Source organism: Lagopus leucura, unplaced genomic scaffold (assembly GCF_019238085.1).
Source record: "Lagopus leucura isolate 7727_CA_CO unplaced genomic scaffold, USGS_WTPT01 Super-Scaffold_1, whole genome shotgun sequence".
NCBI lineage: Eukaryota > Metazoa > Chordata > Aves > Galliformes > Phasianidae > Lagopus > Lagopus leucura.
In genome coordinates this window covers 20,852,075-20,922,612 of record NW_024962250.1, presented here as the reverse complement: position 1 = coordinate 20,922,612, position 70,538 = coordinate 20,852,075, and the positions used below count along the sequence as shown (strand labels likewise).

Genomic DNA, 70,538 nt, shown 5'->3' with positions numbered 1-70,538 from the left:
AAACATTTTTGTATTAAAATCCAGAGTCGGCTATCCAAGGATGTTTCTGGAGAAGAACCAGTATGTGTTAACCAGATTTCTGCCTCTTTTTCCTTTTACTCTTTGCTCTGGAGGAGTTATGTATTGACAGTGCTCTTGGACTAGAAAAGTGATTAAGAGCAAAGCAGGGATAGGAATAATACACCTACCTATAGCTGGTCAGTTGCTTTCTCTAAAGCTACTGCAAGGCACAAGGAGCCTGAAGGAAGGATGTTGGTTCTCTTCTTCGGGAGCAAACAGCGATCCCTCCTTACTGTTGTGCCTGTTCTCTCCTGTCTCCTTTGTGTGTATGGGGGCAGAACTCTCGAGGGTCTCTCAGACTGCGCTGGAAGTACAGTCTGAGCACTTACTGGGCAGCGGTTGCTCAGTGACATTTCTGGACCTGACCCTAATTCTGTAGTGAAGGGGCTGGAGGTGGCTGCTGGAGGAGCCATACTAGCAGTTCTTCCGCTGCTCCACAAGGTGCTTGTGTCCCTCTATGATCTGCTGCACAGCTTCATGGTCATCTAGGGTGGTTAGGTCCCCAAGCTCACTGGCTTTGTTCTCAACAATCTTCCTTAGCACCCGCCGCATAATCTTCCCAGAGCGCGTCTTGGGCAGCCGGCGTGTGACCTGAGCAGGGAGGAGTAGAGTTGATAGCCAAGAGAAAGGGGGTAGCCAGGCTGCAGAGGTGGGTCCTGATCAGCCTGAAGGAGTTACCTGGATGTACTCTGGAACTGCATACTTAGCGATCTTCTTGGAGATCAGCTCCTGTAGCTCAGCAGCAAGAGTTTCCTCCGTGTACTTGCTGTCCTTCTTCAGCACAATGAACACGTAGGCTCCTGGCAGAAGGACCACTGTTACAGACCACCATGTGCAGTGTGGTCCCACAAGGCTGTATGGGTAAGGTACCTCTGTGCTGCCTGCCCTGAGGTGCTTTGTAGCCTGATCTCTGTAGATGCTGTCATACTATTTCCTTACACAAAGCCAAACTGGCCTTGCATGAAGGTTCTGATAACTGCTGGGGATACCCAGTAATATGCTGTGCCGTGGGGGTTGGTGTGGCATTTCAGGAAAGCATGCATCTCACCTTCTCCCTTGATGTCATGTGAGTAGCCGATCACAGCAGACTCTGCCACTGCCACATGGTGGTTCTGAAACAGAACAGGGGTGGAATTCACAGCTGCTGCCCAGGAATTCTCTTGATCTCTCCACTGCAGTCAGCAGTGACATGGAAACAAGGAAGGGCCTCTGATGACCTTTGCCCCATCTTCTCCTTGCTTCAGTAGGTCTCTGCAAACTTATCTCCCCCTACTCCAGCTGCTTTAGGCTTGCACCTTCAAGGTCCCGCTTGTGTGCCTCCAAGGCTGCTCCACCAGTTCCCACAACTTTTATATAGCTGCTATAGTTGACTTATAGTTGCTTCAAGAAATGTGCTTGGCTGCTACTTTGGGATTCATCCCCTCAGAGCATGAGACTTACCAGTCTTTGCTACAGAGAGAGGGAGATGGAGCATGGGAGCAGCAGAGCTCAAAGCCAAATGAGACCAATTAAATGGATCTGGCAGAGGGGAAAGCTTAGTGCTGGGCTTCATGCAACTATTGCGTACGTACTCAGGAGCATCCTTAAGGGGAAGAAAAGGCCTAACTAACCCTTGCTAAGGTGGTATCAGCATTGCCAGGCCTGCGGCCTTACATTAGGAAGAGTCTGAGTCAGGAGGAGAACAGGGAAGTGGAAGAAAGGGTTGTTCCCACAGGTAGCAGTGGTCCAAAACTGCTCCCAATGGCTCCAGCAGCACCACGGTTCTGGTTTGGTGTTTCAGAGACCTTCCTCAGCACCACCACTGCAGCTCCACCACCCCTGGGACAGCTTTACTTCTTCTTACCACAATGTCTTCCACCTCTGCAGTGCCCAGCCGGTGCCCGCTGATGTTAATGATGTCATCCAGGCGTCCCGTCAGCTGGTAATAGCCTTCACTAGTGCGATACACACCATCCCCAGTGAAGAAGAACCCTGCAGAGGCCAGAACCATACTGTAGCTGCTTGTTACAGCTAGAATGAGCTGTGAGCCAGTAGCTTTCCCTCCTTGACAACTTATTTGTCAGTACTGGGTCTTGTGGTCTCTACTCCTTTCTGTCAAGTGCTAAGGGAGAAGGTAGGGACCTTCACTGTCAGCCTTCTGCCTGTCTCGGTACTTGCTCCATCATCAGGCTCTTGCCCTAATTCTGCAGTATGTTGGCTAAAGATCGACTTTTCTCGTCCCTACAAGCCAGGAACACCTTGATGCTGTGCAGGTGCTCGTGCAGCTGGTTATCTCCTTTGCCTAGGCCTTCTCATTGCCTGTGGGTGAGGATCAGCAGCTGGCAGGATTTGCAGGAGGAAAGCATCAAGAGGTGCTAGTGAGGATTTAGGAGGCAGAAGGAAAAATAAAGTCCTAAAAGAGCCTGGGATCAAATAGCAGGGCAGGGGGGCTGGGGGGAAAGACCCATTCCCATGGTGATGCTGAGCTCTCTATCATGGGGAATTGCTGAAAATCTGTGGAACAGCAAAGCAGCAAAACCAGCTTTCCCTAGTCCTGCCCCATGTAGAAAACTAGTAGTCAGACTGAAGTACACTCCACCAAGCACCTCCTCAAGGACTTTGTGTATTTTTCTTACCTGGATAAGGAGCCAGATAGGTTTCCACAAACCTCTTATGGTCTTTATAAATGGTTCGAGCCATACCCGGCCAGGCTTGTGAGATGCAAAGGGCTCCAGAGACATTATTTTCCAAAAGGACATTTCCCTGTAAAACAGTTACATTTTAGTAACCACAGTGAGAGAAATCAGGTTGTTCAACTATTGCTTATTTTCAATACTGCCATAATAGCCCCACAGGGGAAATACCAGGGAAGACAGTGAGGAAAGTCCTGTGCCCCAGCTCCAAGGGACAAGCCAAGCCTCTTCCTGCAGTCATCTCCAACCACCTGCCTACTGCACTGGGCTGCAGGGCCCCACCAGGGAGGTTATCTGTCCCTTCACAGCTTCTTCAGCAGGTTTTGAGCAAGGAAGTCTCAGCAGAGCCCACCTAGTCAGAACACAGGACTAGGAAACAACTTCACTTCCATGCTGCTTGGAAGAGGTTGCCACCAGCTTCACCATTAACCCCTTTTCAGTAAAGAACTGATTTAGCAGAGGTGAGAAGAATGGTGTGCTTACGTATCTCTTTCCAAGAAGTACAGGCTACAGGCAAGCACAAGAAAATGAGCTGAACTGGCAGCTGGGCTGAAGGCTATAAATGTACCTTATCATCCAGTACAGAGGGACTGATGCCAAAAAAAGGTCTCATGGCCATGCCTGGAAGGATTTCATCTCCAGGGTTAGAAGGACGGGGTGAGATACAGATGCCTCCTGTTTCTGAATAAAAAAAAAAAAAAAAAAAAAAAAAAAAAAAAAACAAAAACCCCTGTGTAATGCATATCAAAGCCAGAGAAAGAGGAAAGCCAGATAGTACTGTTTGAACATCAGCCTTTGCCCTGGATCTCAGTGTACCCTGCCAGCTACAGGCTGGGTCAGGGTTTGCCAGTGAGCTGAGGAAGGTTCTCCGCACATTTAGTTCATCTTAGGTCAGATCCCTTTGGTCATCTCCCCTATGTTTCTCTGGGTTTAATTTCTATCATGTTTAAATCTTGGTTATGTTTTGGTGTCCATAACCCCTTGTTTCAAGGGGTTGCTTGTACAACCATGCCAGTAACCATTGTTCCTATTTAGCCAACAAAACAGCAGGTCACTCTTTAAACCTGGCAGAAGTGAAGCTGGCCATGCCTGTAGCCAGGGCCAATACACATCTTACCTGTTTGCCACCATGTGTCCACAACAGGGCACCGTGTCTCACCCACCACACGGAAGTACCACTCCCATGCCTCCTTGTTTATGGGTTCACCCACTGCAAGGGGATCAGAAAACAGGACAGAGCCTGGTTAAGGTCAAAATTGCAGCTTCCTAGGAGCAGCTCACAGAGCCACCCCCAAACTATGTTGGTTCTCCACCTCCTGTCAGTCCAGCCTATGCCACCAGTGCTCACCTGAGCCAAGAACTTTGAGAGAGGAGCGGTCATATTTCTTCACCCATTCATCACCATATCTCAGGAGCAGGCGGATGGCAGTAGGTGCCCCATAAAACTGATTAATTTTTAACCTCTCCACTGTTTCCCAGTAGCGTCCTGGAACACAAACATAGCCACTAATCACTTGCTCACATCCCCCAGCTTCAGACTGAGGGAGAGAAGGTGAGAATTAGAGTTCTCTGACCCTCAGCCAAACTAACTCACGTGAGCTGGCACCAAGGCCACCAGCCCGCTTACGTGCTATAGATCTTGCAGGTGGCTGCACTACATCCCAACAACACTTCTCACTCACCAGGGTTGGGATGAACAGGAGTGCTCTCAAAAAGGACTGTGGTGCCACCATTGCAGAGGGGGCCATAGACAACGTAACTGTGCCCTGTGATCCAGCCAATATCTGCCACACAGCCAAAGACATCCCTGTCCTGATAGTCAAACACGTACTGCAACATGAAGGAGAGACAGTGAGAGGTGCAGCCTAGAGCCTGGACCTCCCCTCAGAAAGGGGCACAAGCTCCAGTTTTAGTGTCTGCCTTCCCACCACCCCAACATGTTAGGCAAGGCTGAATAAAGCATCCTGCAACAGCAAAACTGGAGAACTTTCTGTGTGAGGATGGTCCTTCCACACTTCAAGGGGAGGGATCACAGGAAGCAGAGGACAGTTGGCTGCAAACTGGAGCAGTAGGAAATGAGACAAGCCCAGTGGAGGGCAGAACTGAATGCCATCAGACTGGCAGCAGCACATCATCCTTCATTTTGTTTGCTCAGCACCAGGAGCACAGGCTGACAGCTCCTTGTACGGGACAGCTGGAAGCTGGGTTCTCCAGGGCCTCAAGCACTCCAGAGGGCTTGTAATGGAAACTTCCCTTTCTGTTTTTTTGTTTTGTTTTTGTCTGTTTGTTTTTAAATCTGTCAGTAGCAACAGTCTGTCCCCTTCACCTAAGCAGGGATTCACACCAATCCTGTGTCATGGTTTCCAACATTCTTGAGTGCTAACATGGGCACATGCAGCTTGCTCCCTGCTTTTCCACCCCAGGACAGCAGTAAGGCTGAGCAACACACCCAGTGATTTGATCTAGGTTGAGGCAGTAAAAAAGAGGCAAACCAAGATGGCAGCTTGGAGGAGTATGTATTCAGGAGTCCCAGTGCAGGAGAACATGTTGCTGTTCTTCTCTACTTGTATGTGGATGTGCCAGGCTGCTATCATGCTTTGCTCTGGATAAAGATGAGCTCATGGAGCGAAAAGGTGATACATCTATTCCCTGCACTGCCTATGAATAGCAGGCTTATGAGCACTGTGTGCATAGGATTCATTACCTTGTGTGTGAGAGCAGCAAACAGGAGATAGCCAGCCTGGGAATGAACCAGGCCCTTGGGCTTGCCTGTACTGCCAGATGTGTAGAGAAGGAACAACATGTCTTCGCTGTCCATGGCAACTGGCTCACAGTATGCATCCTCCTTCATCATCTCCTGCAAGAGTCAGCACAGCAGTCCCCACTCAGGGTCTTACAGACTCCCTGAGCTGTTTCACAGGCCCCCAAGCCTTTCTCTGGCACCCAGACCACCCATTGCCACCACTTCATCTTTCCTCTGCATCTCCTCTCCCCTTCTGTGCCTGAACTCCCTTGCCTTGCAGAACTGGCAGACGCTTTCCTCCATCAGAGCAGACTTGCTGAGTAAGAGGCAGCTATTTTTACGCAGCTACTTTTCTGCCCAGCACAAGGGCCTCCCAGAAATCCTTTTGAGCACAAACTGCTTTCAGAGCTGATGAGCAAAGGCTGTACATTGCCTGCCCAACAGTACAGTTGCTGCAGGAAGCTACCAATTACTTCTTCTGGGAAAGTCCTGAACTCACATGCAGCTGCACTGCTATAGGACAGTGATCCCTCTTTGCTTCAAGATCCACTCTTCCACCCTACCCTGATCCCAACATCTGAGCAATACCCAAGGGAGTGGCAGGAGCCCTGGGCAGACCCTCACCTCCTCCAGCAGAACATCCAGGGCTGTCATGGGAAGCTGGCTGTCCGTCCTCATGGACACAAGGACACGTTTCACTCCTGGGCAGTGCTTCACAGCCTGGTCCACTGTTTTCTTCAGCTCCACAACCTTGCCACCTCTCAGCCCCTGGTTCACTGTGATCACCGTCTCCGACTGGGCTGCAGAAGAGCCACATAAGTAAGCACCTGTTCCCCCTCCACACAGCACACCACCTGTCTAACTCTGCCAAGCACCCTTCCCATGGGATGAAAGACACTCAGTGAGCCCCCTGCCATTTTCCTGGAGTACTGCTGCCTGCTCTGTGGCCATGCAACACAACAGGACGCCCCTCCTCCCCCCCTCCCCCCCCCCCCAACAGCACTGATCCATATCAAGTCTGCACCTTGGCAAAGCTCATTCCCCTAAGCCCCCAGCTGCCAAACAAACAAGCTCAGTGGTGTCCCCAGGTGGCAATGCTGGATGGTGTCCCTATTCCCCATCGGCTCTTACCATCCCGAATCCTGTCTGCCAGGGACTCTGCACTGAACCCAGCAAACACCACAGCATGCACAGCCCCTATTCGGGCACATGCCAGCATGCTGGCCACTGCCAATGGGCACGGAGGCATGTAGATTGTCACCCTGTCACCTCGTTTCACCCCCTGCCGTTTCAGGGTGTTGCTCAGGCGGCATGTCAGCTCCAGCAGCTCCCTGCCCAAAGAAGCAATGCATAGTTAGGGACTTTCTTGCAAATCCGCCTCGTATGCACAGAGGCGTATGAGCTGGGGGTGCCCCAGCCTCCCAAGGCTCTAAAGCCACAGGTCTGCACTTCAGCGCCCTGTGCAGGAAGTTCTTCTAAGTCCTTTTACAGCTGCAAAATAGCAGTGGGAAGGAAGTAGGAGAGCATCACCAGAGACAGGCTGTTATTTATGGCAAAGAAATTAACCAGAAGGGTCTGTGTGCAGAGCCTGGCACTGCCGCTAATAGCAGTAGAAGCCAGCCCTGGATCCAGTAATGGCCACTAGCAATCCCTATGGCTCAGCCTGTCTATCACGCCTCTACTGACTTCTCCAATGACAACCTAGGTATTTCTCACCAGCCCTTACAACAATGGGAGTGACACACCCTGCCCTGCAAGGCCAGGGGCTTGCAAGAGTAGTCAGATATCTTCACCCAGCAAATGAAAACGGGCCCTTTGCTCAGTTATAGGTGGGAAGGTCAAATCCTCCAGAGCTCTGCCTACCAGTGAGAACAGCTGTAGGAAACTGTGAGCAAGACAATGTCACTGCCTGAAACAAGAACTTGGCTGTCAGTGACTCATTTCATAGAAGGTCTCTCCATGAAAGGAGGTTGGCAAACCCTGCCAGCCAAGCCTTCCTTGTAGAGCATTTATCTCTCAGTCACCAGAAACCTTGGCAGGGACCCCACAGGGATGACCAGGAGACAGGCTGATGCCTCAGAGTAGCACAGGCAGGTCAGCAGCCGCCACGCTGGTGATCCACTTATGGGAAGAGATGCTGTGTCCTCTTGCAGGACACACATCAGTGAAGCAGACCTTTGCCGTGTGTGCATGTCTCACATGTGCTCAGAGGTATGCACTGACCTGTATGTGACCCGCAACTCCTCTCCTGGTTCATCCTTCTCCCATATTAAGGCCACTTTGTCTGGGGCTACATGGACATGTCGGTCCAAGCAGTTCACTGGAAAAGATGACTCAGTATCACTGCCAGAACTTCCTGTTCCCAGTAGCACAGCCTCTGCAGGTACTAGCTGGCACCTTAGCCTGTTGCACTCCTCAGTTTCCCAGTGCACATTGAACTCCACTATCAGCATTCTTAACCACAACCTAACACAGCTTGGTGCAGGAGTTGCCTTAAATCCCTTGAAGGTCACATCCATAGTGCCAGCTGTGGGCCCCAGAAGGCCTGGTAAACATTAACTTGTCCACCATTCTGCCCTTGCTACTGCCTCTACAGTGAAATTTGGCTACCCTTATAGCAGCCATGCTCCTAAATAACAAATGTAGGATGTGGAGAAAATCTGTGTATGAAGATTGCAGAGTGCAAGACAAAGCAGAGCCATTCATGTACAGCACTGGCCTCCCAGGGGCACTGAGGTATTCAGCCTTTGGCTGCAGTTCTTTTAGGAAGTTTCTTGCACCTCCAGCTATAGCATACTCATTAGAAACCTTGTTACATTCAGTTTTTTCCTTTCTTAGATTACCTGCTCCTGAAGCCATGGGATGACCCAGCAGCCTGTCTGCATTTAAAAATACCTTTTTCTCCTGAACACTTGTAGCTTTGCAGGAGGAAAAGAAGCAAACCAACCAGCCCAGGAGTGGGAACAGGAAAATCTCCAGCTCCCCTGCCCAAATAAGCCTCATAAGACCTAGTTTTGGGAAGTTTTGTTGTACTCTTTTTTGAGCTCTGGAACCAACAGCAGTGCAAGCAGGAGCACGGTGCCACCAGTCTCTTCTTTTCCTCTGGTAGCACCCTTTTGCAGTAAGGAGAAGTATCCCATGACTAAGAGGGCCAATGGGACTTTTGGGGGACTTCCATCACTCTAGCACGTTTTGCTTCTGGGGCCACAGCACTTCACAGGATGGTATCTACAGACACTTACAATCACAGAATCACTTACGTTGGAGAAGACCCTTAAGATCATTAGTTCCAGCCATCAGCCTGACATTACCAAGTTCACCACTAAATCACATCCTTAAGTGCCACATCCACACATCTCTTAAATATCCCCAGTAGTCCCCTGACTTCCCTGGGCAGCCCAGTCCAATGTCTATAAAATTCTTTCTGCTATCCATCCCACACCTCCCCTGGCACAGCTTGGTGCCGTCACTGGGCTCTCATGGGCTAAAGATCAAAAGGACTCCCCCAGTACACAGCAGGCAGAGAGCTCCCTCCCATAAGACAACATGCAGGCAGGCCTTCCCCCCCCCCCCCGATCTCCGGGGTAGGGTAAGAAGCACCCTCCCTCCCCAGTTCACCCTCAGCCCATCTGTGAGGCATCAGGTCCCCTCACCTGCCACGTTGAGCTGCCCTCCCAGGAACCAGGCAGCCCGTCCCTGCTGCAGATCACAGTCCTGGACAGAGTGGAAGGGGGTGATCCAGGAGAGCCGACTCCTTGCCAGTGCTCCCCAGAAGGCATCCCCCTGTTCCACCGATGTCTTGTACAAGCCCTGGTGATCCTGAGCTTCCGGGAAGGAGGCAGCTTCTGGCATGTAGGCAGTAAGAGGACCCTGGCTCCAGGACCGAGCACTCATCAACCCATAGAGACATCTGGAAGCCCATGGAAAAGCTCTGGGGCAGCAAGCCCTAGTCAGCAGCCAGGCCATAGTCACAGTGCAGCAGATGAGTTTCAACTCTTCCTAAGGAGATATGTACTCAGAGTCCTGACAAGTTCCACCCCTATGGGAGCTGGAACCCAGGCAGAGCCCCTGTTCTGGGAGCCTAGGGCACCCCTTGTCCCGTGCACCTCCTCACTGCTGGAACAGCACAGGGAAAGAAACCCAATCCCTATAAACAGGGAGGAAGGGGTGGGTTTTATAACTATTTGACTGAAAATAACCTTCATGCTAATCTGAGTCCTGCTGGCCTTCCCTGGATAGCAGCCAGCTGCAGCGCGCGCTTGGGCTGCCCATGGAAACAGGTGCTGGGCCAGGCTGCCTCAGCTGCTTCCCAGGTTTATCTCCTGCAGCTGTCACCTGGATGAGATACCCCATCCATCTGCTGGGCACATACCGTTTCTCCACAAAGCTGGCTGGGCTCTCTACCTCTTCTAAATGCCTTAGAACAGCTTGTAGCAGCACTAATTGAGGTCTTGGTGGAGCAGGAGGCAGGCTTGGGTGAAATACTGCAGCCTATCTCCTCACTCTGAGATCCCCAGCACCTGTGTAGTGGAGCGAAGCTGCTCCTGCCTCATTACAGCTTTCTTCTGCCCTCCTTTCCTTTGGGTCCAGCATCTCTTTGTGCTGCTTAGAGCTCACTGAAGTATTTCTGGGTAAGGTCTGAAACCTCACCCTTCTCAGCTTTGGCTGAATTCATTTTCCTTGAAAAAGTGACCAGACTCACACACCATATTCCAGTTTAATTTTATTCTTGTTTGTATCTTTACAGAAAATGGCACATAAATCACAGGTTCTGAATGACTAGAAGTTATTACAGCTCCATATCTCAAACACCTCAATACTGAATTCTTTTCTCACTGTATGTACATTATTTACACACCATGGGCTATAATCTAACATGTCAAACAAACGGGTGACAAAGACAAATGGGACTGGATGGAAGAAGTTAATTCTGACAGAATTAAAACAGCAGCTCTGGGAAGATGGTGCCTGATTGGGACAGAAGGGAGATGTCAGCACAAGATGCTGTGAAGAACAGCAGGTTTGGCTGCATGGGTCTGCGTGCACACGTGGGGTCGGTGAGGAGACGTATGTACACATTACAGCGTGTGCCAGGGCTGCGTCTGCATGGCTGTCATTCCCTTCAGGGCTCAGAAGGAGAGCTGGGCAAATTGACTTCAATAAATACCTTGGGAAAATGTCTTTTCTGAGAGGGTTTAACTGTGTGTGGCACTGGCCTCCGAGTGCATGTGGGGAAGATGACAGTGTAGGCTGGGGTCATTGGAGGTGTGAGCAGGGAAGGAGACATGGTGTCTGCAAGCTAAACCTGCATTTCCTCACATAATGGAGGCAAAAATCAGCCCCTCCAAACCTGCAGCCCCATCCCAGCAGCTGTCAGTGCTGAGCTGGGAGAGCTGTATAGCAGAGGCTCAGCATTTCACACACACAGGGCCATGGACTTATCATACCAGGGGCAGTGGGGTCCTCTGGGGTGTGGAACACAGCGGAATGCAGTGTGAGGTGAAGGGGAACTGGGCTTCACTGGCCTGGAGGGGGCTGGATGGGGCCTTAAGCTAGACCCAGACCCACAACCACAGGGACCTGGAGCCGCAGCCTGCCCTGGGGTGGAGATGGAGATGGGGATGGGCTGGGGTAAGGAAAGCCCTAGGAGTGGAGGAGTGAAGGACAGGGCTGTGCTTCAGGGAAGCAGGCTGGGGGCACCCCTGGGTAGCCCCACATGAAGAAACCAGGGCCCCACACTCTGGGTGGGTGCAGCCAGGAGGCCTGGCCATCAGAGGGGGCTGTGACCCCCAGAGGGCACAGTATCTGCCAGGGCTGGCTTCCACAGCCTCTGTTTCCCTAGATCAGCTTCTCCTCCTTCTGTGATGCACTGGACTTCTCGGTCTGCCTCTCATCCTCTGCCACCTCCTCCCCTTTCTCCGGCTTCCTTGGGGTGTCCCCCGCAATGGTCCCCAGGACTTTGGTGCTGTGCTCCTGAGCTTTGGCCCTGAGGGCGGCAATGCTGTTTTCTCTCAGTTCCTCCTGGGAAATGGCGGTTTTGGGATCCGAGCCCCTTTCTTCCTTGTCACCCTTGTCAAGCTTGGGCAGGGCCTGGCGCTCCACCTCCGTCTTCCTCCCCGCCTCAGCCGCTGCCTCCAGAGACTTTTTGTGCATCCCTAAAAAGAATTGTTGGTATTCGGGTTTAGAAAAGCGCCTGGGCATGGGAAAGCCATCTTGAACTGAAAACAGCAAAGATAAAGAGAGGCCAGAATTAAGGAAAGCAGAAACCCTTGCTTCAAACAGCAGTCATGGCACGCCAGGCACTCTGGCCCCGCGCAAGTGCAGCCCTGGCTCAGTAGGGATGAGGGTCTTAGATACAGCAGGGGCCTGGGTCCCTGGGGTCATTTGCTACTTGGATCTGGGGAGGTTTCCCTGCCTTTCTCTATCAGTTCCTCATACAACCCACCCCTGCCTCCTCAGATTCATGCAGACAGAAGGACAGCCCACTGTTAAGATGCCCACAGTCAGTTCTGGGACAAAACCAGCCTGAAAGTTCAGAAAGTAGGAAGCAAAGAGCAGGAGCACATTAGGGTAACCACTACATCCACTATCCCTCCTCCACAGCAGACAAAGCAAAACAGGGCAGCAGTCCAGCTTTGTGGGTGCCCAGAGGAAGGGAAGTGGGATGAGTGCAAGAGAGGTCTTGGCACTCTGTACAACTTTGCAGGGATCCTGAGCAAGCTGGAATCCCATCAAGTTTTCTCCTCACACCCCTCTTCATCCTGACCTCCTTGCCACCCCTGTGAGGCTGGCTGCTCTCTTACCCAGGAGCCACGGGGCACACGATTCCATGATGCCGTCCTTGGCTGACTTGAGGATAGACTCAGGCAGCGGGATGGAGTGACGCACCATGGCTCCATAGAGTCCGTACTCGGCCATCACGCTGCTCCGGCCCCAGCACTTCTCTCGCTTCCGCCACTTAGCCCGGCGGTTCTGGAACCAGACCTGGAGTGGAGGATAGGGAGGGATGTGAGCATCGGGGGCAGCAGATGTGATATCCCATCCCTGCACACGTGTGCTTGTGCAAGAGGATGAAGATAGGCACATGTACACCTTCCCAAAAGCCTCATACAACAGTCACTGGGTATTTCTCTCCCTCCTCCTTGCAGGAACAACAAGGGCCAAGCATGAGAGCAGGTCCCATCCCTCCCTGCAGGATGTAATTAATTTGCCATTGCGCTGTCTTTTTTCCAGCAGAGTTTGGCTCTCGTGTCTGGGATTTGCTTTCATTATTTACTGGGCGCGTGAACTGCAGCAAGGGGCTGTGTGCTGCAGTGCCACAGGGACAGCAGAGCTGGGGGAGATGCTCTGGATAGGCAGGAGAAGAGGGAGCTGATCTGTGCCGCTTGCCTTGAATTCCCTGTTTGAAAAGACCCACATCTTCTCAGAAAATTGGCAGAATAATCTCCGAGCTGTGACCTGGGGGGCAGCGAGCAGAGACGCGGGCGGAGGCAGGGGGTGGCTCACAGAAATCTATTAGCGCTCGCTCTCCGATTTCCATCCCTCTTGTCTTGCCTGCCCTCCTCCCTCCCCACAACCCCTCCCTTCCCACAGAGCGGAGGCATCAGCTTTAGATGAAAAATTGCTCGAGGTCTATTCAGAAGGAGGCAAAGGAAGAGTCAGCCCCAGGGGCAGCCCAGGCCTGATTGAAAAATAAGTTAATTTCAGTTTGAATCGATGGGCCTCAGGCACTGAAATATCACGGGAAATTAAAGCAGCAGGTCCCTGGGGAACCACGCCATTGACCTGCGCTAATTAATGCCATGGAGTTACCAGTCGCCTCTCCAAAAGGCAGCCCCTCCCTCCCTGTGGACACCCCAAACACCTCCTCATTTAACTAATTAGACTCACAGAAAATTGGGTGTTAATTTGTTTAGGATTTTTTTTTTCCTCCTATTTTTTCCCTCCCTTTCCCGGAAAGTACACGGCAGAATGGAAATGAATGGCGGGGTCTCGCTGGCAGATGGATGCTCGGGGTCACTCCGCAATCTTCTCCAACTTGATTGCTTGATTAGGTCGTTAGCACATTAAAAAAAAAAATTGCTTGCCGTCTGGCGCTGGCCTGATGAGTGGGATGAGGCGGGAATCGCCTGGGTAATTTATCTTTTTATACTGCAAAGAATTTGATTTCAATCTGCAGATATATGGAGGTGCCTTTGACACCTGTTTAACATTACAGAGCTGACAGCTTAACCCTCTGTTGCCTCAGCTGTGGGGGAGCAGGGGCTGCAGGGGGGAGCACAGAGGGCTCTGAGACCCCTGGCTCGTGGGGACAGTGAGACCTTTGTCTGGGTGCAGCCTTGCCAGGCCCCTTCAGAGCACAGTGAGCTCACCTCTTTCACCTGCCTGCCCAGAAGAGACTGCACAGCATCCCCTGCAGGGATGGAAAACATGGGCTCGGCAGCTGTGATCCCAGATTGTCCTGGCAGAAGACCCCCTGTGCCCAGCAGAGGGGATGTTACAGCCAGGATGCTTCCTGCAAAATCCAGAGGACAGCACCTGCTGATCTGCCTTGGTCTGGAGCTGAAGTGACACCTCTCCATGTACCCAGAACGGCTTGCACAAATGTTCACTGGGATTTTCAATCAGACACAGTTTTTTTTTTTGTTTGTTTGTTTTTTCCCACCAGGTACCAAGTGGGCAACTTTTAAAAATCTCTTCAATTCTTATCTTCAGGTGCTTCCTCACTGAGGCTTTCACCACCTGCCTTTTTTCCCTTCTTCCTGCCTCGTTTCCCCAAACATCTTACTCCATGCTCCTCAGGCTCCCCCTTGCTCCATGGCTCTCAATCCTGCTACAGCAGTGGTCTCTTTTAGTGCTGCCCCAAAACCTGCAGCAACAGAACATCTCTTCTCCCCCAGCATGAGCAAAAAAATGCAGGAGGTAGCCCAGGTTTTGCCATAGGCAGACCAATTTGGACTGGCGCTGGTGGACAATTTTCTGACAAAATGCTGATTCAGTTATACATAAATGCTGCCTCTGGTCAGTGAAAGCATAATCAAAATTACCTATGGGTTTCTTCTCAGTGTTGTATTTTAATCTCATCCATGTAACAAGCAAGATCTACGCTACAATGCCAAATGGGCAAATCAAAATGACATCAACAGCCTTGTAAGGTCATTAGATTTCCCAAATCAATTTTTGAAATTTGATGGGAATTTCCTCATGGTTTTGAAGTGGGAAAAAGAAACATTGAAATGGCAGAATTTCTAGCAGGAGGGGCTGTCCGTCTTGTTTTAACACCAGGACCTTAACCTCAGATAGGATCTCAAGTGAAAGTAGTGGTGCTCAATGTCAAATATTCCAAGGCCAGGACCCAGCCCAGCTCCTCTACCACCACCCCATACCACACATCATGGTGGGATAAGCTCCAGTATGGCACCTGCAGACTCAGTGCAACACCATTGTGGATGGGCAGAGTTATTCTCTGGGGCCCAATCTTGTGATTTTGCTCTCAGTCATATAGCTCCTCAGTTAAGGCTTTGTTTTGGGGGAAGATCTTATTCTTTTCTCAGAATCTCTTGACACATTACCAAAATTTTCCTATGCCTCCATTCTGAGCGGAATTGTGCAACAGGTTTATTAGTGCTGAGGTACTTAAAGTGGTGTTGGTGCATCAGTCACAACTTCTGAAAATACAGGTATTGATTGCAGGTATCCCACTTTTCCTTCCTTTATAGTTGTTTTTCAGTTTACTTGAAATTTTGGTATTTTGTCTTCTTCAGCTGAAGATGTTTTTGCTTTCAGACGTTTGTTCTACAGCTTCCTCTGACTTCATAAAATTTGGGCTGCTTCTAGTAACGTTAACTCTGTCTATATTTGGACTTGCCCCTTCCCACCCCATGTGCTCAGCTTTGTGAAATGCTGTATTTACCCTTGCAGCTTGCCTTTCACTTGCTTTCCTCTGGTTCTCCATGACACAGCACTGGGTATGCTGAAAGGACTGGGTTTGTACTTCCACACTTCATGACCTAACACCCATTATTAATTTCAGACTGTGTTTACTGAAGCATATCTGATGTTTTGCAAAGCTATCACAATCTGGTGGGCAAAGGCATTTTTTGGACCAACAGTCTACTGCTTAAGATAATTTGCATCCTATTAATTTCACCTCTGTGAAAGATAGGATGCTTGTTCCAAAAGTCCTATCCTCAGAAACTGGATAACATTGAAGTAGGTAAATCTGTCTTGCTATTCCTTGGTTTCTTGGCAGTGACCAGAATACCTAAGAACCAACTTCTTTAAAGACATTTTTAAGCATAGATCTGAATAAGGAGAGATATTTCAGAAATAAGGGGTAAAAATTTCTTGAATTAGTAAAGGATGCGAAAAGGACTTCATGATGTCGTAGGGTGGAGATGAACGCTAGAGGGAGTGACCGAACAGAGACAGCATTGGGCGGGGGTAAGGCGCCGAAGGAAGGGAAAGCTGACCGGGCTCTGAGGGATGCCTCTTTGTCTCTTCGCAGGCACACATGAAGACCCCTTGTCCCCGTCTGCTGGAACACTGTAGAAATTCATCCAGCTGTACTGGCTAAAACCACCTTCTCCATACCCTTTCCCAAGAACAGGAAAGAGGAAACAGGGCAGCAAGAGGTGAGATTTGGTATGTCAGAAGAAAACATTCTGTGAAACATTTGGTAGGAAAGGCTTGGTCACTCCAGCCTGCAGGAGCTCATTTTCCAATTCGCTTTAGAAAAGGGTCTGGAGCTTCTTCCTGGCTGACCTTCATCAGGCAGGAAAGGGGAATGTTTCAGTGATGCGCTGGGATATTTCCAAGGGTTAATGCTCATGAAACTTGTACCTCTGCTGATGACTATCAGCAGATGACTGTTCCTGTCCCATTACTCTGACAGCATTCCAGATTTCATGTTTTCTTTCCCACGGGACACATTAGCTTTGGATTCAGCCATGTGAGCACACTAGCTGCAGCAAATGCCAGCACCTTCAGCATCGTCTCCTGGGTGCTTGTTCCACATGCCTGTCTTTCTCAGACCCCTACCAAAACCAGCAGTATTGGAAAGTGTTACAAACATGAATATTTCTAATCCTACCATCATCTAATTTTCATCCTCAGTGCCCACTGCCCCAGGCAGTCAAATCATAGGCACTGTGCACTGCATCGCAGGGTCACAGCACTTCAGAGCAAAAATTGGCAAGGTTATTCTTGCCAGGTTCCTCCTCTGAAGCACAAATGATGACCGATACTCCTTTATATTATTGATAGTGCAGAAGAGCAAATTGTAGTAGGAGGAATCTCTCATTTCGCAAAGGAACATGAGACTCAATGTGTCCTTGTTATCCACATTCATCATATTAGTTTGTTTACCTAATCAGCTCCTGAAACACTGTCTGCTAAAGAGAGAAATCTGCTTGAGAGTAGACATGAGCCAGGAATCTTAATCAGCAAAGGGATTCTTCAAGGCATCTAGGGTGTTACTGTGCTTGTTTCAGTGAGCACAATCTAAGACTTTTGTTGGTTACAGTAATTTTCTTGGCTTCTATTTTCAAAGCTGAGAGGGGCTATGCTTTGTCTTTCTAACAAACAAACAGTAATGTTCCCTGCCCAAGCACTCCTCGTGCCTTCAGAGAAAACACCGAAATAGCTAATGGTGAATTTTTCTTCACCAAATCTTACATGGTGTCTTTAGCACAGCATTTCACCAGCGTTCTTTCACGTTATGGGCATTGTTGATTGAGCACGAGAGGGTCCCAGCCCGAAGCAGCACACTGTGGAATGTCCACTAGATGGCCACAAGCAAATGTATGTACACGTGCACAGACAAACAGATGCAGACATACTGACACACCAGCATGTGCCTTTGCCAGGTCATGGGGAGCTGCTGCATACAGCTGTTGGACAATCAGAAACTGAGGAAAGGAACAAAATCCCAATACCGTTGAGAAGAGAATCTGTGCTGCTCGTGGGCTGCCAGCCATCTTACACTGTCTATTCTCTGATAAAAAAAAACCCATGGCTCCGATCTTCAGCTAAGGGAGACAAGCTATCGCTCTGTACGATTCCTGCAAAGAAGCCATCTTTGACATTGAGCTTTTGGAGTGAGGATACAGCTGGAGGTCCCTGTCCTTCCACACCAAAAAACCCAGAAATCTTTCTGGACTTCTGTGACATTGCCTTTGGTTACAATCCACTGTCATAGCGCCACCATGGTCACGGTCCTGTCTTCTCAGCACTCAGTTCTCCCTGACAACAATGCACCTCCCTATTTTCTTCTTTTCCAATACAAGCCTCTAGCTGAGAGTAGACACAATTAAAACCTCCACAGAAAAATACAATGATATCATCATCCTCTATGCTGAACAGGGCCAGTGCTATGGCTGGGTACAGTTATGGGGCTGTTCTTTGCACTGCTCACATCCTCAGTTTTTCCCTGAGCATCTCCCCGTTCACACTCATGGGACCTGGGGGTCTGTAGTGCATTGTCACAGCAGTGTAAGATCTGATTGGGTACTGAGACTTCCCCAGATCCCTGCCTGCAGCGACCACCCCAGGAAAGCTTCCAGTCAACTGGCTGCTAGTGAAAACTGCAGCGCTTGCGTAAGCCTGGCAACACTTTATTGGAATCTTTTCAAATGTAACGTCAAAATTATTGGCACTGTTTATGGTGACATCACTTTCTACGGCTAGCATAAAACGGGTATGAAGTTAAATGAGAGCAGTAAAGGTTGCACATGGCCTGCATGGCTGATCACAGGGTTATCATTCCTTCACTTCCTAACACTAGGAAAGAGCTTTCTGAGCTCATATTAAAAGGAGCAATTCCCTCATATGGCATGGGAAGAATCCTCCTTGCTAGTAGCTGGAGTTGTGGCTGACCACTTGGCTAACAGATCCAACCAGATGCGCTGTGATAAACTGGAAATCAGTACTCACCTCTTGCAAGCAAAGATACGGTGGTTTATCCAAATTCAAGTATCCTCAAAGCCAAACTAGCACAAGACACACTTTGAATATGGGTCAGCACAACACCTAGAAAAAGTATTGTCTGACAATACCACACTGCAGCTCTTGCAGGCCATGCATGCCCTGAATCCCACGCAACAGCAGCAAATGTGCAAATGCAACTATTTTTTTGCATTCTATCTGACTTATGCAGACAAAATTGTAAATATCTCACCTTGGTCCCAGTGCATTTTCCCACTGCTAGGACCCTAATCCTTCTCTAGCATCCCTCTATCACTGGCAAAGAGTCAAAGATAAGAAGTCAATAATAAATAAGGGAACGTAAGGAGGCAAAATTCCTCTTGGCCAGAGAACATTTTAAATTACACCCCCAGTTCAAAACTAGTGTTTTCATCTGGCCTCACCATCCTTATCAACCTAGGGAGGCATTTGTCATTAACACAAGGGATGATACTGCACAGAGCATGTATCCTACAGGTGCTCACAATGCTGACAGTAAACCCAGCCTCCATTGACCAAGCTGCTATCCTCATTTCCCCATGCTAAAATTGCTCTGTATCTCCTCTGAAGCAGAGAAAATGTTTCAATTGGTCTTCGTAAACATCCATATGCAATGAACTCTGTGAACACAGCCTCTGCTGTGTTACATGTACTTGTGCACACAAGTGCAGTTCTACTAGAAATATTTATGTTGAAGTCTCCACCAGCTAAGAAGCAACCTGTGAGCCAAATCTCACTCAGGACCGTCAGCCATCTCACTCAGGAAGATGCATGGTAAGGATGGTATTCACAACTCCTTGTCCTGCACAATAAGCAACCTTTCAGTTGGGTCTCTTGAATCCAGGGAACAAGGAGGATCACTGGAGTCAAAGATCGAGCCAGAACAGGAGTCTGTCTCCTGACCATTACCCAGGAGGTCAGATCCTCATCACATACGTTTACATGGTCAAGTTAGCTTGGACCTTCCAAGGAGCTGTTTCCCTACCAGCAACATTGCACACACATTTACTCAGCTCAGCCTCCCTCTGGGTGAGCCAAGCTTAAATTATTGAGATCTATCAGGGTAAATGATAAGCACTATACAAAAAAAGAAAAGCGCCAAAAACACATACACACACACACACACACACACACACAAAAAAAAAAAAGACATTAAGAAATAAGGAGAAAAGTAAATTAATGAAATTAAATTAGACCTCCAAAGCACCTAAGTTATTGAATCATTAAAAAAAAAAAATCTGCATTCAAAGTCAGGAAGGGAGGAAAAATGTATAATAACAGGCCATTAAGAGAAAACCTGAGCACAACCATCAGCTGGTCTCTCTGCCAGGCACCCAAAGGTTAGAGTGGAATTCACTATTGAACAATTGAAGTAACTAATGAACAACAGTGCCTCAGCTAATTCAGAGATCTGTTAAGAAAACAGTGGGATAAATGTGGGGAAGAGATCCTGAGTAGTTATAGTGTGGCACAGACCCTGCAGAGCCATTGCTCCCTCATTCTCCCATCTGTGATGGAGAAAGGCCCTGCCAAGGCTTTCACAGCAATGGCCTATGGTATGTTTTGTTGGTAGCCGTCTTCCCTCTCACAGAGAAGTGTCTCAATACTTGGAGGTGCCTGACCTTAGGTGTGGGCTCTCCAAACCGCAGAGAAAGCACTGCCCCATTTTCCTCTTTCTACTATGGAGGAGCACACCAAAATCATGCTGTGACACCCTTATGCTATGACAGTTGTGAACATCTTGCAGGGGGCAGAGCAGAAGGCAGAAGACTAAGACATCCAAGGTTGGCTTAGTTTGAATTTCTGTCCCATTTAGAAATCTGGTCTGTTACCAATGGAACTTGGGGATGGAATGCAGAGAGATAAAGTGGTACCTGGAAATACAGAGGTACATACCTCTATGCCTCCATCACTGCTCAAAAACAAACAAAAAAAGAACACACAAAAAAACCAAACCACCACCACCACCACCAACAAAAACAAATAATACCTACAGCCCCAACTCTACCCAGGTAAAATACACAAACAGGGCAGGTTACCTGCAAAGTCTAGCAGCAGGCAGGAAATTTCCACTCTACAGTAAGCAGGTGTTCCATGCCACCCATTTACCTTCCTGCCTCATTTTTTGCTCTGTCCAAATGCATGTGATGTGAGACTTTTCAGATGGTGAACCCAGGATTGCAAGGGCCCCTGTGTTTGCACACCACCCAGCCCCTCTGTTTACAGCTATGGTAATTAACTCGTAAACAAAGTTTCAGCACATAAACTGAAAACGAGCCATAGATAAAGGGTAATGAAAACACTCAATTACAGAAAGGGCCAAATTAAACAACTCTTAATTGAAAAATTAAAATTAATATGAAGTCAGATGAACTAAACAAGCACAATATTGAAGAGGCAGCAAAGTGGATGAACCTCTCACATACCAATTAAAGACATGGAGGCAGAGATGCACCATACACTATGAGAACCACTCATAATAATATTCTCACCAAGCCAGTAAGCTTGATTAGTGTTATTACTCTCACTTGTACACTTCCTACATCTCTAAAAGCACAGGGAAAGTTAATGATATTTATCTGGTATCATGCTGCTGTGGCTTGTCCCAGTGCTCAGGAATTATTGGAAAAGGTTGCCAGCATAGCTCCTTAGTTCTACTTCATGATTAACTTCTTGCAGGACTCTTTAAAGAAAAAAAAGAAAAAAAAAAGCTATTGAAAAGGTTGGTTCACACAACAGCAACATTTTCAGCTTCTCCATCACCTTGATAATCTACTACCAAGCAGCCCATTCGTCCTGGTCATTCACCTCCAGCTACACCGTCATCACCAACTTGCTGCATGGGTGGGAACCCTCTGGCCCTGTGCCTGGCCTAAGTGTGAGAATCACCTGAAAATAGTCAGGTTGTCACCTGCTGAGAGTAGTTATGGAAGGTTGGAACCTCAAACCTCAGAAAGAACAACACTACTCTCATTTCAATAATCCAAATCAATCTGTTACTGACCTTTAGTATTATAGATAATGGCATTTAAAGTTTGAAAATGTCACATATTAATAAACTCAATAGAGATAACTTATCTAAATCCACATGTTACGTTTAAGAGAATCTTTTGAGATAAAGGCTCTAATTTAAGACAAACATTAAAATACTTGTCAGCTTGATGCTGTTTTCATCACTTCAAGTTGCTTATTCAGGATATACATCCCTGCATAAATCTATTTACCCCACCTACATTGTACAAGATGGTCTGGGTTGATTTTAGTAGCAGCACTTAAACTCTCCCGAATATTTTTCTCAATGCATTGATTAATGTGGTCCATTTCAAGTACCGTGCAAAATGGCCACAGTGACATCTGGTCTGACTTGTGTCTCATCGGGAAAAATCAAATCTTTTTCCCACATAGCCCAGTGGGAGGATGCTCACAATCCTCCCAGCAGCAGCCAGTTCAGTGCAGGAGATGGTATATGCAAGGCAAGGAATGCTGTCTTGAAAAAAATAAAAATAAAAAATAAAAAATACATGCTCATCTTCTCTGTAAATGGAAGATTTGAATATCTTTTCCTGAATTCAATATTCTCTCAAACCAATAACTTTTGTGTCCTCTGATGGCTATTTGTAGTGTTCTGCTGGAGGTTTTACACGCAAGCAGTTCCTATATATCATTCTCTCAATTGCACTCTCCGAATTTCACTTTCATATTGAATTTCATAGGTGATTTACTTTCTCTTTGACTACTACCTCCTGAGAAATAATCCCATGAATGAAAATAAGGGGCAGATATCACTCTTAGGTGAGGATCCAGTGGGAACCCACATGAAACGCTGCAAGAGCCCATGGCATGTGATATCCACAACAATCTGAGAAACCACGCACATTAATGACCTACAGGAGAGAGAGCAGTGCTGAGAGATGGGAGGAACTGCAGGCTTCAGTGAGAATGCAGAAATAGAGACCTCCCTCATCAGTTAGAAACACATACAAGGGAAAAAAAAAATAAAAAGATGATGCAAAATTGTAAATATTATGAAGAAGGGAATAAAGATTAATTGTTGGCTGCCTCTTCCAAGAGAAGTGTGTGGCATTAAATGATGCTCATGGATTCAAAGCAAGATGTACTTCATTCATGCGATTCTGCTGTGGAAGCCTTTGCCACCAGATACTGAAGTATTTACATGAATTTGAAACCCTGGTAAGCTCTCAAAGCACTCAGTAAGTATCACAGAGTATTGCCCTGCTCTCAGACCCATCCCAACATCAACCTCACACCATGGTCTAAGCTGGTGGCCATGACTGTCCTTAGAAAATGTTATAATAAAGGGAGAAACAACTCATACTAAGAGAGCTAAGCTGAAACATGAGAGAAATATCAAGCAACATGACCAAAGCTAGGAATTGATTTTTGACACAAAATAAGAGTTATGAACAGGGAGGCTTCATGTAGCACGTGGTAAGGGATGCTCTGGTGCTGACCCTCTGGAAGGATCAGTGGGAACAGACGCTTCTCCCCATCAGTGGTGCTCAGGGCTTTTATATGGCCCTCAGGCACTCACACAATAGATGCCATAGGAATTCTGTTGCTTCTCTTTTCCCTTTCATGATGAGCAAAATGCCACTCGAGGACTTTCTCCTGGAATATTTGTGCCTTTAGCAGCACCTATTGCTCAGAACATGCACATCATTGAGGGCTTCTGCAGGCCACGTTTGCCTTGAACTCCTGGGCAAGGGGCCATGGCAGAGAGATCCCCTAGGTTTAAAAGCCCAGCAGTACAGGAAGAGTTGTGGTTGCTCATTAGCCTGCTACAGAATGACAGGCAGCATGCCAGAGAGCTGGAATGAGTTAGCCACTTCTTCCTTTCCCAGTCAGATAACATAATGGCTCTCAGTGCCAGGAGGATGTCCCAGATGTGAAGCAGTGCATGCAGTGCACAAGGCCTTCCTGCCAGCCCAGCGTCAGATGGTGGATGCAGGCAACACTGACCTTCCACAGGTCCCTTTTCCCTGGGCTTTTTAACCTGTGCATGTGCAGAAGCAATTTCTTATGCAGCTCACTCCCTCTAGAGGTAAGCTATTGGGTCCTGCTGCTCAGACAAAAATCCTATCTAATGACCAGTAGGATTTCCAACAAAGGGACTTCTGAAGCCCAGCAGAAATCTCATCTGTGCACAGTGTCTACAAGCTGTTAGGTCAGCAGGAGTCCTGTTGACACAGTGGGCAAGAAGCCCAGCTCACTTTGAAACCAGGACTCACAGATTCACCTAACAGCAAATGCAACACTGTTGTAAATACTGCATCAGCAAAAATGGGTTCAAGTCTTGGCCATTACACCCCTGTGCCTCACAAGGATTCTGGAGGGAGCCAGGCACAAAGTAGTTGCTGGAGTCCGCCCTGGCGGACTTCGTGTTGGATCTGCCCAAGAACATTCTGCAATGTCATCACAGGGCTGGCACAAATATTGCCCAAACATTACATGTAATCAAAAAAATAAAGATCCACAGAAACATTCAGGGAACCTGTATTTGAAGAGGCAAATGCAATGAGTTCGCAGAGATGTGCAGACATCACACCTGAGGCTCACCTCTCAACTCTGCCAACTACCTGCTGTGGCCCCCAGGTTTGAGTCCAGAGGGGCACACATGAGATCCATCCCACCCAGTCTGGCCACCCAGATCCTGACTCCAGCCAACTCTCATTCACCTGTACTACCAATACCTCAAAACCATACAGACGTTCCTTGCACAGCAGTTCCCCTTCAGTGATTCAAGATTCCCTCTTTAACATACACACACACACCCCAAATCACCACTGCAACATCCCACACACAGCACATGTTGACAGACAAACCCCACATACAGATGGGCAAAAAAACAACTGGTCTGGCTGCCCACATTTTTAAAGGGAATGGACAGCTCAGGGGGTTCAATCTGAGAAGCAAACTCTGTCCCACATGTCTCCTTTCTTTCAGGTTGGAATGAGCATGGCCAGGAGAGGCAGGACAAGGGGACCCGAGAAATACTGTTACCTGTATCCTGTCTTCTGGCAGCTCTGTTTTCATGGCCAGCATCTCTCTAGCGTACACATCAGGGTAGTGAGCCTCATTGAAGGCCTTTTCCAGCTCCTCCAGTTGGTAGGATGTGAAGATTGTCCTGAGAGGAACAAAACTCTTTGACCAAAAAACATAACATGCAGCAAAGGAAATACAGAGTCAGAGAAATGAACACAGATGCTACAGAAACCTGAGTAATTGATAAAGCATAGTATTTCCCCTTCGCCTCCTGTGTTTTTGTGCACAAAAGGTCAGATGTCAAGGTAAAAGGAGAACCTGAAAATGGCTGAAGACAGAGCTTGGTATAGTTACAAATCACCTTCCTGGTCAGGGACATCCTGCTGGGAACATCCCCCCATGGCCAGCAGAGGGGCAGAGAGCCTTCCCTGGAGCCTGGGCTCCCACTGAACCCTCCCAAGCCTTTACTCACTCTGTGCTCTACTGCTGCATCCTGCCCTTCTCTGGATTGGAGCTCCAGATGTGCAGTGCCAGCTCCCTCTCTCCACCTTCACACTGGTTGCTCCCACACTGATACCCCAGTAGCTGCTCTCTGTCAGCTGGCATTGCCTTGTTGTCCTCCAGGAACCTCCTGGGCAGGCAGCAGCCGCAGCATTGCTCACTCTTAGGACAGGCAGACTGAAAAGCAGGGACACCAAGGCAGCTGAGAGCCCTTCTCAGGGGATGGCCGAGAGGTCTCGGACCACTTCAACTCTGCAGGAACTGACGTTCTCACCCTAAAGCCCCGTTGTAGGCAAAATGCGATTTTCAGTGAGAACTCACAGCATTTCGATTGCAAAAAGAAACAAACAAAAAAAAAAAAAAAAAAAAAACAAACAGCAGACAAAAAAATCCTACCAGAAAAACAGCAACAACAGCAACTTACAACCTTTGTTCGAGGTAACTGTGTAAATTATTAAGAAACATACAGCAGCCGTAAGGAAAAAGAGTGAAAAAAAAATCGTTTTTTTTTTAAATATGCAGGAGTTTCAGGAAAGCCACAAAATTCCAGAGGGCACAAACAGAAAGTCTCAAAAATATCCTCAGCTATTTAGAACCTGAACGATGCTGCCAGATAGATGGCATTACCTACAAAAGCAGCATGCAAATGCGAGGCACTTGCCCACCATCAGCTCCCGGTCCCCGTTCACAACGAAATCCATTTTCTTTTTCAACACTTTTCGTTCCCACAAATGTGGGAAGTCTGGGGTCAGCGCACGGCGGCTCCTGCTTCTCCCCAGGAGCAGAGGAACGGCGCTCCCCGTTCGGATCCGGTTCAGCCGCGGAGCCCCGCACCTCCCGCGCCGGGGCAGTGCCCAGAGCCCACTCGGCTCTCCCCGCTGCCTCCCGGGCAGCCCCGGCCCTGTGCAGCACACACCGCGCTCTGCCGTTTGCTGCTCAAATCCTGCAGCTATGTGCGAGCTATCGGCCTGTCAGCTGCTTCGGTACAACCACAGCCCTTAACCATTCCTTACAGAATGCATAACCACCGACCAGTGCTACGGGTCTGTTGCTGTTTGGAGCTGGAAACGGAACAGTTTCATGCGCTGTTTCAACTCGCAAGAAAGAAACGAATCCTCGTTGGCTCTGGAACAGCACCTGCCCGGCAGCACCCCGCTAGCTCAGGCCGAACCCCCGCACCTCCTGCTCGGATCCCTCTGGACCCACGCAGCCGCTGAGCTTACGCTGGGGCACCTTTAATTCACCTCCCGCACCGTGGCGGGATTGATTTAATTGCTCCATAGTCAGCCCCGAAGGACGGTGCCCAGGTGCCTTCGTCCCGGCCCTGCGGCCGCAGCGGTGCCACGAGCCGAGGCGGGAGGTTCGTTTCCGATTTTAAAGCACGGACATCCAACTCCATTTTCACTGCGGGAGGAGCGAGGGGAAGCGAGCCCCAGAGCATTCCCCAGAGCGAGTCTCCAGGCATTCCGCGGGCTAGGACTACCTCCCGACTATTGCATCTATTGGCGAAACATTAATTTTTAAGTAGCAAATTTTGAGATCCTTGATAGAAATTCTCCCTTGCTGACAGCCCAATTTTAGGTTGCTAAGCGAGGAGCGCTTTTGGTTATTTCACCTCTTCGCTTTGGGACGGGTTGGGAATTTTTTCAGCCCTAACCCGCAGCCAGAAAACCAAACCAAGCTAATCGCCGTTGCAATTCCCGCTCCTATGGGCACGTCCCGAATCCTACTTGCTGTGGACGCGAAGCGGCAGCGGGGCCCGGTGCTGCCGGTTCCCGGGAAGAGATGCGGGGCCGCCAGGCTTTGCTTACCTGTGCCGCCTCTTCTTTCGTTTCTTGCTCTGGTTGAGGGAAGATTTGGACATTTTGCGGTCGCTGGAGGAGACATCCTCGGAATCTGCGGAGAGAAGGGCAGCGGGCGTGGGCTGGAGCTCGCTCCCCGCCGGGGCCCCGCAGATCCGCTCCCTCCGGCATCTCCGCCCGGAGCTTTCGTTGCGATCGCGGCGCGGCCAGGGACTGCGGGCTGCAGCCCGGTCCCGGTCCCGGCCCAGATCCCGCTGCGGGCGGCTCGGGGACACCGTACCCTTCCGAGAAGGGCTGCGGGCCGGGAGGGGGCTCTCGCCGTCCCTTATGTCGCCCGGAGTCGTTTGCGGGGCTGCCGTTGTCGTGCCGCCGAAACGCGGAGACCGCGATCTCAACAAAATGTACGAAATGGAGGGAGCCGCGGCCCCCTCCCCGAGCCAAGGGCACCCGTTGCCTCCCGCCCCGGGGCGGGGGACCCGCGCTGCTCAGCTGAAATGCCGGGAAGGAGGAAAAATAAAGGTTGCTGCAGCCACGGGGAAAAACATAGCCGGGAATGGCATCTGCCCGCGGCCGCCGCACGTCCCAGGGGTGCCCGGGCCGGGGGTGTTGCGGGCAGGGCGGTGCCGCCTTCGCCCCTCGGGAGCCGCCGGAGCTCGGAGCCGGGAGGCGCGTTTCGGTGCGGGCCGCCTTGCCCCAGCACTGGCCCCGAGCTCCGGCCGCTTCTCGCCCGCCGCCACCCGGCAGACGCCGGCCGAGGCTCCACGCTCCCGGCGGCCACGCTGCGGGAGGGGACGGCGGGCACGGTACGGGAGCTCCGGGAGGACGCTCGGTGACGAAGCGGGACACCGCTGCCCGCCGCTCCGGGAGCGGGGTCTGCGGGCGGCTGTCGCCGTCTAGGAACTGGATGGGAGCGGGCCTTAATTTCTCGGCAACGAGTTGGGGCCGCCGGGGCCGAGCGAGGGCCGCTCCACCGGTGTTCGGTGCAGCCACGGGCCGTGCCGTCACGGCGCGGCCGCGGCCTCAGCCGGGGAGGGCCGGTCCCGAGCTCCCTCGTTCTTTTCCTCCTTCTCCTCGGTTCCGAAACGAAATCACCTCTCCGCCGCCGGGCGCGGGGCTCCGAAGGTGCCTGCCGGCGGCGGTGCCCCCGAGGGCCGGGACCGTGCCTACCTGAGCTGGCCGTCTGGCTGCTGTCCAGCTGCCCGGGAGCTCGGGCCAAAGGCTGCAGGTGGACGCTCTGCGGGTCGGAGAGCACCTCCAGAAAGGTGGGCTGCGCATAGAAGCCGGGGATGCCTCCGGCCCCCAGCAACCCCATGCCCACGCCGCCCACCCCGGCGGGGCTGAGGACGGAGCGGGCCGCCAGCAGGTGCCCGGCGGGCAGGGAGTCCAGGGCGGCCCGCGGGTGCGACGGCGGTTCCTTATTCAAGCCCAGGATCTCCTGGATGCCGAAGCCGGTGCAGCGAGGAGGGGTGGGCCCGGAGCTGGGCTTGGCTCCCGCCGCGGGGGGCGGCGGCGGCGGGGCGGCGGCGGCCGCGCCGTCGGGCTTGGGCTTGCCGGGCAGGCTGGGGGCCAGCGCCGCGCCCGCTTTGCCCGTCATGCTGTGGCCGTCGGTCCCTGGTGCCCGCTCCGGGAATGCCTAGGAGCCCCCGGCTCAGGCCCCTTTTATCCGCCCAGCCGGGAGCCCGAGCGGGGTCAGAGCCGCGCAGCCAATCACAGGGGCCAGCCGCGATTAGGGATGCCAAAAAGCCGCCACCGGCACCGGCGGCGGTGGGGCCGGTGCCCGGCGGGGCAGGTCTGGGAGCTGGGCTCGGCGGAATAGGGCCCTGCCGCAAAACGGGGCTCCAGCCCGTGGGGCAGCGGCCCCGAGGAGGGATACGTGGAAGAGCCTCTGGGGAAAACGCCGGATCCCCGGGTCTGCCGCTCGTGCAGTGATCAACGGGTGGTCTGCAGGGAATTACGGTGCGTGGAGAGGACCTCAGGACTGAGGCTGAGCTGTGTTCTTTGAAGCAGAGTAGGGCTGAGCGTTATGTGCTGGAGAAACATTTGGGTTGTGTCATCAGAGGACCAACACCGCCCACCCACAGGCAGATCCACCACACAGTGCTGTGGTAGCTGAGAGCATCTCTCACCACCCGTGGGCACAGTGCCACACACCTTGTCCCGCATGCCTGACCCCAACCTTTTCAACATTCATTGAAGAGAGATCCTCAGGCATCACCTGTGTCACTCACTCAAGCAGGTAGCCCTTTCACAGCATGTGCCTCTAGAAATGGGAGCAGCTACAGAAACTGGGATCTGTCTGGGATGGTCAAGGTCCTTTGGGATTGCCTAACAGCCCCTGGCAGCCCATACATCCGCTCTGCGGATGTTGGGAATCCTAATTTAGAGTCTTGGCCTGCAAAAGGTTTCTGGGCTACTTCAGATGCCAGATGTCACACCTTCTCTGGACAAACCAACGGCACTTTCACTCTGATGGAATACTGCTAAGACTGTCCCCTGCCAGATCACCATATCTGAAGCCCTTTGAAGTCCTGTGGCTCCCATGATCAGCACAGGTGTTGGGGCGAGTACCTGCACATGGCACCTGCACCTACAGAACTGTCCTGGGTTCACACATGGTGCAATAATGCACAGAGGCAGCATTTCAGCCTGAGCCCATGTTCTCAAACTTCTGTGGCCATCCTCCTCCTTCTCTTGCTTCTTCCAGGCCTGACTTTGCATCCCTACACAAGGAAAGGAATAATTATTTGAGGATGATCACATTTTCTAGCTTAAGTCCATCAGAGCTTATCAGCCTGAGGACCACTCTGCAGCAGGTGTCACCTCTGTCACTTTGTGCCTCCCTGAATGGCAGCTGGTGATCTGCAAGCGCAGTAGTTCATTCCACTGTTTACACAAAAGTCAAACTAGTCAGTCTGTAGAATTACATAGGGTCTTTCTCTCATGTTTAATTCTCTTCTCATTGCTTTTCTCCCAACATTTCCCCACCTGCCCACTAGGGCATTTGCTGCCTTTGCGGCATGGTTCCACCCAATGTACCTGCACAGCCTCACCCCACTGCTACCCTGGGGGTGCTGGAGGCCCTCCCTTTTTCGGCCATGCCCCAGGGCTGTGATGGCAGCTTGCTCCCCCTCTGTCAAATTCTTTGTGACTCTGGTCACTGAGCTACAGAGCTCCATGTTTGGCAGTCTGCTTTTTAATATGCCTGCTCTCATTGCTCCTTGCCTCCCTGCAAGCTAGCACAGTTCCTGTGATTAGGAATCTGAACTCACATTTCAGTAAGTCCAGTGGACTTAAGTCACTGAACACTTACTTACATTTCAATATCTCTATGATTAATCTCCGGCAACCTTTTCAGCCTGCCATGATCAGAGTAAATATTGGCTTTATTGGAGCTTTCCTCATCCTAACAACTCCAACGCTCCCCTGGGGAGAGCCCCTCAGAACCTTATCACATTTTCATACTCCAACACATCCTTTATCTTTCCCCATTGTTCTGCTGCATTAACTTTGATGCTGAACTTTTCCTCCTTTCTCATCTGTCTGCAAACCCATATTTCATCCTGAGCACATGCATTGGGCGCCCCATCCCTGGAGGTGCTTGAGGCCAGGTGGATGGGGCTCTGGGCAGCCTGATTTGGTGGGGGCAGCCCTGCCCACAGCATAGGGCTGGGACTGGATAGGCTTTAAGGTCATTTCCAACCCAAGTTTTTCTATTGCTCTGTTCTACAATTAACCCAGTCTTGACTTTCTCCCACCCTTTTTCTGCATCCATGAACACTCTGAATTCCACCAGAAACATGTTGTCACCATCACCCCCCTCAGTCTGCAAAGAAGTGTCACTTCCTCTCCATCTCTACCATGTGTTGTGTGTAACTTCATTCAGCACCTGGTTCAAAGCCACCTTGCCCTCTGCCTCTACAAACTGCAATGGGTTCACACTCACTGGGTCACAGACCTAATGTTCCCATGCTCTTCCCTTCCTCTGCAGTGTGTTTTCGGTCCTTCCAGTGCAGCTTCACCTGTCCTGGTTTCCTTTGCATGTTCTACTGATGGAAGTGGCAACGCCAATTCTGCCTCTCTCTTTTCAAACCCTGCGTGGGGAAAAATACTTTGTATAAAAGTCTCTTCTAGTCCATTTTTATTTTAGTAGTTCTTTAACTTATGATCTACTGTAGTCACAGACACCGGGCATTTTCATTATCCTGCTGCCATATGTTGCACTGTAGATGGATATAGGACATGAGAATGCTAATATGACAAGAACAAACACTCACTGTATTAATAAAAACTGCTGAAGCACAAGGAGTGACTGAAGCTACCTACCTGCAGATGTCATAGATTCTCTCTGTCACATAAAGTCTTCAAACCAAGGCTGAAAGTCTTTTTAAGAGATGATCTATAACTCATCCAGAAACTATTGCTCTAATGCAGGAATTATTTGGTGGAGTTTTGTAGCCTGTTTTATGCTAAAGTTCAGACTAGAAGATGGTAGCAGTCCCTCCAGGCCTTAAAATCTTTGACTCCACAGAGCTCAAGTTGTCAGATACATTCCTTTAAAAGCAAACAAAAACCATAGATGCTTCTGATATCTGCTACATCAGAGTCCTGTTGGGGACGTGTTTTCTTTAGATCAGGTGCATTGATTTCTAAATAATCACCAGAGATACAAATCAAGAGATGACAAGGAGATTATGGCACCTGCTATGCCCATTGCTAAATGCTTACAGCTGGCAGCTGCTGGCTGAGTTACTGCAGCTCCAAGTAGACCTTGCTGTTTTGGTTTGCTCTGAATTACCCTGGTATTGTCAGGGTGCACATCTGAACCCCAGGTAGAATCCTCAGCCAGCTGAAACCAGCAGGACTCTGGCTGCTGATACTGAGCAGAGCTAGGATTTCTCTAGGCGTAATGCTTCTTGTGACATCTTGCTTTTTGCATTACAGTTCATCTTCCATCCTGATGCAGACACATTGGTGTTTCTCCTGTTATTTACTCCCATGTCTGAGCACCTCCATTTGTGCTGTACAGCACCCAGCTGCCAGGACCCACCCTTGCATTGTACAGAAGCCATTCCATTCTGCCCTGCTCATCACAAGGGGTTAGGCAACGGCTTTTTTAGCAACCAGGGGGCTGCTGAGGTGTAAGGACTGGACCCCCAAGGCTTTCTGGGAACAGCACATATTGGCTACTCTGTTATCTGTACACTGGAGTGGGAGGGGAATTAACCCTTTGAGCAAACCTGGAGTGGTTACTCAGTGTCTGATCCTACCTCTGATAGTGGACAGTGCAGGATGGGGTGAAACTGGAGGCTTCTTACTACTGTTCCCCATCCCCTAAAATAGAAGAGAATAATACTAAACAAGTAAGTATTTCTATTTCTTTTTCAAACAAGCTTACTATTAATGTAGATGTTCCTTTACTGTTCTGGAACAACCAAGCTTATTTTTTACTCAACCAGTTTCAAGTGCTTGTGATATTGATCTATTGGAAAGCAAAAAGGAAAAGAAAAAAACAACAAAAACAACTGACCAGAGAGGGAAGTTCTAAGGACCAACTGGGGAATGGCCTGAGGTTGTTCCAGGGTAGTCTCAGGTTGGTTAGTTGGAAAAAATTATTCTCCAAAAGAGATATGAGGTATTGGAATGGGCTGCCCTGGGAGGTGGTGGAGTCCCTGTCCTTGGAGTGTTCAAGAAACGTGTAGATGTGGTACTGAGGGACATGGTTTAGCTGGGAAATGTTGGTGGTAGGTGGACAGTTGGACTAGATGATATTAGTGATTCTATGTTTCTATCTTTAGGAGTTGTAATTGCTATGCTTCTATGAATAAGAAGACAAGATGTCAAGAACACTGTATCACCCAGTGCTATTCAGAACACAGAGGCTTTCCACCATGGGTAAAAACTAAAGATGAAATTTGGGAAGAGGAGAGAGTTTTTTTTCTGAGAGGAAGCAGCCTTGTTTTTCAGACCCTAAGCATTAACTAATTTATCTTGCCTATAAAATTGCATCAAGAATCTTAAAATTATAAAGTTAACAAAAATGATTCTGGGAAATCTGAAGCAGTCTGAAGTTCCAGCACTACAAAGACCTGCTCTTACTCATGTCATGTCATAAAATCACAGAATCATAGAGTCACTGATGTTGGCAAAGACCACTTAGATCATCTGGTCCAACTGTCACCACTACGCCCACTAAAATATGTCCCTCAGTGCCACTTCCACAAGTTTCTTCATGTCGCATATTGATTATAGTGACCGTTCAATTTTCACTGCCTGCCATTTTCTTGCTATGGAAATAAGTCTGTGCTCTATACTGGAAGGAAAATTTTAATCGGGTAAAGGTTCTTATAAATATATCAAATGTCTTATATGAAGTTGACTGTGAAAGAACTGTCTCCCAAGCTTTGGATAGGCTGTAACCCATTGCCAACAGCAACTGTTCTGGGAGTGTGCCTTGACTCATGGCTGTGGCACCAGAAAGCAATACTCCTGGTGGGATGTGCATTCAGGTGCACTTATTAGGAGGATGGGCTGACCAAGGCCAAGCTGGTGATACACCAGCAATCTCAACATAATCTGACCATGCGACCACGTTATGAAGCCTGGGGCATGGGGAAAACAAGTGCCCAAACTGCAGATCGTGGGTGGAAAAGACACATACCAGGAACAAGGCACCTACTGGTGCTGGGAAAGAGGCAACCATTGGGAGGACATGGGCTGGAACAACCCCAAGTGTATGTGGGTCTGAAGTTGCAGCACGGGGCCTTGGTAGGACGTGGATGAACACTGTCTGTGGGATGTGAGGGCAGAAGTAAAATGTCTTCCCTGCAGCTCAGCACTGTACTTTGCCTTCCCCACGTCCGCCTGTGCTCTGCACACCAAGAAGAACCAAGACTGTCCAGCGGCCTCCTTACTCAGAACCCATTTAGGAGGGATTTTAATTCGTGTAAATGAGTGTTTTTAATTTGTTATACTGGCCTTTATCTTTATTACCATCTCATTTGCTTTTAAACCTAGTTTTGCCATTCTGACTGAATTCCATTTGATGCATTAGGAGTAATTCTCTTCCCAAAGGGTTAGACATTTTTTCTCCACATAAAAGTCGCTTATTTTGGATAAAGAGACGATTAGATTTATCTTTAATATTTTAATGGCAGCCAGGATTATTGGGTGGGCAGCCCCGGGTTCGGTTGTTGTTGGGGGATTAGACTCTAATAAACTCTTCAGATTGGGATTTTTTTTCTGTTTTGCACAAAGTACTTCTATTTATTTAAAAAAAAAAATCGCTTCTTTTTGAGTCATAAATTCCATTTGCTGTTTCCTATTAGTATTAAATCAAGTTGATTAAATTCGTAGTGACTATTTGCACATATATCTTTTTAATTTTAACATCCACAACATAAAATCTTTAATGGTGCAATTTGAAATACCTGCAACATACATCGCTGCTGCTGTTTAAACAGATGGAAATGAGGATCCTGATGAGGGGAGGAAGGAGAGAAGAAGGGATGGGGAGATGGATAGACAGACGGGTGCTGGAAGGGGCACATGGGCTCCGCACATTGTGTGCATGTGTTATCTGGGGGGTTGTAAGGAGTTAGAATTAGGAGGGCACTCCCTTCAAAGCAGCAGCCACAGCATCTCCAGTGATCCTAAGGCTTGTTCAGAGCTCCATCCCGGCTCACGCAGCCCAGGAGACCTGAAGGTGGCATTTCCTCAGAGCCAACTTGCAGGTGTCCCTCAGCCCCGGACATGCACCCTGCTCTGGCTGTCACCGATCCCAGCGACAGGCTAATCGGAAACTTGGTAATAGAATAAAATGTCAGCAAAGTAGAAATCAATAAGTGTTAATGCCCCAGGACTTTCACTGCTGGGCTCCCTTCTCCCGCTCCCCCCTCCCGCACCATCCTGTCCCTTTGATTTCAGTCCCCTCTCTAATCCCCACCTCATCAGCTCCGGGAAGGGCTGATCTGCAGCAGAAAATCCCTCATTCGGGGCAAAATCAGCTTAATTTGCAGCAATTTGTAGCAGGTCTTTGCTGGGATTTGAGTCTCAAATTATCCCGCGGGCGGGGGCTGCAGCCCCTGCAATATGGGCAGAGATTTCCCTGCTCCTCTGTTGGCAGAGATTTGTCTGGGGAGTAATTACAGCCCAGCCTGGCCCCCGGCCCCCGGCCGCCGCTCGCCCCTCCGCCCACAGGGCCTGGCACCGGGCGAGCGGCCGAACACGCAGCCGCCCGGATTAGCAGCATTAGCGGTGAGCGTAGAGCCGCAATTAATCATTTGCTGGTAAATACAAGCGGGAGCCTCCCTGACTGCTGAGAGGGCGGGAGGGGGCCGCTCGGCGTGCAATGGAGCAGTGAGGAAAGGGAAGGAGAGCACCCGGAGACCTTGTGGCCTCGGGACAGGAGATCAGAGCAAGCAACTTTCCTTCCGCTAATGCTGCTAATTACCGGCGGCAGCTCTGGCGGCAGCCAAGGAGGGACCCCCATTTGCCTTAGGACTGGCAGGTTTGCCCAGGACCCGGCACGTGTGTCCCAGTAGGCTTCCTGCAGGGGTGACAATCTGCAGCCAACAGGAGTGTGCTGAGCCTAGTGGGACCCATCGTAGAGTCATAGAATCATTAAGGTTGGAAAAGACCTCTAAGGTCATCCAGCCCAACCATTACCCCATCACCACCATGCCCACTAACCACATCCCTCAATGCCACATCCATACATTTCTTGAACATCTCCAGGGACAATGACTCTACCATCTCCTGGGCAGCTCATTCCTGTGTCTCACCGCTCTCTCTGAGAAGTTTCTCTGATATCCAACTTGAATCTCCCCTGGTGCATCTCAAGGCCATGCCCTCTTGTCCTATCACTGTTATCTGGCAGAAGAAGCTGAACCCCACCTCATTACAACCTCTTCTCAAGGAGTTGTAGAGGGCAATAAGGTCTCTCTCAAGTGTCCTCTTCTCCAAACTGGATGATCTCAGTTCCATAAGCTGCTCCTCATAAGAGTTGTGCTCCAGACTTTTCACCAGCTTCTTGCCCTCCTCTGGATGCAATTCAGGGCTTCAATGTCCTTCTCGTAGCAAGGGGTCCCAAACTGAATACAGTACTCAAGATGTGGCTGAACACAGAGGGGTGATCAACTCCTTGGTGTATTTCTCATACAAGCCAGGATGCCGTTGGCCTTCTTGGCCTCCTGGGCACGCTGCTGGCTCATGTTCATCCGAGCACTGACCAATATCTCCAGATCTTTTTCTCTGCACAACCTTCCATCCACTCTGTCCCGAGCATGTAGCGTTGCATGGTGTTGTTGTCACCAAAGTGCAGGACTTGAACACTTGGTCTTATTCAACTTCTTCCTCTTGGCCTCAGCCTATGTGCTGCCTGGTAGGAAGCATTCCCTCAGTACGTGTGCAACCTGGAGGTGGCCCTGTGCCAACAGGGAGCCATCATGGCCAACACGGAAAGCAGCTCCTGCTATTACAGGCTCTGTACTATTTCCAATCAGATGAGAAAGCTGGTACATGGAGGTGGCTTGAGTCATCACAACATGCCTTGCTGTCTGGTCAGCTGTTCCCTTGTCAGCCCATGATCTTGTTTAAAACAAAACATTAAATTAGCTCAACATAAAATTGGAATAACACACATTAAATGAATTACAAAGGAACTAATTAGTGGTTCTGAGAAATGCAAAGAGAAGAGCCCACTGGTGGAGAAGCCTTGGAGATGCATTGCCTGGAGATCATTTCCTGGTCCGTGGTGCCCTGCAGTGTTTTTGTAGTGACTTGGAAGAAAATACAAAATCAATGCTGGTAATTATTTCTACTTGACATAAAAATTGGCGGCATGATTAATAATGATGGGAGCAGGTCAGTTATACCAAGCAATCTGGATCACTTGGCAGGCTCTGCTCATTTGAACAATATGTGATTTTAATATAGCCAAATGCAAGATCATATATCTCTGAATAGAAAATGAAGGTCACAGGATGGGGGATGCTGTCATGGTAAGTGGTAGCTGGGAGGCGGATGTAGGAGACGTGACAGATAATAAAATCTAAGTGTGGATTTTTGCTGTAATCTGCTCCATCAGAGCTACGCAGTTTCTGGAGATGTGGGGAAGAAATATTAAATAGCAGAACCTGGGTTCCCAGGGTCAGAACACAAGAGGGTCTGCTCCTTGTGCCCCAACTTCCAAAAATAACGCTGAAAAAGTGGAAAATATTCAGACAGGAACATCAGAAATCAAGCCGGAAAACCTGCCATACAGTAGAAATTAAAAAGTTCAATCTATTCAGCTTGTCAGGGGGAAAATTAGGAGGTGACTTGGTCACCCTCTGTAAGTCATTAAGAGAGACACTTTCTGAGGATGGAAGGTTCTTTAATTTATTAGACAAAGGCATAACAGGATTCAGCACTGGAGGGTCAAGCTAACTAATTCATAATTAATTTAATTAATTTAATTAAATGTAAGTATTAGTATAAGGCTTGGATTTTTAGCTGTGATGATGATTAATAGAGTAGGCCAGACAGTTTTTAAGAGTTTCTTATTGGAAAAAGATGGAAATGTTTAGAGTTTTGACAGAAAATTTGTTTCTCATAGTAATTCCTTTAGCAATATATTTTGAAAATTGTTCTGAAATGTATTTTCTCGTGTTAATTTAGGCATTTTCATTTTATGTTATTGTACTATTACTGCGCTATGTCATGCCAAATCATTGGAATCTATTTTAATTTTCAAACTAATAAGTACATTTGCTTCATGGTATTGAGTGAACGCTGAATTGATGTGAAGTTCTTTCATTGTGACACTATAGAGAAACTTTGTGATGCCAAAACAATGAATTATTTCATAGGGCACGAATGAATGATTTAATGATTTTAAAATATAAGCTAGGATAGCTTAGTTGTCTTAGTTGCCTCAGTTTTTGGTCATAGTTTGTAGCCATTGATAGGTGTATGTGTACTGCAGGCAGTGCTTGTTTGCTGACCTGTCAGCACAAAATGCAAGGCTGGTATAAAATGTAACACAAATGAAGTTATAAAACAGAATTAAAATTGTAATATTAATTCTTAATGGAGTGAAAAATCCTTTACAATTTTAACATTTCCCACAGTATCGGGAAATCTGATTTATGACATCCTCTAGTATCCAAGCGTTGAAGCTGTTTCCTGAGGAATGATTTTTCCTGCTTTAAACCTTCTCACATCTGTGCTTGAGTATGAATGACACTGGTTTGGCACAGGCTGAAATGGGTGGCTGAAGAGTCCATCTCTACAGAACATTGCTTCTGGATCCGTGATGCATAATGAGGCTGGAAAGGATCGAATGACCCAGCTGAGAAAAGATCTGTGAGACAGAGGTGAAGCCAAGGACATAGGCGTGGTTGTTAGATAGGCATGTGTAAGGAGAAACCAAGGTGTTTTGAGCCGAACTGGGATATTTTGGGGCCCTGGAGAGAAGGCTACACTTATTCCTCAGCACTGGGCAGAGCAAATGGCACAGGATGGGATTGCTGCCTTTCCTGTGTAGTGTCCAGGTTGATTAGCCTGGGAAGACTCCATGTACAGTGCAGCCTGGAGAAGCCATCATCTTTTTATGAAGCTGGGGTGGGACTGAGCTGCTGGTTCCTCTGCTCATGCTATGACATTTCCAACAAACCCTACATAGAAAAATAATCATCCAAGGCACTAAAATACATTCTAGATTTGTTGTCAATGACCATTCTTTCCCTGAAGATCTCCTTAACAATCATCAACACAAACAAATGTTTCAAACTGAGGTTCCTCCAGAGGTTAATAATCATTAGAAAAGTGCATACCAGAACTGTGATGGAAACAGTGCAAAAAAGGGAGAATGAACAGGCGAAGTGTTTTAAGGGTTTGATTATGATTCCAGTTCACGCATCATCTAACATAAATCTAAACCTAGGAAAATTAACAGTAGAGAAACAGTTCAGTAATTTCCTTAACTTTGAATCTCTGCAACAGAAATACCAATGTGCAGTGCACTTTCATGTGGCCTGAAGAGATGGGTTTATAAAACAGAACAAAAACAGAACTCTTTTCCAAAATACAAAGCATTAACATACCTTCTCTAACTGTGGCTTGTCTTGCGTTAACCTAAGGGGCAGTTTAGCTACCTCTGCTCATATTATCATACTGAATAATATTCATAGAAGCCAGTGGAATGACTTGTGAGCAAAGTATTCAAAAAACTGAACATATCAAAGCCAAATCATATGTAAGGAATATCCTTCAAAGCCTGCTGATTATGTATTACAACTACAGAGTGCTAACATTTTAATCATCAAAATACAAAAATCCTCACTGCAAACCTCAAAGTTTTTGAATTAAGTCCACAAAAATAAACATGTTAGGTTGAAAATTACAGAAGGCTTTTAAATAACTTTTTAAGCTTCTTTTTTTGAGCATTAGAATGGCTCCAGTTGGTGTTGTCTAGAAATAACTTTCTATGTTAAAGGAGTAAAACAAAATCAGACTCATTACAGTGTCATCACTGACCTCAGCAAAATGGTCTGCAGCCCATTCAATCATTCAGTAAGTTTTTTCTCTGAGCTTTGGACCTTTTGCTTTTTCTGTCTGCTCTTCTTCAGCAGAGGTAGCTGAGCTTAGAGTCTGTTGCTGCACAAGGCCTTGCTGGGTTCCTCCAACCTTAGCAGCTCCTGTAAACCTGGTACTATGATCTTTTCCTCTGTAGAGGAAGTCTGTAATAATTTAAAAGATGGAATTGTTCAACGTACCACTAAAAGAAACTCGTTAGAATTTTGTTTGAGCATGTGGTGTAGAAGACAAGAAAAGCACCAGCACAGAAAGAGGGTAGCAGGGAAGATAGCATTTACATGGCTAGCCAAGACGGAAGATTTATGTATCTAGTACCTTGGTGTGGGTGGGTGAATCCACGACAGTGAATATGTTTGGACTTGCAGCTTCTTTTTTTCTTGTCAAAGAGTGCTTCTTGAAGACATATCTGTAATTATCATTGCCCCCTCTAACAATGCCTATGCTGAACTAGGGGGTAAATGTGCCTTAAATTGTTAACTGATGTTTTCAAAGTCATGTTACAAAATTATTGGAGATAAACTGTTCACTCTAGCTCAGCAATGAAAAACAGCAAATAATTTTCTTCTTTGTTCTAAGTTACAAGAGGAGTACAAACAAACTCATACAAGTTTTCTGTTACTCAGCTTCATGCCGTTGTAAGTCACAAAGTGATAGATATTCGTGTCAGCAGCCCCAGCTGATGTAGGTGGGTCACAGCTAGGGGGGAAAAGTCAGAGGACCCACAGCGGAGGAGACCCACAGAGCATTTGGCTATCAGGATACTCATAGGAACATAGAATCATGGGATCACAGAAAGACTTGTGTTGAAGGGACCTTGAGGCCCACCCAGTCCCAAACTCTGCCATGTTCAGGGCTGCCCCCCAGCAGCTCAGGCTGCCCAGCACTCCATCCAGCCTGCTCTTCAGTGCCTCCAGGCATGGGGCATCACAGCTTCTGGACAGCAGCGCAAGCACCTCATTGCTCTCTGAGTGAAGAATTTTCCCCTAACATCTCTCCAAATCTCCCTTCATTTAGTTTAAACCCATTCCCCCTGCCCTATCACTATCTCCCTGTGTACTGTATTATTCTCAACATTTTTTCTGTTTCCAACACCTAGACATGTTTTGCACTCTCAGAAGGGCTGTACGCTTGCGAGAAGAGGGGATAGAACTGAAAAACAAACTGATAAGAGATTTCCTGGAAAAATCCACTCCAGCAACAGTGACACCACAGGGGCTTAGGGCTTCTTGCTGGGTCTTCCCAGTGCAAGAGGAAAAGCCAGAGGCTTTTATTAAACACAGCACAAAATAGAAATCACTGCACAATTCCAGAAGATACAAGGGGGGAAACAGAAAAGAGTCTGGATTAAGGACCAAGAGAAAAGACAGAATTTCCAAAATTATTTAAGAGAAAAGTGAGAGTATAAAAGCACATCATTAACATGGCTTCAAAGACAGGACATTAATGCAGCCAAAAGCTCTTGTTGGTCGGCCCCTGCCAGAACATCCACAGCTCCCTGGGTACATGAGCAGCCGGGGGGGCTTTAACTCGGTTGACGTAGGTTTGTGTAATCAGGAAGAGAAAGTGGGGAGTAGGCATGGGAGGGACAGAGACAAAAACACCAAAACAAACAAACAAACAAAAAAACAACAAAGGAGAGAGGGGAAAGAAAGGACAGGGGGAAAAAGGGGAAAAGGAGAAAGAGAGAAAATGGGAGGAGAAGAAGAGAAATGGAGGAAAGCAAGCGAGACTATTTTTATAATTATTGTGGATTGGCTCGGATTAAGGGCAACTAGCTATCTCTTGGTTTTTCCTTTTTATATAACAACTAATCTCCTTCTAATCAGTTATTATTAAATTATATTCCATTTTTAATTCATTCACAGATCATTGGTGGCACAATTCGGACATCTGGACAGATAATTGAATAGAGATAATTTATGTAAATGAGAAACAGTTGTGTACAGAGGTGGGGGAGGGGAGATTCTGGTTCCTGAGGCCAGTGACCTAATGAGGAGCCTCCAGGAGCTGCCTCTGCTCCCTCGGAGGACTCAGGTGCAAGGGGAGATGCTGTGGATATTGAGATATTGTGTGCTGGATATTAGCACAGCCTGAGGAGAGGCCCTGGGTTAGTGTCTGTCTCTGGGGATCTGGGTGCCCTCTGCCAAGGCGAAGGGAGAGTGCAGACTTGGCTTAGCCATGGGAACACCAGGCTTTCCAAAGGAACAAGTGCCATCCCCTTTGCCTTGGGTCTGATACCTTGCACAATGAAAAATCTCTCGGCTACCAGTAACTCAGCACCAGTGCTGCTAGGCAGATGAGCACCACCCAGCTGCCATGCCTACAGCATCATGTAGGCCTGATCCTAACCCTGGGACTCAATTATGGACCAAAAATGCCTCCATGCTCTTTGACAGACATGGTTGAATTCCCCACTGCTTGCCCTGAAACTTGAATTCATACCACAGAGGGAAAACTTACATTATGTAGCCTTCGAAGAGTGCCATCATGATGCAAGGTTGAGAGCTGAAGAGGATCTGGACTAAAACATCGTACCAGCAGCAGTAAGAAAAACCATCTCAAACACTTCTACTTGTTGTCGTATATATGAGAACTATAGGAACCAATGAATGATATCTGGCAGTCAATGTGCTAAAAGAAAACACAGTGTGGCAATGGATTCATTTGCAGTGCAGGGAGTCTATGTTGAGCAAATTCCCATTCTAGCCAAAGGGGATCTAGTCAGCAGGCTCAAAGGAGCCTAGGGCAAAACTGCTTTTGTCTTAAAGGAGTTGCCTACACTTGATTAGAGAAATCACATCTCCATTGGTTTTACTCATTAAATTGCTTTTGACTATTAAGATAGTCCACTAATTTGGTATTGACTATGAAGGCACTCCATGACCAGCTCAGTGTAGTCATCTACAGCTAGGTGGGATGGATCCCACTCTATGGGAAACAAGGTATTATTCTGCTTCTGCAGTAATGTAACAGCATAAATACGTACTTCTCTGCCTCAGAATGAGGATCAAGATTAAAAAGTAGTTCTTGTTTGGGGCTGCAGTTTATTATTTTTCTGCTACATTTGGATGCCACAAAGCTAGGTGCTGAAGAAAGAAGCATGACAGATAAATTTATCTTCCAAAGGGAGAAAGAATGCTAGACTCAATTGCTATGGCAAAAATCTAATTTCTGTCACTCTGTCACAACAGAAGGAATTTTTAGGTGCATACTGAATTGTCTCATCATTATAAAACCATTAGAGGAAGCGAGCACCATATATGCAAATTGTGGGAAAACTACTCACAAGATTTTTATGACAAAGTAAATTCAAGCTTAATTGCCAAGGACACAATCAAAATAAAATGAAACAGGTTCAAGCGACCTTCTTGCCCAGTGTCTGAAATACACTGAGCTTTGTTCAACTCACTTAGCTCATTTTCAGTTCATTTAGTTATTTTACTATCATTGGTGCTTTTACTACCATTAGTAAATTAACATTTGAGGCCTGTTCCTGAACTTCTAATTAGCAAAACATGAAATTGTGACTGGGAAAAATATTATGAATTTTCAGATAGAAATTATCAATGAGAATGAGAATGCAGCCAGATGACTCTAAATAACAGACCGAGTCTAACTGCCAGGCAGAGACTGAAGTTCTCCAGCAAGTGGAGTTTAAATCTGCCGTTCTTAAGATTTTAATAAATGATCAAGAAAGCAGACCAAGCTGCATACTAATACCATTTGCAGATAATACACTATTGAAAGAATTTGTGCCACTGGGGAGAGAAACTAGAATGCAGTAAAGAGAACATAGGTGACTATCAATTCAGCAAACTATTATAGTGGGAAAATTCCAAAGCCAAAGGTGAGAGACAGACAACTGGGCAGTGAGGACTGAAAATAACAGAGTTTGGTGTGATAACAATGTACATTTGCAGTACAACAAAGCTCTAAATAAGATTGAGCTGGCTACATGTTCAAAAACATGACATTGTAGAGCAGCCTATTAATGCTCCATTGTTGAAAGGATAAGATTCAAATTTTCTGTGCATGCTTACATGTTTAGAGAATAGGAAAGAAAACTAATGGGAATTTGTGGTTTGAGTCTGCAAGGTATACGAAACTGTGCCTGACTTATTAAAGTGATAATCAAGAAGTGAGGAGTAATAATCCCCCAGCTACCAGAAAGGTACAAAATCTAAAGGAAGACTAAACACATGGGGTAGCAACAAGAGGAGGAGCAGTAGTCAGCAAGAGAAATGGAGTTCATCAGTGCATGGGATGAAGGGGAGCAGTGAGAAGAGATTAAATTTGGGGGTAGACACTCCCCAGAGGAATGTCTGTGGGAATTCTGTCATGTGGGACATTGCAGTGCTGCTGACCCTTGCACGCCACACACTTGGCTCTGATGGATCGTGGAGAAGGCATCTGCACTGTGGCAACCTCTTACACTACACACCATGTCCTGTCCCTGCACTCCTTGCCTACACTTCAGCCTCTTTTCTGTGTTTTCCTGCAATCTTCTGCCCACTCTGTGTCTTTCCTTATACTGCTCTTCCTCAAGCAAAATGCCAAGGAAAGAATGTGACAGAAGACAAGCATACAGACTGAAAGAAAACAGAAAGAGAGAAGCGGGCAAGAAAAAATCTCCAAACTTTACTTGAAAATCCATCGTTTGAGGAGGATACTCATTCCAACCTAATACATTCCTAGCCTCCCAAGATTTCCCCAAGGAAAAGTTGCAGAAATAGATATCTCTATTAAAGTATAAAGAGAGTTTATATTAAGTCTCCAAGCCATTGCTTGATTTAGACTCCCTAACAGGGAGGAGCAGTACCAGCATTCAAATTAGGTATCTGGTGATGACAGGGAGGCAGATGATTACCTCACTGTTTTAACTTAAGCAGGAAAGCTCTATTAGGCATGGACTGGAGTGGCAGTGATCTAGGTGGCCTTTTTCTTTTAGTAAGATCTCAGAATATTTGTTTATCTCAAGAGCTCAGTCGTCTCCATCCTGTTATCATTCCTAGTTAGTAAATATATGTTGGTGTGTTAGTGAGGAGTATAGTGATGAAGGGGTCAACAATAAGGAATGGCTCTTCCTTATGCCTTGTCCCTCTTCACTTACTTCCATTTCAAATACTGCTGAAGGTTAGAGGATGGCTGTCAGAACTGAGGAGGTGGACTTAGAGAAAAGTTGAACTGGGAGAGGCTATCTCTTTCTTTGCAGCATGACCGGCTACCCCCACCTCATTCTTGACAGACAGACAAGCTTCTAAGCAATCTATTTCAGTGTGCCCCCTCTCATCTCCATACTAATTTTTGTTAATTTTGGTCCTAATATCTAACCCAGGTCCTTCCATACGTATTTTTTTTTTTTTTTTTTTTTTTTTTTTTATGGACTGTGTGCCTGCTGTGAGTACGGAGGAGAGATTGTTTCCCTCTCACTTTACATTTTCTGTACCTATGATTTGTTTCTTGTCCTCTCACAGTCTTCCCCATTCAAGTTACACAGCACCATTCGTTTCAGTTGTTTCTCACATGACATGTATCAGAACTGTGATCAATCTCATTGCCTTCCTTTAGAGACTCTCCAATAGGTCCACATTCTGTTTTTCACACATCGCTGTTTTTAGAAGGAGAGAGAATTTCCAGAGGTCTTGACAGTTGTGGCCTTATTTATTCCCCATATACGAGGTTTGCTTTTTGCATCAGCGTAGTATTTTTGACAGGGATGGCAATCCTTTCTAACCTCTAGCTCTGTTTTGGAAGAATTGCAGCTTAACAAGTTTTTTTTCCTAACCCATGTTTATGCATTTAATTGTTCTCAGCATCAACTATATTCTTGGCATAGTTTCTTATTGACTTTCATTTATGTTTTTTTCAACCACTTTTCCAACTTGCCAAGTTAACTTTGAATGCTAAGTCAGTCCTTCAATGTACTCAGTGTCTTCCAGGTCTGTGTCTTCCTGATATGCCCTCTCTCTCTTCTATCATCCATGTTGTTAATTAAATCACCATACAGAACCAGACCCAGAATAGATCTTTGTGAAGCTCTTCTCAACGCATCCTTCATTTTAACCGTAAACCACTGAGCATAGATTTTCAAGTACCTTGGCAACTCTCTAATTTATATTCTTCTAGTTTACTCATGAGGATGTCTTTCGAAAAGGAGACTAAACAGCTTACTGAAGTCAAGATACACCTATCTGCTCCATTCTTATCTGCAAAACCTGTTGCCTTTTCACAGTAGGAAATCAGAATGATGGAACTGATCCTTGAAAAATCCACACTGAATGCAGGTGACTGTTTACTTTTTATTTAAAATAACTTTAGAAATCACTTAGCTATTTATTTCAGAATTTTATTTTCAGAATTTTAATGGGAATGATAATTAAGCTGATAGTTACCACCACCTTTCTCTTTACTGTTTAAAAAGCACTGCCTTTTTGTTCTATTGTCATTCTGAGCAACAGTCACTAGAGATTCTGAGGCTGCTGTAGCCAAATCTCTAAGTACAGAAAATCAAGCTCATTAAGCTCAATAAATCTGAATGCATCTAACTCAACGGTATGAACTCTACCATATTCTTTCTTCATTATATGCCAGGATCGTACCTCTATCACTTATTAGTTTCACTAATATGATGATTTGTCAATAATTTTTAGTGCCTATTGAGAAGTGATCCAATATTTTGCTTAGTCTCTGTCTTGCCATTAATGAATTTACAGAATGATTTCTTGTTTCCTTTGATGATCCTGCTGCTTGCAAACTTATTTTGTGCTTGGCCTCTCTGATTAAGTTTCTGCACGCCTCTGCTCTTCTATACTCATCTTTTTTGCACTTAACCTACTGTTTATTTTCTGCACCCTTCCTTGACTGGTGTGAAGCAATGGGGAAATTGTGATTTAACCAGGCTGGTTTAAAACTATTTTTTCCTGTTTTACCAGGAGACTGCCCCTCCTAAAGGAAAGGAGGTAAGAGGTGGCCCACATAAATAAGGCTGGTGCTGCACAACCTTATTCTCCTATGTTATCCTTGTTCCAGTGTATGGAGAAGGTAAAGGGCAGATTGCAGGTTGGTATTTGGATTAGGAGATGGCAGAGCTACAAAAATGAAGGAGAGCTCCTTTTCCCGCTGTTGTGTTGGTTATCTAAGCAACTATTCAGATGCTAATTAAGACCATAACTGTAACTCTAATGGTATTCACCTGAAAGCAGCATAGGCTGCATCCTTGCAATTGACAGTCTGAGATGTCGGCTTACTTCTCTAGCCTAGTGTGAGCCTAGTGTGAAGTTGATTGTTTTGAACTACAGTCCACTGACCAACAGTGCCTGAGTGGTGCGAGTTAAGGAGGGATGGGAGGCTGTGATGTTGTGCAAGCAGGACCTCCTCTGTAAGGCACTCAGAGAAACAAGTGGGGCCCCATCACCTCTCACTATCCCACCGGCAATCCCTCCTGCATTCCTGTTCCTCCTGCATCCAACTTCAGTGGAGCTGGGAGCCGAGCACACAGACTATGGCCAAAGCTGCAATGTTCCTGTGTCTTCTCCAGCATCCCAGCGCTGCTGTACTTGCCCCTTTAGATCCCACCTTCTTCCTTGACAATTGGCCCTCCTCTCCTCATCCCGGGGGTCTACACAGACAGCTCCCCTCCCCACGCCGCTCATTAACACCTCTCCAAACAGACAGACACAGACACCACCAGCAGCTCCTTTCCCCTCCAATCCCCTCCCCTTCCCTTCCATAATCTATCTACATATTAAAATGAGTTTGTCCCTGATTTACATGCGTAAGAAGGGATGTAATAATGAGGACGTAGATTAGAAGATTTAGCACAATCGTTTGTGTAGATTGTGTCCCATCAAAGGGCAGCTCTGACGAGCCGAGATTAAGGAGCAAACAGCTGCCGCTGGAATTCAGTCCATTTGTTTGTTTGCTGTTTTCTCTCTTGACTCCAGCAAACAGTCTCATTAACATGCAAGTGATTTGCCCCTTAAGCCTTTTCCTGTTTATTATTGGGGGAGTTGCTGACGAGGGCTTTGTAGAGTCCCTGGCCCAGTTCTGAGAGATAGACGTGCAAATCAAGATTAAAATGAGAAGTAATTAAAAACAAAGGAGGGGGATGACACCTTAGCTCCCTATTCTTTGTGATAGGTCTCAAAGTTAGGGCATCAGGAGAAGATACCTGGGGTGACAGCACAAGGTGTGCTGCCTGCCACGCATGCTGTGGTGGGTCCCTCTCAGCCACAGTGCCAGGTTCTCCCTTTCTCCTGCTCTCCTCTGCTCCCCCTCTGTCTCCCCCCTCCTCAAAATGTCTGGCTGTCTACTAAACTCATTTGCAGCATTTGCTTTAACAGCCTTGTTTGGCACTGCCTTCCATATGGCCCCTGCTCACTCCCCACAATGGTCTCAAGATCCCAGGCTCATCTCCCAGACCATGGATGGATGGAGCTCCTGAGCTCCCACCCTGAACAGACTGCACGTGCATGGCCCCCAGCCTTCCACACACTCTGTGGTGGGTGGGGGACTCAGACACACAAGGACCATGCAACAATCTCACACATGGACATGGCTGGTGAGGTGACTCCTCCTAAGACTCACCCCTCACAAAAGGAGTGCTCAGTCACTGGGCTGACTGGGAACAAACTGGCACAGTGTCTGTATTTCAGTGACACATAAGCTCAGCTGGGCAGATCTGGCCCAGATATTTGAAGGTGGCTTTCCTTTGCAGGGAAAGCAGTGGTGTCACTCCATGCTGCCCATCAGCTTCCTGAGTCCAATGCACTGTATGTGCAGCCAGCCAGGGATACTGACTATGGGGAATGGCACAAAGGATGCTCTGGGCTGAGAGACTGCCACATAAATCCCCTGAAAATCAAGTAGACCCTTCTCTTCATTGAGAAGAGAAATTGGTTGCTGTATCCCCTGTAAGACAAGTGAAAATATAAAGAAGCCTAGAAACTTGCTCTGGGAAGCAGTAATGGTTATTAAGTGTCTACGCAGACAAGTGTGGACAGAAGTGGTTCTCTCTGCCAGCTCCAGCAGGAAGCTGTGCCAGTGCATGTCCACATCCAGCCCTAGGTCCATAAGGGAGCTGCTCGCCAGATGCAGCCACTGCGCACCAAGCGGTTGTGAGATTTGAAGCCTTCTAACATCATCTGTTGATTGATGTTGACAAGTTGCTGTGTGCCTCTAATGGTGACCAGCAGATGAGGACAGTTGGCCACTCTAAGCTGCCACAGAGCCCTGCTGCCCAGGGCAGAGGGGCTGGCCACTGTTTTCTACAAGGTTCCCCAGTTACCGCTGGAGCTGTTTTCACGTATGAATGGGGAAAGACTGCAGCACTGCAGATATATGATTGCAGGCTTCATTGTTATGAAAAGGCTTCAGAGAATCAAGATGAACACGAAAAGTGCTTTCTTGCCTAAGTGCTTCATTTTTGTTGCCTTTTGGTAGAGCTGCACAGTCAGTCAGGAGGAGATCAGACTCCACCTTGCTACAATTAACTAAGAAGCATAGAGAAGTGCTCTACTTCCTAGGTTCAATCATTCTGCATAGCAGTGCCTTCCACCAAACCATTCGTACTGCTGGTAGGGGCAAAGCAACGAGGATGAATCAAACCAAAACAGTGGGCCTCAGTGTCACTGGGCAGCCCAGAAGGAGACAGTGTGTCTGTGGTGCTGTAATTGAGGTGCAGCCCCAAGCCCTGAGCGACTGACCCAGCCACACAGCACCCTGTACGCTCACCTGCCCTGGGCCATCACCCTCAGTGAGGTCTCAAGCCGGCAGCAGCACACCACCATCAGTAATACTGCCTCTGTAAGCACAGCTTTTTGACCCATAACAACTCAGCCCTGTCACAACTGATTTTCAGTGGATCACTGAAAGCTGCTCCGTCAATCTCAATGTCCTGGATTTGTAGTGCCTCCTTCTCTCTTTTTCTTTTTTTTTTTTATTTTTCTTCTTATTTATTTAATGTATTTGTTTGTTTGTTTGATTTTATTTCTAGAAAGATAGTTTTGGTTGATGATGGGACACTGGTTCTGTGACTAGGATCCTTATCCTCATAAACATCAGAGCCACTTTTTCACTAAACACAGTAAAATCAAAGCAGCTGCTCTCCCTTGGATGGAGATCAGATCCAGAGAACTTCACACTCCCAAACTGAAAGAGTTATGTGTGATTAAGAAGGGAGCTGATAACAGAAATGCTTAGTCAACCTTGATGCAAGTGCTCCAGCTCTAAATGGAAATGAGCTGCTGAAATCAATGTGTGCCTGCAGCTTGCCTGTAAATAAACACGGAGCTGTGGGAGAACACTGCTTGCCTACGGCTCATGTGATGCCATCACAGAGCACGTCTCTGTCCAGCTGCTCCTCAGAGGTGTTCTGATGGGCCTCAAAGAGCAGAGCCAGTGCTGGAAGAAACTAGTGATGGAGAGGGGGGTCTGGAAGAAAACACTCATAGAAAGTGGAAAGGTTGAGGAAAGTTAGGAGTCTGTGGTAATTGCCAATTCCCAACACAGAGCAGGAGCACCAAGAGGGCAGAGGAAGGATCTGTCCTGAGGGGCAGGTGCAGCACCCGCTCTGGGAAGTGGCTTAGCCCAGGGGACAGAAGGGACTCGAGGTCCCCCAGCATTTCATCAGCTTCAGCATCGCGTGTGCAGAGGGTGTCCCTGCCCAAGCCTCCTGCTGTGGTAATAAGCACTCAACTGAGAACAGGACAGGCACAGAAAAAAAAAACAAAACAAGAGGGGCCTCATGGCCCTGGCTGTTGCCTGTGCCACCATGTGAGCTGGGAGGTGGGGGCATCTCTAATCCCCCGAGCTGGGCCAGCTGCCAAGTCGCGGCTCCTTCCCCAGCAGGGCAGTGTGCAGGCCCTCGCCCCGTCCCTCCCATCACCCCATGGCACCCTCTGCAGGGTGAGGACTCCTGCAGACCTCTCCATAGGGCATATGCTGCAGTCAGAAAAGAAATTCAATGCACGCCTTTTCCAGAGGGCTTTTGGGAACTGCACGGACACCCAGCAGAACCAAGGGGCAGCTTGCAACTCCTCACTTGACTCTCTAGGCTGTTACTCACACCCATTTTTCCAGATCTATGCTAATCTGTTGCCTTTCCTTTCTATCAGAAATAAAGCATAAATTCATCCTTCTGGATACAAGACAGTGATTTTTAATCAAAGCCTCTCAAAGCAGGCAGCTCTTCTCTATGGAGCCAGATCTGACTCACCCTCCACCACGTCCTCCTTCTGCCGAATATGATTATTGCTGCATTACCATTGCTATTATGTCACAAATTGACGTCTTGTGTTCCTGTTTGTTATCTGGGGATTCTGCTCTAATCTTGGAGATCACTAATGCAGCACAAATCCAGTGCACTGGGTGATAATCTGGCCCCACAGAAAAAAAAAAAAAAAAAAAAAAAGGACTTTCTAGGCATAATCAAAACCTTTCACTTTAATATCACATACAATACTTTTATTGTGAAATCGCACTTCCCTCAGCCCTTCTCTCCCATAGCTCAGGGACACCACTGTCTGTCTGCAGCTAAACGAGGCTGTGCTCAGTGTGTGAGTGCCCAGGTCTAGCAGGCAGAATGCAGGACCTGCAGAGAACAGTTTGCGTTTGCATCCTACACACTGCTAACATCTGAAAGTTGGCAGGAGCCCCGCTCCCCTCCAGCCTTGCAGAAAACTCCTCCTGTCGCCAAATACAGCTCCAGAGGTGTTTTTGTTGTGTTAATTCCACGTGAAAATAAATGCAGCATGACTCATTTTTATCAGCAGTAACTAATACCTGTTGAACTTCCATTTTCCACTTACAGAAATCTCCACACAAGTAGGTGTGCTCAGAAACAGAACAGGGCTGGCTTGAGGAGTGCAGAGTGCATTTTATTCTCTGTTCTCAGAGAGAAATGAACGACAGGAGCGTGAAAAGCAAATAGAGCAGCAACCAGACAGAGAAAATAGAGAGGTAATTCGGGCTGACCCACCCACGGTTCCTCCTCACTGCCCCTGCACGCAAAGGACGCAAATGTTAAACAAGAAAAAGAACATACAAACAAATAAAACAACTCCACCAGGGGCTGTTTTTGCCACAGTGCCCGCAAGCTGCCCCACCGCTGGGTCCTCTCAGCCGCCCCCCCCCGGCCCCTCTCAGCCCCGCAGCGGCACGCAGGGCCGGGCGCCCGGGTGTCGGTGGCGCGGCGTCCAGGGATGCACTGCTGATCCTAACCAAGTTTGCCAGCCATGCTTTTCTCATGGCTCCCGCACAATGCCCCGTTTTCTGCCCACCTGCCGATGATGCTTAATTAGGCGAGGAGTTGATTAATTTGAGGTAATTGACAGCTAATTACGGGCCTGAGGGCTCATTAACTTGACGTCCTGTCTCCATGAATTGGCTGGAGGGGGTCAGGTGATGTGCAGCCCCCCCTACCCCCCACAACTCAGCTTGCCCTCGCGCCACGTGGCCTGGGGCTGCTGAACTCACCTGGGCAGCCGCAGCTAAGCCAGGGCATGGCAGGACTGCCCTCTGGCAGCTGTGTGCTAGCACTGGATGTGGGACAGGCAAGAGCAGGACAGGAAGCTGCCCATGCCAATAAAGCGTGGTCTGGCCCCGTGGCCCCTGTCTCCCAGGGGCTGCAGTGAAATTCAGACAGGTCTGGGATGTTCCTGGCAATGCTGAGGAGGCTTTTTATAAGCTACATCTATACATGTATGGCCGCTGTTTATTTTTGCTGGGCAAGATGGAGCTGAAGAACCGCTCAACTGGCTGATGTTTGTGACAGTTTCTTGTTGCTGTGGTAGTGATCATTACCCGGAGAAGCCATCTTGTCTTTTTTAAGTCTTGCTCCAGACATGGAACATCCTGGGTATTACAGTCATTGAGCCTGGTTCAGGATTCAATAGTAAGCCAGCAGAGAAAGTAGGAGAGAGGCTGAATTAATAGTAAGCCATGGCAGTAAGAAGTGACTATAAGAAACAGTGACAGCTGGGCTGTCCTGGCAGCCACCGGCTTCATAGTAAGGTACTATGCACTGCTAAAGGTGTGGAGAAAAGAGATGGAAAGAATGGGATCTCTTGGTAAAATTGCAGGTGGTTCTATGTGGGGGCTCACAGGGAAATGTGGTGAAGAATTAAAAAAATAAAAAATCTTAAACTACAATCTTACCTGACTTGCACAGGGCTCTTCACCCGCAGGAAGCTGCATCACAACACAACTTTTCAGATGCTTCCCTTTGCCTGTTGGCATCATCGTTCTTTCTTACCTTGGCTTTACAGTTGTGTGTGTCTCCTATGAATGTGCTCATTCTTGGTGTAATCAGAAGGCATGAAAAATTTTTGGAGCTCTTATTTGCATATTGCTGACAGTGGGTTTTAGAAGCCTGACTAAACAACTTGCTTCAATATCCTGCCGTTGCATTCTGCAGCTAACTTATACGCTGCCCTTTATCTCTTTGAAATGTACTGGGTTTTAATTTTCTAAGCTTTCTTGTTTAAATTTCAGGGAGTTGAGTAAATCTGACTGGTCTCTATGGCAATCATTATTTAATATCCTTCTTTCATTTGTTGTTGCTTCTTTCTACACTGCCTACACCCTGACTCAGTGATGATTCATTGTATTAGAAGCCAAATATGGCCCTATGTGACGAATAAATTTTGCTCACCTGCTCAGAACCTCTCCTGAGTCTGTCTCTTTCAGGAGAAGGTGTCTATAATTTAAGTTGTATTTGAGAGTAGAACACACCAACAACATTTATTATAGCGCTCATCGCTTAGAACCTGTGAGAGGAGTTATGTGGAATAGCCCAGACAGGTAGTACCATTCTTTTCTCTCTAGATCCATTGTTGAAATTGGCCATTCCTCATCTTGACTATTACAAGGTTGTTGCTTTCCAGTGCAAATACAAAGACTATGCGTGGGTGCAACAATATTAAGCATTTGGTATAGTGGAGGGCTACCTAGTAGTGGATTTCCTTCACATTTTCTGTATTGATACAAATTCCATCAGTAGCATATCTAAGTCTCATAAGCAATATAACTCACCTTACCTTCAGATCTCCTCCTTTCTGCAGAAAGTTTGACCCACCAAGCACTGTACTAATGCTGAGTGCCTTTCTGAAGCGGGGACGTATCACAGAAAGTGACTCTCCCAAGACTTTAGAACGTATTTCTTTTTGACACTGTTTGCCTGAATTCTCAATTCACTGGAATCCAGAAATGCCACACAACTGAGTCAAGAGCTCGATCTATCTGTAAGGACATTGCTGAGTCCAGGCTTCAAGGATTAGTTCTAGGACCAGAAAATTCTACACAGCTGTAAAGCTCTGGATGAGCAGCACCAAACAATCCTTGACAGAATGGTTAAGTAGCCTTGATAGGATTGTTAGATCTATGGGCCAGTATAACGTGCAGTTATTCATTTGTGAGGCGGTTCTTCAGAGCAATCCACACTGTTACAGTGTATTTTGACTTTAACTGATGTTAACTCAACTGGAGAGATTGGTCACTGGTACGTGCTCCTGACAAGTTATTGGTGTTTTGTATATAGGTTTCTTGGACATCTAAAATTTCACTAAATGTAAGCTGTCTCCTTTTTGTACTAAGCCTGTAGATGCTGGAGAAGAAACACTTGGAAAAGCCATCTGCTTCTCTCTGATCTGGCAGGTTTGAACTCTGCTGTTGAGTTCAAGGATCTCTGAGGCATGTGTGGACAAAGATACCTACCTTATAACTGCACTTGCAGCTAAAGCTGACTCTGAACCTATTCAAACACTATCTGTAATAAGTGGCTTTTAAAAAGCTTACTGCCGATTTTAAAACAGGCCAAGAGGACTCCTCTGAGCAGGAGCAGCATGACTGGCTACAGGGAGAGTTTCTTAGGTCTGATTTTTCTGAAGCACTTCCAGCTCTTTTCCTTACATAAGATAATTTCTTCTGTAACATACTGGGGGAGCATGGAGGAGTGATCAGAAATACAAGCCCGTTCTACAGGTTCTAGCTGCAGAAGTTGTTTTCTTTCCAATATACAGTCTGTGTGACTTAACACAAGGCTGTGATGCCAGCAAGTGTAGCTTGCTATTTAAAGCTTTAAAGCCCAAGTCTTAACTATAGCATGTGTGTATTATGCTCCATATTTGTACCTCTATGGCACTTACTTTGAAGAGGCTGGAATACAGCCCACCCAGATGATGGAGAATCCTACTAAAGGCATTGCTGAATTTTAGGTCAAGCCTCTACTTAATAGCTTCAAAAACTGCCAAAAATGAGATCTACATTACACAAAGTCAACTTACTACTTATCAAGTCCAAAGAAGGATGTCTTTCATCTTCTATGCTGCTTCCATATAGAATCACCAAAGTTAGAAAAGACTTCAAAGATCACCTAGTCCAACCCTCCCTCTACCACCACCATTTCCCTGCTAAGCCATGTCCAGTAGTACAACATCTAAATGTTTCTTGAACAGGTGACATAGCTCCCAGCCACCAGCAATCCCACCTTTATTTTAAGCACAAATGAGTTAGTGGGATCAAATCTCTACACTGCCAACCCAAATGCATTACACAGTGCACAACTTGCTGATGCGTATGCTTAAATTAATGTGCTTGAGAAGCCTGTTAGCAGAAACATGTACACAGCTGCACAGTTTTTTTTCTATATAGAATCCCAAACATATTTAATCTTGAGGAGCTTTAAGTAACTATTTTCTATCAATATCTGGGTTTCAGAAGAGCTGCTAATCAATTGCCGTGCTCAGGAGTAAGAGGGTTACTGTAATTATCTTGTTTGCAAGAAAAATAAGAACATTCATCTCATTTTAGGCTAGTGGGAGAAATTACAATTCTAATATTTATCATTATCCCAAATGTATTTTTATTTTGCTGATGATTAAATGTTGAATGTCCAGTGTTTGTGCTAGCATTTTTCCCATTACTTCTGTAGGGATTTCATATGAATTTTTCCATAAAACACTGGAATTTTTCACAAAGAACAAAACATTTGTATGCGTTCTGTATTTTAACATGGCAAAGGCAGATCTAAAGACTGCTTAAAGTTCATGCGCAGCAGTCCTGACCCATTGCAAACTTGTTTGAATTAAACTGAAGGGCTCCAATGGGGAACTCATATCTGATTTGTTTGACGCTGCTGCAAGACAGTAAGTACGAACCACAGGGATAAAAGACAAAGAAACCTTTCTTTTTAGAATTGCAGTCCACCAGAACTGATCTCCTGGAGTGTCCAAGAGAGGTTTACCTTGGAAAGAGTAAGCCACAAAGCGAGTTTCTTCTTCCTAGGATCCATCTCTTTGGCTTTTTGCTAAGCGTGAGAGTGGCATGGCGATGTCAAACCATCTGCTACCTAACAGAGGTCAGGTGTGAGCAGTCAGAGGCTTGCCACTGCACAGACTTGTCTAATGAGTCTGTGCAGCACATGAGAGTCCCCTGTATCTCTGGAGAAGTGAACTCGCAAAAACAATAGCTGACTTAGAGCATCTAACCACACCTTCTCACTAATAAAGACATTTTGAAGTCGTATAGGTCCTTGACATTATTGAACATCAGATACCCACCCCTTCAAAGTATAGATTCTGTTTACCCTGGTAGAATTCCAAGCTGGGATTTATAACCAATTTAGACCTTAGAATTTATAGAAGTTGATTATTTTGGCGTTCATTTCATGACTGATCTCCAGTCCAGCACTGAGACTAAATACATTTACTGATCCAATAGATAGCAATTTTTATGTTGACTTTCTTCAATAACACTTTTAGCTTATATACATATGAATATGTATGTAGCTTATTTGAATTATATTCTTATGTAATTTTGAAGACTTTTATGAATGTTATAGAAAAAATCATGTAAAAATATCCTCGTGATATATCTTCAGTAGGAAATAACATTTGCCCAGACTAGATATTAGAAGTAAAAAGCCTGACTGGATTCACTTAAGCAGTTAATGATTCCCATGAATTTGTTTCACTGACAGCACATTTGGCTCAAATATATACTACTCTGCCTATACAGTCAAGTGTTCAGGACTGGGGCTTCTGAAGAAGAGATATCTATTTACCTGCTTTAAGGAAAATGACAAACATACTGTTTTTTCCATCAAAAACGATAGTTTTGATAAGTCATAAAATCTAGGACGCTGCCGGGAGATTGGAGAAAAGGGACTGTGCCCTTGATTGTTAAAAAGGCAAATTTGGAGTTCTCAGGAATACTTACAGATAGCAAAATAATAGGAAAAAAGAAGAAAAAGAATATCGGTAGCCACCCAAGGGTGAAAAGAAAACTATTTTTAGTACCAGGGATTTATAAAGGACAAATTGTGCTGAAGAAACCCAATTGCTTTTCTTAATAGAATTATAAAATTAGTGGATGAAGAGAACGTGACGGATTTGATACATTTGGATTTTAGTAAAGATTTGAAACACAAATCCTACTCAAATTTAATTCAAATTGGCTTGGCTACATTACCACATGGAATGAAAATTTGGCTGTAGACCCACAAACAGAGGATAATGATGCATAAAAGGTATTGTGGTGGAGAGAGAGGTCTTAGTGACAGATATCAGCGTTGGGCTCCATCCTGTTTAATGGCTTCTGACCTTCTGCCTGGAAATCAGAAATCTAGTTGAGATAATGAAATGTAGAGGAAGCAAGAGAACATAAAATGAGATCCCTGTAAAAGTTTAAGTATTTTCCAAACCAAACTATTCAGCCATGGAACAGTCCCTAAAAAAACACCAGATGAGAATCACAGTGGCAGAAACCAGAGATGGGCAAACCAATGAGATGGGCACTTACAGTGAAGAGCAGTAAAAAAAAAAAAATAGCCTGCATGTCTGAATAACAGGGCTGCAGTTCATCCTCATACAGAGAGACCATAAGGTCTCTGCAGTGTCTGTGAAGACCAGACATGGTCAACAAGATCCTGGGCAGGTTTTGGTGGAGTATTCCACTCCAATGCTGATAGTAACAACACAGATGTTTGGGAAAAAGCCCCACGTTTACAATTTACTGACAGGCTTGAGTGGTTCTAGCAGAGCTTGTGTTGCTAGAAGGGGAGCTTCTGTTCACATGCTGGAGGCAAAAAGGTGAAGTAGAGGATTCTCTCTCTAGAAACAAATGGTGCTGCCATAGTGAAGTTAGCCTGATTTGGGAGGAGGGCTTTTGATAGATCTTAGTTAATTCTTAAAAAAAAAAAAAAAAAAAAAAAAAAAAGTAGAACTATGAAAGAAAACAGCAAATTAAATGTATTAATAACAGATTTGAATCTCCACTTTCCTAATTATTTCCCCTTCCCCCTCACTCACTCAACGCATTTGCAGTTTTGGCCATTCACCATTTTATCTTACCATCCACCAACGTGTGTCTCAGTAACTTTGGAACCTGCCAGCCAATTGCAGATGACTCTGCAGGGAACAGGTAATATAGTTCTGTAGATTTTTTTTTCATGTTAAGCAGCTGACAAAGAAATCCAACAGTTGCTTCACCAACATGAGTGCACCCTCTGTTAGACATCAGAGAATCCACACATGATGTAAGCTTAAGGAATAAATCCATAAGCAAATAATTTCAGCTTTTTAGATAACTAGTGATTGACCATTTCAGTATTATCCTCTCTTTAAGCAGGATCAGGCCCACAGAGCAAGAGCAAGCTTTTCAACATGGCAGAATTAAGAAAACTACATTTCCAGAAGACTTTCATTTCACCCTTCATGGTCTGTCAGCAAACATTTTGACTGAGCAAGTGCAGACTGTGCTACGTGCACCCCTTCTGCATGAGTGTAAAAGGCTCAGGAAAGTACGAAAGAGCATTCCCACATAAATGAAGATATTATAGTTGCTATTAGGATTTCTAATACTCACAGCTCTCCTAAACGCATGTACAATGTAGAGATAATAGCACTGCCAGAAAGCTTCATTTTTAGTGTTCTGTTTTAAAATTCTCAATCTTTAATATAACATTAAAGTGACTTTTAAGAAAATTTCATCATCTGAATAGTTCGTACAGGTCTTTAAAAAAAGATTAACCTGACTAGTATCACACTGTGATTTATTATTATTTAAATTACTAATGTCTGTCAGTTGCTTAAGTGCGTGCATTTTTATTTATTTATATTTTTTGAAACATACCTATTTAATGAAACAACTAGGCAGACAGCAAGCAGCAGAAGGGCCATTGGACTGGGGCTAAGACTTCCCCAGTCTCAGGGTTTGAATTGTGAGTGCTGGATGACCTCTACAAGTCTCTTTACATCTTGATGTCACCCTTCCTCCTTCCAGTTTTCTACTGCCTCATCTGCTCATAAGTTCTCGAGGATTGAGACTTTCATCTAATACATTCATATAATTCACAGCACAATTACTTGCTGATGTCACTCTATATTAAAAGATTACGGTATGTGATTGATAACTGCAACTAGAAAAGAGACATCTTCCAAACACTACTGAAGCCCACAGGTCTGCTACTGTACCATGATTAAGTGGTACATTCACGACAGAAGGTTTTAGTGAAGAAAAAGCCACTGCACCATTTTCCTCCATCTGCATGCACTCTGTACATTTATCATCTGGTATTCACAATATTCTTGAGTGCTGTTTCTCTGTAAGGATCCTCTTCACCAGAATTTCTTTCTTGGGAAAACACAAAATCAACAGTCTTTATATTAGATTGATCTTTGTATGCATATGGAAGTCAAATGTTGCATGATATTATTTGTACAGCATCACAACAGGGCATGAGAATGGTGCTGTAACAGGCCAGAATACTCATATTTACCTGAGCAAAGAAACAGAGGAAAAGTGGGCAAACCAGCAGTATGTTCCTGCGGTATTTTCTCCCGCTGTCTGCCATGGTAAATGTCATCAGACCTTATTCACAGAGATCACTCCATTCCTGACTTACAGAGCACAGAAATGGAGGCTACTGTGATGGTCTTTAGTTATCTGTCATTGATCTGGGACGTCTCCTTGGACCGTGACTGAAGCATCTGGAAAACAAGGAAATGATCTGCACTTGGTGGCCATCTTCATGGTTCAAAGTAACCATAGCATAACTTCAGAACTCTATTACAGACCTGTTGTGGTAGGACACGTGAAGGCAGTGGGGATGCAGGTCTCACTCAGCATCCACTGGAGAGCCTAAGGCCAGATGGAATATTTACATTCAAATTTCCTCCACCTTTTCTATTTGTGAAGCAGTATAAAAGCTGCCAGCTCCCTGGGAGGATAAGGCAGGAGCCATAAAGGTTTCCAGTTTCCTTTCTGGGCTTTAGTAAGAGGATTACATATCTCCTTCTTTGAGAATAAACCCCTTTGCAGGAAAGATACTTTTCAAGCCCTCTTTGGAGATCAGCTGGGACATCATGACTCTTAAGATTGAAGCCATTAAAGGAACTAGTTTAAAGGAAAGGGCTTCTGCAGCTATGCAGGACTAGACACAGCAACCATGCTACCTCAGGTTGCTGGGATCATAGCCATTAGAGTCAGGAAAAAAAAAAAAAAAAGAAGCATAAGCAAACAACAGAGCTCAGGCTTCATCCCAGATAACACCAGACTGTTGGTGAAGCTTTGGAAAGACATCACTAATCTTCTCACTTGAAGATCTTCAACATGAAGGACAAATGACAAGGAAAAAAAGCAGGAATCTCTTGTACCTTCCTTAAATTTAACAAAATATGTCCAAAAGCAGTACTCAAGCATGCAGACAAAGGCAGAATTGTGAGGATAGTGTCAAAGGCAGATCCATGTTTGTAGCACACTGCTCTTCTGAAGAATTGAAGGGCAAAAAAAGAGGGAAGAACAATTATCCCCAATGACTGTTTTTTGGGAGCAATTGCCAAGCACACATTTCCAAAGGATTTATTTTTATCCTTCTGGAATGTGAAGAACCGTCCAAATTCCTCCTGCAGGAAAAGATGCTGATGTCCCATCTCTCCCTCAGTGCAAACGTGGTATGGTTTAAGAGAGCTATGGATTACTCAGAACACATCAAATGCTTCCACTTTTCCACAAACTCATCTTTAACAATCCCTTTTGCCTCTCTTCCCACACTTGATTCCTCTCCATGCTCTCGCTTTCCTTAGCCAAAGGCTGAACATGATTTTGGTAAGAGTTCGGAACAGCCATACAAATTCTGATTGGAGCCTCAGCAATTGCCCTCAAAATAAAAGGATACAGAGCAAGTAAAGGAAAGCTGTAAAAGGAGCTCATTTAACAGGGAGGACATTGTTTTCCATGAGAGGAGTCAGGCTGTCATTTCTCCAGCATAAGGAGATGGAATTCCTTAAAACTGCTAGCCTGCATGAGACAGAAGGATTCAATACCTGCTTTGAGAATCACCCATTAAAGAAAAACAGAGAAGAAAATGCTTCTTCCAGCCACATACCATCTACCAGAGAATTAATGGTCTCCTTTGAATAAAAATGACAAGACAGATCAAGATTTTTGTTAAAACAGAGAAAGCAAATTCAAAGTTTTAGGACAATATCACATCTCTTTTACTGTACCTCGCCCAAAGACACTGACTAATTAAAGATCTTCAGGAGGACCATAGTGTCTAACTTAATCATTCCTACAACTTTTGAAATATCAACCAGCAATTACTTTGCAAGTTACTACACTCAATTCCTAATAAAAAGAAATTTGTATGACAAGTCAAAAACACTACTCAATTCCATAGACCCTCGAGCTCACTGTTCTCTTCTGCTCAGAGACAGCACTCATGACAGTGCTACAAACCTGCCCACTTCCTACTTCTCTGGGGTAAAGATAACACTTTGCCCTCCACATGAGCGAGTGTTGGTGGGAAAGGGATGACTGGACTTACTGCAGCAGCAGCTTTACTCTCTGCCATTCTTTGTTCACCACTGTAACGGTCCTTTTGGATGGCTGATGGATGTCATAAATAAAGCTCCTTCCCCTTATACACAGTCTTTGCTTTTCCTTGCCTGTCCAGAGATGCCTGGGTTTCAGAAGCACCAGGTGCAGCTACTGGGACCGCTGGTCGGAGAAACATTTGCCTCCTGAGCCCGTTAATTAGCACAGTAACGGTAGCTGTGCTCCATTAGCCAACCCATGTGGTTGAGTCCCCTCCCCGTCCACCAACCTTGCCCTTAATGAGAGCTGGAAGGGGGACACTCACAAAACACTGCTTCAGAATAATATTCGGCTTTGTCCACGCCGGTAACAAGAGCTGACAGGATCACTACGTCCATTTCTCTTCTAATTAGCACACTTCCAGTTCGGCCTGAGCCAGCAGCCAGAGAAAAGCGATCGGACAACCGTACCGAATCACAAACACAAAGAGGCCCATTCCCCGTAATTAGGTGAGACAATCCCTCAGTCTTTTCTCGGCTGGAGCTTGCCGGTAAGACTCTCGCTGTTTTGGTAAGTCCCAGCAACACAAGTTACACGTCTCCCCAGGACACTAATAAGCCCCTAATTGTCTTCCGCTTCACACGGCTCGTACCATAGGTCCGACTTGGGGGAATTCTTCTAACGAGCGGCAGTCAGCACTCCCTGCACCACGGACTGCATTGGGAGCCGCCTCACAGGCACCGAGACCAGAAGGGGGATGTGGAGAAACAGGGAGGAAAGCAGCCTGGGCGCTGGGGCCCGGCCGCAGCATGGAGCTGGTGGCCACTCATTGCAGAATCGCAGAACGGCCAGGGTTGGAAGGGAACTCAAGGATCATGAATCTCCAGTCCACCTGCCACATGCAGGGCCACCATCTCCCCATTTAATGCTAGACCAGGCTGCTCAGGGCCCCATCCAATCTGGCTTTGAACACCTCTGGGGATGGGGCATCCACAACCTCTCTGGGCAGCCTGTTCCATTACCAGGGAGAAAGGTCTCCAACCTCACTCCAGCTCTCCATTGCCATTGCTCACCTGTTTGCCTCTCCTCCTGACATACCTTCTTTCCAGTGTCTGACTGGGATCTACCTTGCCAGAAGCACAGCACCTGGTACATGCTTTCCTCTGATGAGGCTGTGCCATGTCTCTGCCCTAGAGTACAGATACAAAAGGAGTACATACATATCATCTTCCCCTGGAAAGGAACACATAACAAGTTTTCACAGGACAGGTTTCTAAAGATGGCCCCCAAATGATCAAGAATATGAGAACTTCCAGAGGTTGTGAGGTGGGTAGGAGACCAGAGCTCAAACTCCCTGATCAAAACAAGGTAAAGGGAGGACACATACTCTCTCTGACTTTCTTAGTAAGCCACCATCATCTTAAATACAATTCAGCAAAACGTTTTGTCCAGAACCCCAGCGACAATTTTTAACAAGAAGTCCATTCTGAGCAAAATACTTCAACTGATTCAAAGTAAAGATGCTCAGATCCTGCGAATCCCTTTGCCTTCAGGGCTGCTGGTTACAGACTGATTGCTCCTGCCAATCAGCATCTTACCAGAAAGGATTTGTCCTTAAGATTTACAGTGCTATGACTTTGGTGAACTAAGCAGGGAAGAGAAACCCCAGTGGGCAGGAAGGCAAGCTGAAAAAACAAATTCATGTAGAATCCAAAAGAATGTCAGGCGCAGGTGATTACCCTGCAAGGCAATTTAGGATAGTCAATACACACATGTATAAATAAGTCAGTGAAAGTTAGCAGTAACTAATGAAAGCTACTTTAATACAGGGTGAGGAATACAAAATGAAGGTCACAGAACCAGGCAGCCTCGGCATCCATGACCACTTGGGTCACTGCTGGTTTCTTGTTTCTCATTCTGATTTGGCATATGAGCTTCCCTCCTGAAATTTTGTACATAACCTGCTGCATTTTGGAGTACTGCGAGAAGTGAAAGATGTCAAATGGCGAGTCTCTAATGCTTAAGAACTCACTTTAAGATTCTGTGATTACAAGGGGAGTTGTTAGATGTGCCTGGTGTTTTTGGGCAGGGAATCCTCCTTCACACATCCACATGCCTAAAAACACAAAATTTAATTACCCTGTATCCCTGCACCTACTCATCATTTGTTGGTCATAGAGACAGCCTTTCAAGCAATACAGCATTGAGTCAAGTATTTTGCACCCTACCAAGGTCTGATCAATAAATAAGGTGCAAGGTCACGCTTAGTGCCCATTTTTTTTCTATTAGCAATTAAGTAACCATTTTCAAAGCTCACCCCTCTTCCTCTTTTCTGTTCCACACTGAGGTGTCTGTAACAGAGACAGGCAAGGAGAGTTCTGGCTTCACTGGTCACTGATCGGTATTATAGGAATCAGCAGGGAGGCCAGAGGTCAACCACATAAACCCAACAAGAAAACGCCTGTTCTGTGCATGCATCAGCTAGCAGAAGTCGGTCATCTTGCTGAAAGGGACACAGCAGAAAAGGTCAAGTCTAGAAACCAGCAGTTCCAGTGGATGGCAGTCAAAACGTGAAGAGATCCCTTCATGCTGAACATACAGCACAACCTAAACGTGGCAATATTACACATATTCTGTACAGATTACACAATTTCAGAAACTGTACATACTTCTGACTACTTATGCTTTTGAATATCTTCACACAGACTAGAATTGATTGGCAACGTTTCACTTCAAGTTTTGCATTTCATGTCCTCCTGATAGAAGTTGAAAGCATTAATTTAGGGGTAGATTTGCAGAGATAATAGTTCTAGAATAGCTTTGATTCCAAGAATCATAGCATAACACAAAAATCAAGAGGATCCAGCCTTCTTTCACCTTACACTGTTTTTCTCTTTCTTGCCTTTTAAAAATATCAAGGCTCATCTTTCATCAAGGTATATTTTTTCTCCCTGCCAGGAACTTCACGTTAACAACCAGAGGTGAGTGTTGTGCTGCTTGTGTCTATGCATTTCAGTGTGCAGCTACCCTTGAAAATGTAAAAGGTTTTGGGACAAGGGAGGCTAATATGCATCTCCTGCAACACCAATTTAGAACTTTTTTTAAAAGCATGAGAATGCCTCACTTTTGACACCCTGAGATGCTAAAAGAGTCAGTGTGAAGCCAACAGGTGGTCACTGAAGAGCTCTGGATTAAAAAAAACGATGAAATAATACATGATGATAACCTCTACCATAAATGAACTATTAGAGGAATGGCAGGTGACAAAATTGGCAATAATTCTTACAAACTACAACAATTCTGGTCAAGCTACAGACAGCCAGCTTTTAGCATCAATCGTGTAACTCAGCGAAAACTGGGAGATGTCTAAAGAAGAACAAAACAGATGCAATAATACATCACATATAACAGGGAAATGTGAACAGATTTAGTGGAAGATATTTTTTCCACACAACTACTGTGTATTGTACAAGATGTTAACAAGCACAGAAAGATGATCTTGTGATAGAATTTTGAGTTTTACTAAAGCCTTCTGGCTCTTGAAGAAACATCATGAAATAATAGCCTGTATCTTCCTGTAAATCAACAAGAAATTACAAAATAGGAAATGAGCAGCAAGAACAGTCAATTTTTGTAAAACAGAGAGGCTGGCAACTTGTCCCACTTACACTTACTTGTCCCACAGACACTTACAGGGCCTGTGCTAGTCACTGCCTTTGTCAACAATCTAGTGAGTAATGAGATGACACTTGTTAAAAGGTGCCAGGACAGGGTTAGGGTTATGAAATGGGCATACAAAACTAAGGAGGGGAAGTACTGTCACATGATACAATTTGCCTATCATACGCAGACAGCTCACTCCGAGATACAATCGTTTTTCCTTTTGGAGTGCCCTTGGTGCCTGGGATTCATCCTGAAAGGAACTCCAAGAAAATGTCAGAATATGTGGATGCCTCAATTAAGATTACATCTTTGATATTCTGAGTGACTGCTGACTTTACTAACAGTAAAGTAGACACGGTCAAAGGATTTTCTGTATTCATAATCTGCAAGTTGTCCTTTTCTTTTGATTGTGGATGTCTACAAAGTTGTATTAATTTCAATGTATTACCAAAAACGTTGATGCAAGCTTGCTGCAAATTCAGTACCATAACAGACCAAGCTTTCAGACCATAGAAAAAAGATGCACTTTACTTTTTTTTTTTTTTTTTTAAACGTACCACAAAGGTTGATGAAATACCTAGAATCACTTCCTCATCATGAAGTGTTTGGCACAACTGTTTTCACAGCTGGGAAAAAAAAGCACTGTTTACTTAAGACAAGTTGCCTTAGGTGAAAATGAAGTGGATGAGATCAGATTTGCAGTCTCTGTGCATGCAGCTAAGTGATGACCCTGTTTTTACAGCTATTCAAAGCAGGATTTAGCCAATATTGATGTGGGAGAAAACAGTGGAGAAATCATCATTACTACTTACCTCCACAGCATGCCTGTAGTCTGAACACTCCACATATTTTCTTAAGGCATCAATGAAAGGATGTAATAGAAGACAAACGCCAAGAAACAAAAATGTAACAGATTAAAAAAAAAAATCACAAATAGAACAGAGACAGGTTAAAAACAAAACCAAAAGCCACTTGTTTCTGACAATACAAGAAATGAAAGGTTCAAAATCAAGTTATCATGTAAGCAGGTTTAAAAATAAACAATAATGTTAAAACAAAAACTTTTCTTTGCACAGCTGAAAGATAGAATTCATTCCCATAGGGCATTTTAGGAGCCACAAGTACAAATAAATTAGGACTAAAACAAATGAATGGCAGTAGGGCCTACTGCATACCTGGCTCAAACTAGCTTGAAACGTCACTAAGAGGTTGCTGGATAGGCTAACCTAAAGCAAAATCTATGCACAAATCTTTCGTGTGTATTCTTTCCTATGCATCCACAACTGTTTAAAACAAGATGATTACAGGTCAGACAGGTTTGTGATTTGCCTTGTAACATCACATTACATTTTTATGTAACACCACAATAAGATAAAAGAATACGGTTTAAATATCACCTCTGAGTTGGATTAGCCAATCTTACTTACCTGTTATTGCTAAGAGAGTTGTTGAGAAAAACTGAGAAATTGCAGGTTGTAGGATTGTTCCAAAACTGTCCATTTTGTAATGGCAAAGCACTAAGCTTAATGGAATATTACCCTCTTCCATTTAAAGCGCAACAAGATTTTTATGATTATATCAATTAATAGAACAAGAATTTATTCTGAATTGGATTAAACTGTAAAGTACTGAATACTCCAAAAATGAAGTGAACAGCATTCACATTATTAGCATTTAATACAACAAGAGCATTTAAAAGGAACTAAAACCATAGGTTTCATTTCCAAGAACTGACAGTAACATCTAACATACCAACACATGAAAATACTTCATAAAGCACTGCACAAGCTCAAATAGTATTACTGAATTTTGATCTTATTACACTCTTCATTCACATCATTTATCAAAATTTGTGGTTGTTGTTTTAAAATATAGAAATTTACCAGCAATATAAAGTCACCCAGATGTTATTACACAGATAGATGCTGCAGTGATGTTGGGAAGGACGTCACTGAAGAGGGAAAAAATGGTGGTTCAAGAGGGCATGAAAATCTCCCAGTACCAGTTGGATATTGCCAACTATTTACTTACTGATGGGAATGAAGTAGTCACAGGTTGAAAACCGAATTGGTGATGAGCAAAGTGTCTTATCAACTTAACAGTAAAGAAGAGCCTAAGAAAGAGAACTGCCCGGGTGACTAAGCCAACAGCTTTTGCATCCCAGAGGGCTCTTCTGGAAACTCAGGCTACTCTTTGAGCTCTGCATTTGTTTGTTATCAGATTACAGAGCAGTAAAGATTACAATTCTCCAGCTATCATACAAAATATGTATGCGTATTACCAATAAAAATATGCAGCATTGGCTGATCTCTACAGATGACAAAATACAAAGCCAATAAATACAGTTCCAAGGCACATATTATTTGCTGCCCTACAGACAATAAGTACTGCATGGTAAAGGCTTTTTGTTTGTTCTTAAAAGACATGTATGTTACTAAGAACTACTAAAAGCCTGACATTTCTTACTGGATACACTAGAAAACAAACAGGCTTTGATATCTTCTACATTCCTCTTCCTTTTAGATCTCAATTTCTTAAAGTGTTGGATCAAACAAACCTGTATGAAATGCACAAACTCGTATTAGTCGTTCAGACCAAGTATCCCATTATGTGGTGTGTATACATACTATACATAGTATACAAACTTACAATTGCATTTTAAATGTATAATTTTTAAAACTACATTAGCATTGGCTTGCACCAGCAACTTTTGTCTCTGAACAGTCATTCTTAGCTTCTCTTTTCACTGCAATGTCTCATCTCTCATGTTCTCAAGGGATGGAGTTCCTGTTAAGCATGCTCTTATGAAACCAAAGTAGGGAAGTAAATCCATTAAGTTTAAAACCACGCTCCTGAAATTCCTAAATATTCAGTATTTGTGTGTGACCTTCCTGGGATTTGGGATTTAACTGCTTAAATTTAGTGAACTGGAGCTGTCCAAAACAAGCCTGGTTTTCAATGATAACAACCATAACCACAGACTGCAAGCTAAAATGCCATAGTCACCTTAAGAAAAAAAATCAGAGGAGTCTATTTGATTAAAAATCTCCTTTATCACACATGTAACTGAAAACAGTCTCTCTCTGCAAAGACAGACATTTGCAATGCTCTAAGGGCAACCTGTTAACGACGAGGCACAAGTACTATTTCCAAGACATTTCTCCTCTCACACGTGATTATCAGTCTGGGAAATGACAGACTTTGCAAAGCATGGATGCTAAAAGTAACATTTTTAAATGGAAAAGAAACCCTATTCTTTATCCAATGTATAATACTATGCTTTACCCTAGAAAGATCATAGTTTACTAACACTTAAACTATTATTTCCTAGAAAAATAGGATGAAAAAGTTCTTGCAAACAAAATCCAAACATGCTTCTCAACTTCTTAGGGCTGACAATGCAGAAGTGCATTAACAGAAAGACAATGCATTAAATTATAAAATGAGAGAAGTTCAGAACTGTGTGCTAAGAGACTGGGTCACACAAAATTCTCCCTTCAGAATTTTATTTTTGCAGGTGAACCTAATTTTGAGATCCCAGTTTTCCAAGTAATGAAAATACCAAAAAATGCTACTTTTAGAAGTGTGAAGACTCCATTTAAGCAGAGTATCCCCACAATGGGGCTCACAAGCCTGCTCAGGAGTTTACTCCAAAAATGAGCATTACTGCCTTTCAACCTTATAACTCTCCTCTGTTTCTAGCTCTGTACGAAGCAAATAGAGCAGACAGACAAAGCTGTTTCTTTGTGTATATGCTGAACTTGCTATGGCAGCTATTTCCTTCATGGTATAGTAAGGCTTCATAGCCCCTATATCTGTCTGCCTAGATTTCACTAGAAAACTGTAGCACTGTAAGCTCTCAGTACACACAATAGTTGATACAAGCCACAGGAAGTGAAAGGACCAACAGACTGAAGATCCTCTTTGTGGTACTGGGCACATTTCTCTGAAAGCAGAGATCAACTGGAATCTAATGCAGACTGCACTCAATTTCTACACTAAAAGCAAATGTTCTGCAGAACCACTGCTATCTGTCTCAGACTGCACCCCAAACTGTTGTCCAGTCATTCAACACAGAATTTGTGTGTAGGAAACCAATGCATGTACAAGACACACAAGAGGGCCAGTGCAACAGGATGCATACTGGCCAGTCTCACGAAGAGCTGCTGTGTACTTTACACTGGTGCTGCCACTCGAGAACAATCCAGTAAGGTCACCCTTTGAATAACTGACTAAAAAATACAAAAAACAACCCATCAGGTGACTTTGTTGTTGCACGGCAGGGTCAAATCCTTCCATTTGGGTATCTTAAGGCAGGAAGAAGTCTGAATTCCAACGCACCTAATCACAGGCTTAGTAACCTGCGTATGCAGTATGTCTCTCCTGCAAAGAGAAGAGCTGTGGAAGTAAAAGAGGTGCTTGCTTCTGAGGGTCTACAGCAAGAGCTTTGTACTTCTTAGAAGTCTTGGGGTTCATCTGGATCCATAGTACATAATATGATCCAGTCAGGATACTTTATTGTCCCAGCTTCCGATGCTGCAGTTACTTCTTGGGTTTCTCTAAGATGTTCAGGAACTTGCCCCGAGTCATTTCTCTAGCTGAAACCACAAGGGAGGAAAAAAAAGATTAATATTGAAAGAAATCCAAGAAACCCAAACAGAGTTGTATATTTTACAGCATTTAACCAGAGGGTAAGAAAATCATTTAATTATGCTTCTACTAAGAATAAGGACTTGCTTTATTTAAATGAAAGGTAAATATATCTGCATTACAGCCCAATTTCCTGACAATCTAAAAATGCAGGCAAGGCCTGAAACTTTTCTAAACTCAGCAATAACTCCCAAAGGCTTCCTTGTTACATAAAATCTCAGCTTTCTATTCCTACTGCATTATTCTCTAGCAGATTCCACTTCTGTCTCTATTCCCATCCATCTCTGAATGGTATAATCCACATCTCCATCACTCTGTCTCAAAGTAATTGTTCCTGGATGTTATAATCCCATCAGAGATTATGGAACTCTCTCCATTTCAGGATTACTGGTCCCTGGATGCAACAATCTCCAACAGAAATCACACAGCATTCTCTCTCAGTAGTGTCAATCCCTGGGTACAGTAATATAACAGGGTTTATATTCTCCCCAACAGAGTTCATCCATGGATGGTGTAATAAACTAAAGTTTATAGAGCTTTGGTCTTCTCACTCTCTCTGCATTGTCATTCCTTCGATGTTTAATACAGCAAGGCAAGGTTTATACATCTCTCTTGGCACCATCAATCTCTGGTAGCTGTATTACACAGGGTTTACAAAGCCACTTTCCCGCATGAGATGCTTCTGACTTGTGAACAGAAGCTCACAAACTGGCAAAGCAACCCACATACCATCTTTGTCTCACAACTCAATGCAATGCATCAAGGACAGCACAATTAGTGACAAGAGTCCTGGAGAGAGACAATTTCCCCACTGGAGCTTTCCATCATTTCTTTTACGTAAAAGTGTGAGCTTCGTGCTGGACTGACAGCCATCAAAACATGGATGTTTTTATTCACAGGATTGATGAGAGCATGCACATCTCCCCGTGCCTAACCTAGAGAGACTCTGAAAGGCAGAGATGGGAATTAATTTCCCATTTTCTCCATTCAATTCCTGACCTCTCTACTGAGAGGAACAACAGCAATGACAATTAGCATAAAAAAACATGAGGTGAGTGTGTTGCTGATGTTAACTTTTTACTCAGTATTACT

At 45.9% G+C, this 70,538-nt stretch overlaps 4 protein-coding genes and 1 long non-coding RNA gene across 12 annotated transcripts in view; 1 reads left to right on the top strand and 4 right to left on the bottom strand.

The window, feature by feature from the left end:
• Positions 1-23, top strand: part of ABCD4 (ATP binding cassette subfamily D member 4) — a 13,383-nt gene extending 13,360 nt beyond the window's left edge. For all 8 annotated transcript variants that reach the window (XM_042869818.1, XM_042869812.1, XM_042869805.1 and 5 more), the window contains one exon: positions 1-23. This exon is cut by the window's left edge and continues 603 nt beyond it. The gene's annotated coding sequence lies outside the window, so the exon portion shown is untranslated.
• LOC122179113 (acetyl-coenzyme A synthetase 2-like, mitochondrial) overlaps positions 1-9,629 on the bottom strand; it is an 11,171-nt gene extending 1,542 nt beyond the window's left edge. The window contains exons 1-14 of the mRNA XM_042869793.1: positions 9,129-9,629; positions 7,699-7,795; positions 6,607-6,806; positions 6,100-6,275; positions 5,437-5,589; positions 4,415-4,562; positions 4,081-4,218; positions 3,850-3,942; positions 3,301-3,413; positions 2,676-2,802; positions 1,904-2,031; positions 1,109-1,172; positions 739-860; positions 1-651 (exon numbers count right to left, since the gene is read on the bottom strand). The exon at positions 1-651 is cut by the window's left edge and continues 1,542 nt beyond it. Of these exons, the coding sequence (XP_042725727.1) occupies positions 475-651; positions 739-860; positions 1,109-1,172; positions 1,904-2,031; positions 2,676-2,802; positions 3,301-3,413; positions 3,850-3,942; positions 4,081-4,218; positions 4,415-4,562; positions 5,437-5,589; positions 6,100-6,275; positions 6,607-6,806; positions 7,699-7,795; positions 9,129-9,441 (2,049 nt within the window). The 5' untranslated portion in view covers positions 9,442-9,629 and the 3' untranslated portion in view covers positions 1-474. The remainder of the gene's footprint in view (positions 652-738; positions 861-1,108; positions 1,173-1,903; positions 2,032-2,675; positions 2,803-3,300; positions 3,414-3,849; positions 3,943-4,080; positions 4,219-4,414; positions 4,563-5,436; positions 5,590-6,099; positions 6,276-6,606; positions 6,807-7,698; positions 7,796-9,128) is intronic.
• Positions 9,630-11,313: 1,684 nt separating this feature from the next.
• Positions 11,314-28,338, bottom strand: VSX2 (visual system homeobox 2). The gene is made up of 5 exons (XM_042868005.1): positions 27,912-28,338; positions 26,754-26,838; positions 24,460-24,583; positions 12,279-12,459; positions 11,314-11,630 (listed from the first exon to the last, which is right to left on the bottom strand). Exons 1-5 carry the CDS (start codon positions 28,336-28,338, stop codon positions 11,314-11,316), a joined length of 1,134 nt encoding a protein of 377 aa, XP_042723939.1.
• A 581-nt stretch (positions 28,339-28,919) lies between these two features.
• LOC122180755 lies at positions 28,920-31,155 on the bottom strand. The gene is made up of 3 exons (XR_006179220.1): positions 31,068-31,155; positions 30,700-30,835; positions 28,920-29,464 (listed from the first exon to the last, which is right to left on the bottom strand). It is a non-coding gene; the product is annotated as an uncharacterized LOC122180755 (long non-coding RNA).
• Positions 31,156-66,378: 35,223 nt separating this feature from the next.
• Positions 66,379-70,538, bottom strand: part of LIN52 (lin-52 DREAM MuvB core complex component) — a 41,164-nt gene continuing 37,004 nt past the window's right edge. Inside the window, exon 6 of the mRNA XM_042870886.1 lies at positions 66,379-69,394. Within this exon, the coding sequence (XP_042726820.1) occupies positions 69,339-69,394 (56 nt within the window). The 3' untranslated portion in view covers positions 66,379-69,338. The remainder of the gene's footprint in view (positions 69,395-70,538) is intronic.

What these genes read in the sequence shown, in the direction of transcription:
- VSX2 (XM_042868005.1), bottom strand. Translation starts at nt 28,338, where the DNA reads ATGACGGGCAAAGCGGGCGCGGCGCTGGCCCCCAGCCTGCCCGGCAAG. An exon ending in CAGCCAGACGGCCAGCTCAG is followed by an intron (nt 26,839 to 27,911) that starts GTAGGCACGGTC and finishes TTCTCTCCGCAG; the next exon opens with ATTCCGAGGATGTCTCCTCC. An exon ending in TGCCAGAAGACAGGATACAG is followed by an intron (nt 12,460 to 24,459) that starts GTAACAGTATTT and finishes CCTCCACTCCAG; the next exon opens with GTCTGGTTCCAGAACCGCCG.